The following is a 71,461-nucleotide window of genomic DNA, read 5'->3' on the forward strand; positions in this document are numbered from 1 at the left end:
CCTCTCTCAGTTTCTGTTTTATCAAATAAAATGGAGGGGGGGAAAGGGAAAAATGGCTACCAGGAGTGGTGGATTCATAGTGCCAGCCCTGAGCTCCAGCAATAACCCTAGAGAAAAAAAAAGAGAGAAAAAAAATCAGAATTTGGACCCAGGTTATCTTACTCTAAATCAAATGTTCTGTTCTGAATGCAGTGTCTCCTTTTGAAAGACATAATCCATTATTAAAAAAAAAAAAAAAAAAAGATGAGTAGGGCACCAAAGTAAAAATCTCTGGGTTGAGGGTGAGGGTGGATGTTTGGCTTCACTGGGGGGGGGGGGGAGAAGGATGGGATGGGACACAGTCTTTTGGTGGTGGGAATGGTGTTTATGTATACTCCTATTAACTTGTAGTCATATAAATCACTATTTAATTAATATGAGAGGGGAAACTTTGAATGTCTCAGACTTTTTAACGCACAAACCATAGGCCGAGTCTTTTAAATGTTGACTCTAAAAAGCTTAGACTAGGGGGTCAGCGGTGGCGCAGTGGGTTAAGCGCACGTGGTGCAAACCGCAAGGACCTGCGCGTAAGGTCCCGGTTAGAGCCCCTGGCTCCCCACCTGCAGGGGAGTCGCTTCACAGGCGGTGAAGCAGGTCTGCAGGTGTCTATCTATCTCTCCCGCTCTGTCTTCCCCTCCTCTCTCCATTTCTCTCTGTCCTATCCAACAACGAACAATATCAACAATGGTAATAATAATAACCACAATGAGGCTACAACAACAAGGGCAACGAAAGGGGGAAAAAATGGCCTCCAGGAGCGGTGGATTCGTGGTGCAGGCACGGAGCCCAGCAATAACCCTGGAGGAAAAAAAAAAAAAAAAGCTTAGACCAGGGAGAACAGAAGCAACCGGTGGCATTACTCTATAAGACACAGCCATATACAAATCATGTCAAAGGACATAAATTACGGTGATGTTGTATATGATACAGCAAATGCAGACAAAGGGATTTTCAAAGTTAACCCTGACACAATCATAAGCCAGAGCTGAGTAGCTCTCCAGTGGGAAGACTGGCACATCCGATGAAAAGGAAGGAAGGAAGGAAGGAAGTAGTTGTTCATAAAATTAAACAATTACTATATGATCCAACAATGTCATTTATGCATCTATAGTCAAAAGAAATGAAGATGGGGTCACGAGGTAGGTAGATGCGCCTGTTATACCACCAATTTATATGCCTGTGACCCCAGAGCTCCCAAAATTCAGTCCCTGACACTACCTTAAGCCAGAGCTGAGCAAATTCTTTGGAGCTCTCTTCCTTCCCCTCTCATAACAAATAAAAAAATCTTTAAAGAACTTTATTATTTACTTTTTTTAGAACTTTATTATTTTTTAATGAAAGAGAAAAACACAACAGCACTGCTCAGCTCTGGCCAATGATGGTGCTGGGGATTGAACCTTAAGAGCCTCAGGCATAAAAGTCCTTTTGTATAACCAGTATGCTGTCTCCCCAACCCAATTAAATCTTTTTTTTTTTTAAGAATTGAAAACGGGGGCTGGGTGGTAGTGCAGCAGGTTAAGTGCACATGGCGCAAAGCACAAGGACCAGCATAAGGATCCCAGTTCAAGCCCCCCGGCTCCCCACCTGCAGGGGGGTCATTTCGCAAGGGTGAGGCAGGTCTACAGGTGTCTATCTTCCTCTCCCCCTCTCTGTCTTCCCCTCCTCTCTCCATTTCTCTCTGGCCTATCCAACAACAACAGTAACAACAACAATAATAACAAAGGCAACAAAATAAGAAAAATGGCCTCCAGGAGTGTGTGGATTTGTAGTACAGGCACTGAGCCCCAGCAATAACTCTGGAGGCAAAAAAAAAAAAAAATTGAAAACAGGATTTCAAAGAAAGATTGAAACACCTATGTGCAGAGCATTATTCAAAACAGCCAGAAGGCAGAAGCTGCTCCAGTGTATATGAATGAACAAAATCTGTATGTAATTATTTTTATTATTCAACCTTGAGAGAAATTTTGACAGGGTAGTGTGGGTGAAAAATAAAACATTATACTAAATGGAGTAAGCCATATAACTGTATTTATATGAGGTATCTAGATTAGTCAAATTCATAAAAACACAAAGTGAAGCGGTAGTTGACAGGTACTAGAAGGAGGGGGGATGGGAAGTTGTTCAACATTTACAGAGTTTATCCTGCAAGATGAAAAATTCTGGGTATCAGTTGTACAACAATGTGAGTCTCCCTAACACTACATGGACTAGTGTCATGGTGAGTTAGCGTGTGGTGATTCTTCTAGGAAATCCCAGTGATGCTCAAGTGAGGTAAGACCCAAGCCAGGTCAACTGGGGCTGTTTCTCTGTATGGCTAAGCCTCACCTGGCTTCCAGGTTGGGAGCACGGAGACCTGATGCTGACAGGTCAGTGCTAACTAACATTTTCCTTCACTATCTACTCCCCCAGGTCCCCCCCCCCCCGCCATGTAGTAAAACAAAAATCATCTCCCCGGGGGGCTAGGTGGTGGCACACCTGGTTGAGTGCACATGCTACAATACACAAGGACCCAGATTTAAGCCCCCAGTTCCCACCTTCAGAGGGAAAGCTTCACAAGTGGTGAAGCAGTGCTGTATGTTTCTCTCTCTCTCTATCTCTATCTCCACAATTTTTGCAGTCGAGTTTCCCACATTTGGGGAAATCGCAGGGGTCAGCACAGCTGGAGTACAAAAGATAAGCCTTGCCCTGGGAAAACAACCTTCATGATCATACTTACCTGCCAGGTATTTTGTCTCTCTCGCTCTCTATCTGCCCCTTTCCTCTTGATTTCTCTCTGCCTCTACCCAAATAAATAAATAATTTTAAGAAAATCATCTCCTATGCAGGTATTCACTTTCTCACAATAAACTGGTTTTTACTGACCTTGAGTGGTCCTCTCGGATATGTTGATGAGATGCTAATATTAGAGCATACTTCACTAGGTATGCAAATTGTCTTATTAGGAAAATAATGATTTACAAGACACTTCTTGTCACATAAGTACAATTTATTTTTTTTTAATATTTTATTTATTTAGTTTCCTTTTTTTGTTGCCCTTGTTTTTTATCATGGTTGTGGTTATTATTATTGTTGCTATTGATGTTATTGTTGCCGGATAGAACAGAGAGAAATGGAGAGAGGAGGGGAAGACAGAGAGGGGGAGAAAAAGCGCTTGTGAAGCAACCGCCCTGCAGGCGGGGAGCTGGGGGCTCAAACTGGGATTCTTATGCCAGTCCTTGCGCTTGGTGCCATGTGTGTTTAACCTGCTAGGCTACAAGCCAACCCCCTAAGTATAATTTCTTATCTCCACGTGATAGGTGTCTGTACACCTCTCCCACCACCAACTTAACTCCTCCTCTGCTGTAGTGCACTAGGTCCCCAATACCCTATCAACCCTCTCACATCTGGTTAGAAAATAAAGAAATAGGGTGGCCGAGCATGGTGCACAAGGTGGAGTGCACATGTTGCAATGCTCACACCTTACTATGTACGAGGACCCAGGTCCACGCCTTTGACCACCACATGGAAGCAGCTGCGCGAGGAAAGCGTCATGACCGGTGAAGCAGTGCTGTGGTGTCTCTTCTCTCTGTGTCTCTCTCTCCTTCTCTCCTTCTTCATCTTTCACTGGCTGTCAGGGGGAGGTGGGGGGAAAGAGTCCATCAGAAACAATGGAATTGTGCAGGATGAAGCCTCAATGAAACGAAGGAAGAAAAGGAGGCAGAAAGGAGAAAGGGAGGGGAGATAGATGGAAGGAAGGCTAATGCATGCAAAGATTACTTAATAAATATTGTAATCACTTTAAAAATATATATATATATATACATAGAATTCATTCACAAATGAATTTAAAAACACACACACTATCCTGAGTACCTTAGCATATTAGTATACAGAGACTTCCTCTTTTATTTTTTTTCCAAGCCTGGACCTCTTGCATCCAAGTCCTATGAACTACCTACCATGGTACATTTCCCCAGCCCTACCACTTTACTTTTTAACAACTGCTCTATTCTTTAAGATAACGTAAGAAGTAAACTCAGAGTGGCCCAGGAAACAGCACGGTGGCTAGAGAGCTGGAACTTCAAGTATAAGGTCCTCAGTGTGATCCCCAGCATCACATGTGCCAGAGTGACATTCTGGTTCTCTCTCCCCATCTCGTTCTCATAAAAAGAAATCTGGGAGTTGGGCGGTAGCGCAAAGCGCAAGGACCGGCATACGGATCCCAGTTCAAATCCCCGGCTCCCCACCTGCAGGGGAATCACTTCACAGGCGGTGAAGCAGGTCTGCAGGTGTCTATCTTTCTCTCCCCTTCTGTCTTCCCCTCCTCTCTCCATTTCTCTCTGTCCTATCCAACAACGACGACATCAATAACAACAACAGTAATAACTACAACAATAAAACAACAAGGGCAATAAAAGGGAATAAATAAAGATTTAAAAAATAATAAATAAATCTTTAAAAATACATAAACCTCCTAGAGCTCCAGGACATAGCATAAATGAAGGTTATTCCTCACTATTTGAATCCAGCTGGCAGTGGGGAACATATGTGGGAGTGAGGAAGGTGTGAGAGCTGAGCGCTTATCAAGACCCTGCTAAGCAAAGCATGTGACTTCCACATACTTGGTAGCTTTAAAGGTCACCCTGGGTGTCACTACCCAGTCAGATGGAGAAAGGGTGTGTGGGAAAGTGAGATTTGTTTCATGTGAGCCAGACGTGGTGCTGCTGTCTACGCGCATACCCAGAACTAGAGCCCCGACACCCAGCCCAGCTCCAGGAAACATGTCCTGGCTGCAGCACGGCTGCTCTTTACATCTGACTCTCTGCAGGGAAGCATAGGCTTCTGGGCACAGTGAGCCAGCCTGACACTCTCAGAACATACACTCACTGAAGCTGCAGAAGGCTGACTTTCCTTTTTCGCTTTCTTTTGCTTTTCTATTTGTCTTTTGTCAAAGATAGATTTCTAAAATAATGATCTGGTAGATAAGAACATGGAACTGGTAGAGTGTATGTATTGGTTCTGACTGGGTGGGAAGGGAGGATATACAGCTGGTGAAAAACCTTTAAAGGAGTAGCCTGGTAGGAGATCCCACATTCAATCCCCAGTACAGCATGTGTCAGAGCGAAGCTTCCCCCCGCCCCCCGCTCCTCCCCTCCCTTATCTCTCTCTCTCTTCCTCTTTCTTTCTTATAAATAAATAAATAAATAAACTTTGCTCTTGTAAATAAATATACAGCCCATGCCTTTAACCAAGTAAGGTTTCTGAGGACATTTCCTAAAGAAATTAGTGGATGTGGTCCAGTGGCACACTGGACTCTCCAGCACGAGGTCCTGAGTTTGATACCTGGCAGCACATGTACCAGAGTAACTTCTGGTTCTTTCTCTCCCCTCCCATCTTTCTCATTAATAAACATATAATACAAAACAAGGGAAACAAAAGGGAAAATAAATATAAAATATATATATATAATATTTATATATAATATATATTATAAATATTTATAATTATATATGTGTATAAATATATATATAATCCACCTGCAGGGGGAAAGCTTCACAAGTGGTGAAACAGGGCTGCAGGTGTCTCTCTCTCTCTTTCCCTATCTCCCCCTACCTACTCGATTTCTGACTGTTTCTATCCAATAATAAATAAATATAAAAAAGAAAAGGGAGTCGGGCGGTAGCACAGCGGGGTTAAGTGCACATGGCAAGGACTGGCATAAGGATCCTGGTTGGAGCCCCTGTCTCCCCACCTGCGGGGGGGGGTCACTTCACAGGATGTGAAGCAGGTCTGCAGGTGTCTGTCTTTCTCTCCCCCTCTCTGTCAGCCTCCTCCTCGCTCCATTTCTCTCTATCCTATCCAACAATGACAACAACAATAATTACAATAACAATTTTAAAAACAAGGGCAACAAAAGGGAAAATAAATAAATAAATATAAAAATTTTTAAAAATCAAAACAAGATGTGTGGAGAGTACCATAATCACACTAAGGAAAAAAAGAGTCAAGAAATAAATATAGTGGTCCAGGAGGTAGCACAGTGGCTGAAGCATTGGATTCTCAAGCATGAGGTCCCGAGTTCAATCCCCAGCAGCACATGTACCAGAGTTATGTCTGGTTCTTTCAATCTCTCCTCCTGGGAGTCGGGCGGTAGCACAGCGGGTTAAGCGCAGGTGGCACCAAACGCAAGGACCAGCGAAAGGATCCTGGTTTGAGCCCCCGGCTCCCCACCTGCAGGGGAGCCGCTTCACAGGCGGTGAAGCAGGTCTGCAGGTGTCTATCTTTCTCTCCTCTTCTCTGTCTTCCCCTCCTCTCTCCATTTCTCTCTGTCCTATCCAACAACAATGACATTGATAGTAACTACAACAATAAAACAACAAGGGCAAAAAAAGGGAATAAATAAATAAATATAAATTTTTTTTAAAAAAGTCAACATATCAATCTCTCCTCCTATCTTTCTCATTAATAAATAAATAAACTCTAAAAAAAATCCCATGCTAAAAATAGAAATAAATACCTAGAAAAAGAGAAAATATTCATTTAAAAAAAGAAATAATTATATAAAATTTTAAAAATATTAATTAGCGGTTAACTGCTCACATTATACATAAGAAAATACTTGAATACTGAATAAATGTTGTAAGCCAACTAAATGTCCAACAACACACTTGCTTAAGTTGCAGTACATCTACTCTCTCATGAAAATAAGTAAATAAGGGAGTCAAGTGGTAGCGCAGCGGGTCAAGCGCACGTGGCGCGAAGCTCAAGGACCAGAGGAAGGATCCCGGTTAGAGCCCCTGGCTCCCCACCTGCAAGGGGGTCGCTTCACAAATGGTGAAGCAGGTCTGCAGGTGTCTATCTTTCTCTCCCCTTCTCTGTCTTCCCCTCCTCTCTCCATTTCTCTCTGTCTTGTCCAACAACGAAGACAGACAACAATAATAACTACAACAATAAAACAATAAGGGCAACAAAAAGGGAATAAATAAATATTCAGAAAAAATAATAATAATTGTATGGCCAGGAGTGGGGCGGTAGTGCAGTGAGTTAAGCTCAGGTGGCGCAAAGAGCAAGGACCGGCTTAAGGATCCCGGTTTGAGCTCCCGGTTCCCCACCTGCAGGGGAGCTGCTTCACAAGTGGTGAAACAGGTCTGCAGGTGTCTATATTTCTCTCTTCCTCTCTATCTTCCCCTCCTCTTTCCACTTCTCTCTATCCTATCCAACAAAGACTATGACATCAATAACAACAACAATAATAACTACAACAATAAAACAACAAGGGCAACAAAAGAAAATAAAAAATAATAATAATCATCTGGCCACTGGGAGGCAGCTCAGCAGTAGAGCGCATGCCTTACTAGGCACGAGGCCCTGGGTTTGATCCTTGGCACCACACAGAAGCGCCAAGGACAGCACCAAGGGAGCTCTGTGGATGGTGAAGCAGTGTCCCAACCTCTCAAAATATAGACTAAATAATTTTTTTTTTCTCCAGGGTTATTGCTGGGCTAGGTGCCTGCACCATGAATCCACCGCTCCTGGAGGCCACTTTTATCATTATTGCCATTGTTGATGTTGTTCGTTGTTGGACAGGACAGAGAGAAATGGAGAGAGGAGGGGAAGACAAGAGAGGGGGAGAGAAAGATAGACACCTGCAGACCTGCTTCACCGCCTGTGAAGCGACTCCCCTGCAGGTGGGGAGCCGGGGGCTTGAACCGGGATCCTTACACCAGTCCCTGCGCTTTGCTCCACATGCGCCTAACCCACTGCGCAACCGCCTGACCCCCTAAATAATTTTTAAATTGGGCAGAGTGAGAGATGGAGGATGCACCTCAGCTATATCGCACATGTGCGAGGACCTGCTTTCATTCCCTCTGCCCTAGGCTGCACGGGGAGCTTGATGGTGGCACACATGTTACAATGCACAAGGACACAAGCTCAAGCCCCCAGTCCCTATCTGCAGGAGGGAAACTTCCCAAGAGGTGAAACAGTGCTGCTGCAGGTGTCTTTCTCCTATTCTATCCTCTCTCTCAATTTCTCTGTCTCTACTCAATAAATAAATACGTAAAACAGTAAAATATGGAGGGTCAGGCAGTGGCACACAGGTTAAGCACACATAGTATGAAGCACAAAGATCCCAGTTCCAGCCCCCAGTTCCCTCACTTCACAAGTGGTGTCTTTCTCTCTCCCTCTCTAAATCCCCTCCTCTCTCAATTTCTCTCTGTCCTATCCAACAAAATGGAAAAAATAACCAGCAGGAGCAATGGGTTCATAGCGCCAGCACTGAGCTCCAGTGACAACCCTGGAGGCAAAAAAAAAAAAAGTAAAATATGGGACCAGTCGGTGGTGCACCTGCTTAAGTGCTCACAGTACAGTAGTAAAGTGCACAAGGACCCAGGTTCAAGCCCCTGGTCCCAACTGCAGGGGAAAAGCTTCATAAGTGGTGAAGCAAGGCTCCAGGTATCTCTCTGTCTCTTTCCCTCTTTTTAAAAATTATTTATTGGATAAAGACAAAAATTGAGAGAAGAGATGGAGACAGAATGAAAGAGACAGAGAGACCCCTGCAGCCCTGCTTCACCACTCATGAAGTGAGGACCAGGGGCTTGAACCCGGGTCCTTCTGCACTGTGATGTGTGTGCTCACCCAGGTGTATAACCCCCGTCCCTCTCCCTCGCAATCGCCCACTCCCTTCTCAATTTCTCTGTCTCTATCCAATAATAAATAAAAATAATAAAATAAAATAAAATAAAAAAGACTTTGAAATCAACTATTTTCTATGAAACATATCCTTAAAAAAAAACTAAAACTAAAACAAAAATAAGGGGAGTCTGGCAGTAGCGCAACGGGTTAAGCATAGGTGGCGCAAAGCCGCAAGGACCGGCATAAGGATCCCAGTTCGAGCCCCCGGCTCCCCACCTGCAGGGAAGTCGCTTCACAAGCGGTGAAGCAGGTCTGCAGGTGTCTGTCTTTCTCTCCCCTTCTCAGTCTTCCCCTCCTCTCTCCATTTCTCTCTGTCCTATCCAACAACGACAACATCAATCATAACTACAACAATAAAACAAGGGCAACAAAAGGGAATAAATAATAAATAAATTTTTTTTTGAAAAACTAAAATAATTTTTAAAAGATAATGCATGGGGGGGTCGGATGCAAAGCATTAGGAACTGCAGTATGGATCCTGGTTCGAGGCCCTGGCTGCCCACGTGCAGGGGGGTCGCTTTACAAGTGGTGTCTATCTTTCTCTCCCCCTCTGCCTACCCCTCCTTTCTCGATTTCTCTCTGTCCTTTCCAACAACAATGACAACAATAATAATAACAACAACAACAAGGGCAACAAAAGGGGAAAAAATAGCCTCCAGGAGAAGTAGATTCATAGTGCAGGCACCAAGCCCCAGCGATAACCCTGGAGGCAAAAAAAAAAAAAAAAAAAAAAAAAAGATAATGCCCAGGAGGTAGTGAAGTGAATGGAGCAGTGATTATACAGGCATAAGGTCCCGAATTCTACCATCGAATATACCAGAATGATGTTCTGGCATTCAATCACTAATAAACCTTAAAAACAATAATAATACCCCACACCTATGGACATCTAATCTTTGACAAAGGGGCCCAGACTATTACATGGGGAAAGCAGAGTCTCTTCAACAAATGGTGTTGGAAACAATGGGTTGAAACATGCAGAAGAATGAAGCTGAATCACTGTATTTCACCAAATACAAAAGTAAATTCCAAGTGGATCAAGGACTTGGATGTTAGACCAGAAACTATCAGATACTTAGAGGAAAATATTGGAAGAACTTTTTTCCGCATAAATTTTAAAGACATTTTCAATGAAATGAATCCAATTACAAGGAAGACTAAGGCAAGTATAAACCTATGGGACTACATCAAATTAAAAAGCTTCTTCACAGCAAAAGAAACCACTACCCAAATCAAGAGACCCCTCACAGAATGGGAGAAGATCTTTACATGCCATACATCAGATAAGAGTTTAATAACCAACATATATAAAGAGCTTGCCAGACTCAACAACAAGACAACAAATAACCCCATCCAAAAATGGGGGGAGGACATGGACAGAATATTCACCACAGAAGAGATCCAAAAGGCTGAGAAACACATGAAAAAATGCTCCAAGTCTCTGATTGTCAGAGAAATGCAAATCAAGACAACAATGAGATATCACTTCACTCCTGTGAGAATGTCACACATCAGAAAAGGTAACAGCAGCAAATGCTGGAGAGGGTGTGGGGTCAAAGGAACCCTCCTGCACTGCTGGTGGGAATGTCAATTGGTGCAACCTCTGTGGAGAACAGTCTGGAGAACTCTCAGAAGGCTAGAAATGGACCTACCCTATGACCCTGCAATTCCCCTCCTGGGGATATATCCTAAGGAACCCAACACATCCATCCAAAAAGATCTGTGTACACATATGTTCTTGGCAGCACAATTTGTAATAGCCAAAACCTGGAAGCAACCCAGGTGTCCAACAACAGATGAGTGGCTGAGCAAGTTGTGGTCTATATACACAATGGAATACTACTCAGCTGTAAAAAATGGTGACTTCACCTTTTTCAGCCGATCTTGGATGGACCTTGAAAAAATCATGTTGAGTGAAATAAGTCAGAAACAGAAGGATGAATATGGGATGATCTCACTCTCAGGCCAAAGTTGAAAAACAAGATTAGAAAAGAAAACACAAGTCTAACCTAAAATGGAATTGGAGTATTACACCAAAGTAAAAGACTCTGGGGTGGGTGGGTGGGTGGGGAGAATACAGGTCCATGAAAAAAAAAAAAAAAAAAAAAAAAACAATAATAATAATATCACCTCACTTCACAAGTGGTGTCTTTCTCTCTCCCTCTCTAAATCCCCTCCTCTCTCAATTTCTCTCTGTCCCATCCAACAAAATGGAAAAAATAACCAGCAGGAGCAATGGGCTCATAGTGCCAGCACTGAGCACTGATACCTTCAAATATATATTCTTTCACTGGTTACGATGAAGGCACAAGATTCCTAAGCAATGCAAACCATTTCTAGACAAATGGGTTACAGGTAGCAAGGGCTGGAGGATGATGCACAGCTCTCATCCCTGGGCACTATGGCTATAGGTGTTCTTCCCTTCTCCTCTTACTCCTTTAAGTCTCCATGCTTTATCTCTAGAAAAAAAAAAGCCAAGTTATTTTTAGATTGAAATGAAAACAAATAAGATAGAGGAGTGGGGCTTAGTCAATTCAAAGTACTGTGGTCAGGCCTGGCCTCTTAGACCCAGCCTGTCTGCTGGGTCCATCACTAAACACTCAAGTTGCTATCAGGAACACTTTTTTTTTTCTTTCTGTTGAAGTGACTGGCTTTTGTCACACAGTCCCTAGGTTATAATGGGAGAGCCGCCAGGCTTCAAAGCAGTCAGCAGTAGCCGCGTGGTCAGTGGCTGGGGTTCGCCAGGCCTCTGGCCTCCTCATGGGGAACGTGATCAAGGCCATCCTGGCCTTCATCCCGGCTGAAGGTTGCCAGAGCTATGTAGTCGGAGATCTCCAGGAGATGCCGCTAGACAGGATGGTGGATCTGAGTGGGAACCGACTCCGCCGATTCCCCGCCCGCGTGTGCTCCTTCCAGGAGCTGGTGAAGCTCTATCTGAGTGGCAACCACCTCCACAGCCTGCCGCCCGAGCTGGGACAGCTGCAGAACCTGCAGATCCTGGCCCTGGACTTCAACAACTTCAAGGCTCTGCCCCGCGTGGTTTGTACCTTGAAGCAGCTCTGCATCCTTTACCTGGGCAACAACAAGCTCTGCGACCTCCCCAACGAGCTGAGTTTGCTCCAGAATCTCCGGACCCTATGGGTGGAGGCCAACTGCCTCACGCAGCTGCCAGACGTGGTGTGTGAGCTGAGCCTCCTGAAGACGCTGCACGCCGGCTCCAATGCGTTGCGTCTACTGCCAGGCCGGCTCCAGCATCTGCGGGAACTGAGGACCATCTGGCTCTCGGGCAACCTGCTGACTGACTTCCCACCTGTGCTGCTCCACATGCCCTTCCTGGAGGTGATTGACGTGGACCGGAACGGCATCAGGCACTTCCCCAGCCTGGTCCACCTGTCAAGCCTGAAGCTGGTCATCTATGACCACAATCCTTGCAGGAATGCACCCAAGGTGGCCAAAGGAGTGCGCCGGGTGGGGAGATGGGCGGAGGAGGCCTCAGAGCCTGACCTGAGAAAAGCCAGGCGCTATGCCTTAGCCAAGGAAGGAAGCCAGGAGGCTCAAGTCCTCGCCCTGCCACTTCCACTTCCTCTCACCAACTCCTGAGGAACTTGAGTGGTAGGTCAATACCATGGACACAAGTAACTCCAGCATCTTCTGGAGGCCTCTCCACTAGAGCACAAAGGTTTTGCTTCAGGGCATTTGGAGTGGGTGTCTTTGCCAGTAGACACCAATGGAGGCAGGTGACATGTTATAAATTGGAGAAAATATTTCCATATATGTGACTAGACTGCTTTCTGGACTCTCAGTTCTATTCCAATGCCGGTGACATCTCCCTCAAAGGCAAGTTTTACAGGAAAAAAAAAAAAATCAGCCTTTTCAAGCAGGTTATTTTGGAACACTGAAAAGCAAGAAGGGTTGGTCTCTTCTGCTTTCCTGAAGTGGCTGCTCACAAGACTCATGAATTCGTTGGATATGGTATTTATTATATTAGGTTCAGAGTGGCCTGTCTCCAGCTTTTTATAGAATATACTCTTGCTATAACTGATCACAAATGATAATAATTCAGGCCACATTAAACAGGACATTTCTACACATTCAGTCGGACTCACAGGAAATCTTAAGATAAATCTAAAGCCATAATTTAGTGGCTTCTGAAAATGTGGCTTCCTGATGAAGAATGTCTCCTAGTGGAGTCCAGCTGCCACTTCACCCAGGTTTTGCTCATTTTTCCTATGAGGTTTCAGCCAACATCTGTCTCCAACTGTCTGCTGTCAATAACTAGAAGCTAGAAAGTATAACATTGTGGGGGCCGGTGGTGGGGTGTAATGCACATTGAATGTGCATTACAATGCACAACCACCCAGGTCAGAGCCTCTGGTCCCCACTTGCAGGGGGAAAGCTTTGTGAGTGGTAAAGTAGTTTTGCAGGTGTCTCTCTTCCTCTCTATCTCCCCCTTCCCTCTGGATTTCTGACTGTCTCTATCCAATAAATAAATATAGTAAAAACATTTCTTTAAGTATAACATTGCTTTGGCAATGTAGTCATATTGAAGTCAAGCCTTTGTGGGGTCCGCACAGTCCTTCTGTCCGTATCAATGAAGCACAGCTGATCTAAGTATCGTTACATGGAGAGAAACCGCATCTCCAGAATCTTCTCAAGGGTAATAGGTGAGCAACTGGGGAGGTGGCTAAGCGGGGCGAATGCAGGACTTGCATGCTATGAGGCCTGGTTTAGTCCCTGCCATTGTATATACCAGAGCAGAGCACTGCAATGTCTCTCCCACTCATAAAAATAAGTTTTAGGAAGAAATGTGAAATAATAATGTGAAAAAGCTGTTTGCCTGAAGCATTCGAGTATGAACTGCAGATGGTAATCTAATAGGAGGCTTCTTCTGCTTTTCTTGTTCTTTATTTGTTTATTGGACAGAGACAGCCAGCAATCAAGAGGGAAGGTAGTAGAGAAAGACAGACAGAGAGAAAGACACCTGCAACACTGCTTCACCACTAGGGGCTTGAACTCAGGTCATTTCCCACTGTAACGTGCGTGCTCAAGCAGGTGTACCACCACCAGGCTCCTGGAAGCTTCTGTAGCCTCAGTGGATGATTTAATAAAAAGGTCTTATACGATTGAGCTTTTTCAGCAAGCAAGGAGTTTGTCATCTAAATTAAAACATAGGGGGCTGACCTTTTAAAAAGTATGTTAGTCATAAAAGCATCTGGACACAGCAATTTGCTTCTAAAATAACATCCCAAGATAGACTGATTTCATGTGTGTTCCCTACCACAAGTATTTCTTTCTGAATGACAGAAGATTTCCTATCATGTGGTCACTTCTGATCACTGCCTCCCAATCTGTGAAAGTATGTGCAACCCTGCCAGGGGACGGACCTCTTTAGTCATTCAACACGGTGGGCTTATATACATAATTTAAACACTTTTTTTGTTCGTTTTATTTTATACCAGAGTACTGCTCAGCTCTGGATTATGGTGGTGCTGGAGACTGAACCTGAGACTTTGAAGCCTTAGGCATCAAGTCTTTTTTAAAAATTATATTTATTTATTCATTAGATAGAGACAGGAAGAAATTTAGGAGGGGGGAGATTGAGAGGGAGAGAGACAAAGAGACATCTGCAGCATTACTTCACCTGTTATGAAGCTCTCCACCTGTAGGTAGAGACCAGGGGCTTGACCCCCAGATCCTTGTGCATTGTGACATGCACTCAACCAGGTGCACCACCATCCAGCCCCTTAAAGTCTTTCTGCATTAACCATTAAGCTATTTCCACCACCCTAACATTTAACTCTTTTAGTGATGAATCTAGATTACTATTAGACAGCTAGGATTTATAATCTAGTTTGCAATGTTTAATGACTGACAATACACTATACTCAGTTGATGCCAGAAACCCTCCCTGCTTTTTGAACTTTATGGATGGCTGATCTTTTTTTTTTTTTTTTTTTTTAAAGTCTTTTATTTATTTTATTTTTGAGAGAGATGCAGAGAAAGACACAGAGAGAAACACCAGAGCACTGCTCAGCTCTGGCTTATGGTGGTGCAGGGGATTGAACCTGGGACTGCGGAGCCTCAGGCACGAGAGCCTCTTTGCATAACCATTATGCTATCTACCCCCACCCTGATGGCTGATCTTCTGATACCTCTTTTGCCTCCCAAGGGAAATGTGCCCACCTTTATCTAACATCACTGAAGCTTCAGCCAGCATCAGAATAAAACCAAATTTACCTACATACAGCCTTCCTTTAATAGATTAAGTGCTTGCTATGAATAGATTGCTAAATTATATATATACATTTTGGCCCAGAGTTCGGCTGTTTATACTTTTTTTTTTTCCCCTTGGCTGTTTATACTTTTAAAGTAATCATTACATAGCAAAATGAACATTTCTCAAAGAATATGTTTAAGTGTTCGCCAATGATCTTGTTTTCACTATAGATTTCTAATCCATTATTTAAGTAACTGTGTGTTTATTTATATCTCCCTAACCCTCTGGCATTTTTCCAAAATCCTGAAATAAAAAAACAGGAAAATGGAACTTTAAACAAGAAACCATAGCGCCGTTCTGTCATTAAGGATGTGTTTTATTTATTTACTTATTTTGCCACCACTGTACCTGGATAACTCCACCACTTTCAGTGGCTATTTCTTTCTTTTTCTGATAGAAGGTGAGAAATGGAGACAGGAAAAGTAAGACATTTGCAACACTGCTCTTTTGTTCATGAAGTTAACCCCCTGGGAATGAGGACCAGGAACTTGAACCAGGATCCTTGCTGATGCTGTGTGTGCTTTATTTTACAGGGTGCACCACTGCCCCACCCCATTTTTACTTCTTTTATGCAATGGCAGAGTTTGAACCCAGAGCCTCACATATGAAAAGAATGAGTTCTACCACAAACCACCTCTACCACCATCAAATATAACTTTAATAGGTAGTTTCGTAAGTCTGGAGCCCAGTATTATACATCAGAAGAAAATCTCTTCTAGAAACTTGTATAGGATTTCAGCTTGCATAAATATGAGTAGTGTTAACTAAACTCAATAATATGAATTCTTTTTAAAAATTTTTTTATTTTCCTTTTTGTTGCCCTTGTTTTTTATTATTGTTGTTGTTATTGATGTCGTTGTTGTTGGATAGGACAGAGAGAAATGGAGAGAGGAGGGGAAGACAGAGTGGGGAGAGAAAGACAGACACCTGCAGACCTGCTTCACCACCTGTGAAGCGACTCCCCTGCAGGTGGGGAGCCGGGGGCTCAGACGGGGATCCTTAGTCGGTCCATGTGCTTAGTGCCACCTGCGCTTAACCCACTGCGCTACTGCCCGATTCCCAATAACATGAATTCTATGAAAGTCAATGAAGTTTTTTCCTCCTTTGTTCTAAAATACACTAAATTTATAATTTCACACACATATGAAGTGGGATTGTCTTTTTTTAAACTTTTTTTTAAAGAATTTATTTATTTATTCATGAGAAGGATAGGAGGAAAGAAAAGAACCAGACATCACTCTGGTACATGTACTACCAGGGATCAAACTCGGGACCTCATGGTTGAGAATCCAATGCATTATCCACTGCGCCACCTCCCAGACCACGTGGGATTGTCCTAAGGAAAGCACCTATTACAAATACTGTAATCCACCGTGTAGTTATGACAGTTAAGCCATGACCCTTTAAACTGAGTTAAAATTTGCTTTGGGGCCTGGAGATAGCTCATCTGAGTGCAGACTTTACTGTGTATGAGGACCTGGGCTAGGATGCACGCTCCTCACCCCCAGTACCACATGGGGGGGAAGCTTCACAAGTGGTGAAGCAGTGTTGCAGGTTGTCTGTCTTGGCTGTCTCCCCCTTCCCTCTCCATTTCTACCTTTATCCAAAAAAAAATTTTTTTTAAATGAAACAAAGAGAAACCTCTCTGCAAGTGGTGGAACAGTGGTATGGTCTGAGATTGAAAGGAAAACCAAAACAAAGCCCATGGGGGCAGTGGGATCAGACAGGCATAGAAACCCCGGTGGTGAGGGGAGTGGTTCATTTCCTTATCGCTAAGGAGAAGGAAAAAAAAAAGGAGGTAATAGGTTTTTTTTAGTGATCTAATATTGGTTTACAAAATTAAATTACAAGATAACGGCTACAGTACTCTACTGTTCTCACCACCAGCATTCTGTGTCCCCATCCCCCACTGGAAACTGCAGTGGTTCTCCCCAGGTCACAAGTTATGTAGAGACTTATCATTTCTATAAATATATGTGTAACTGGATGTCAGAGCCCTCTAGTCATCTTCACCAAACATTCTCTCCCTCTGGGAGTATGGGCCAAAATTCTTTTGGAGGGGGGTATAAAAGGTGAGAATTATGGCTCCTGTAACTGTTTCTCTGCTGGGCACAGATGTTGGCAGGTCAATGGCTTTTACTTCTCAGAGTATTGTAAAAATGAAATAATTTCCCACATAAAAAGCACATAGAATGATAGCCTGGCAGGTGACGGTAATACTTAGATAGCATGTTCTTATTGCTAAATGTTGTACTATGCAGCACAATGCTTATATATACCCTATAATCAGTCTAACTCCTTACTTGGCAGGAACTGGTGCAATGAATAAAGCGTTGGAGTCTTCAGCATGAAGCCCTGACTTAGATCCCTGGCATCATATGCTCCAGTCAGGCTATGGTTTTCTCTTCTCTAGTCTTAAATAATAAAACAAAAAAAACTACTTAAAGGAAAGCATAAATAGCAACTGAACAAAAAGCATTTTTCCTCTTAGTAAAATGCCACCTATACTTTTGAGTATAAGAAAATTAACTGGGAGTCAGGCGGTAGCACAATGGGTTAGTTGCATGTGGCGCAAAGCGCAAGAACCGGAGTAAGGATCCTTGTTTGAGCCCCCGTCTCCCCACCTGCAGGGAAGTCGGTTCACAGGCGGTGAATCAGGTCTGCAGGTGTCTTTCTCTCCCCATCTGTCTTCCCCTTCTCTCTCCATTTCTCTCTGTCCTATCTAACAATGACGATATCAATAACAATAACTACAACAAAAATAAAAAGGGGGCAACAAAAAGGGAAAATAAATAATAAAAAAATAAATATTTTTTTAATAAAAGAAAATTAACTACAGTGGTCTGGGAGGTGGCGCAGTGGATAAAGCATCAGACTCTCAAGCATGAGGTCCAGGGTTCAATCCCTGGCAGCACATGTACCAGGGTGATGCCTGGTTCTCTCTCTCCTCCTATGTTTCTCATTAATAAATAAATACAAACTTTTAAAAAAGAAAGAAAATTAACTACAATGTGGTCAAGTACTTCTGGCTTACCCAAATGGGCAAACACACAGACATGGCCACCAAGAACTCATTTAAAATTTCTAAACAAATATACATTGCCATGGTCCAGGAGGTGGCGCAGTGGATAAAGCACTGAATTCTCAAGCATGAGGTCCTGAGTTCAATCCCTGGCAGTACATGTACCAGAGTGATGTCTGGCTCTCACCTTTCTCATTAACATAAAATAAAATTAAAATGTGATACTATAGCTTGATAATATCCACGTTATGAAGGGCAGGAAACATGGGATAAAGACATGGATATCTGTCTGCTAAACATAAAACTTTTGTATTTATTTTATTTAACCGAAAGCACTGTTCAGCTCTGGCTTATGGTGGTGCAGGGGATTGAACCTGGGACTTTAGAGCCTTAGGCATGAGGGTGTTTATATAACCATTATGCTATCTAACCTCCGCTGGACACAAAACTCCTTTACCATTGTGACACACACAAAACCTTAAAATCCTCCTTGTAATCTATCACTGTACAAAGTATTTTAATATTCAAAAACTAAATGTAGGGAGTCGAGCAGTAGCGCAGCGGGTTAAGTGCACATGGCGCAAAGCACAAGGACTGGCAGAAGGATCCTCGTTCAAGGCCCCGGCTCCCCACCTGCAGGGGAGTCACTTCACAGGCGGTGAAGCAGGTCTGCAGGTGTCTTTCTCTTCCCCCTCCTCTCCATCTCTCTGTCCTATCCAACAACGATGACATCAATAATAGCAATAATAACTATAATAATAAAAAACAAGGGCAACAGAAGGGAATACAATTTATTTAAAAAAATTAAATGTAGGGCTGGGGATATAGCATAATGGTTATGCAAAGAGACTTTCATGCCTGAAGCAACAAAGGTCCCAGGTTCAATCCCCAGGACCACCTTAAGCTAGAGCTCAGCAGTGCTGATAAAAATTTTAAAATGTAATCAATTTTATCTTTATCTCCTCTATATCTTACTTCCATTTCAGTTATCTTGGTCTAAAAATAGATTTAAGTTTTTTTTATAATTATCTCTAAATGATTCAAAGGCTATAAATTCAGACACTTTTAAGTGTATAACAATTATATCCCCAAGTTTCTACCTCTTTATAAGTACTTACTGACAGGTATTTTTTACTTTCATCAAGGCCTTTCCACATTTAAAAAATTACTTTGTTGAGGCAATGTTGATTTACATGGTTGTCAAAGGGGTATAGTTTCCCTATCTCCCCAAAATGGGTGTGATCACACCTCAGCCATCACTGGGGAGCCAGAGACGACCCGAACTGCCCCTGCGGCTACAGACAGACTATGACCCACATAGTCAACGACTGCCACCTCTCCAGATTCAAAGGAGGTCTCGAAACTTTACATCAGGCTCAACCTGACACTGTTGACTGGCTACGGAAGAAGGGCAAACGCTAGAAGAAGAAGCCATCACCTCTTGGCCTTTCCACCTGACCCTCAAGTTCTTCTGGCATACTGCAAATGGTTTCACCTATGAATGAAATACCTGGTATTCACTGTTCTTTCAGCTTTCAATAATCAGTGATTAAATGACCCTTTCAAACTTGAACAGAAATCGCTATCTTTCTTATGAGTTATTACTTAAGCCTACATCCCAGTTCATGAGTGACTAATTACGAGACCTTCATTAAACATCACCAATGGTAAAAAGGTTGTTTATTATTGAGGGCCCAAAGATTAATATATGCAACAGTTATCACACCTTACTCTTCTATTAATCAAGATAATCATCTCATAAGATTTTAGGGTCAAGCACTAGTTAAAGCTGGAACAATTCTATACTGAAAGTAAAAATCATTCACTTCCATTATGTTAAAAAAAAAAAAAAAAAAGGCACAAATCACCAAGACAGGAAAGAACCAAGTAACTGTTCAAGCTTTTATTTTGGTGTACAATATGAGAAAAGAACTTTTAAAAATCAATTGAATTATATGGAAAATGAATAGTAAATAAATTAGACCCATGTTAAAATAGAAGGTCAGTTAAATGTCCAAACTTAAGGATATAACAGCCACATATCTACTTCAACTCCAAAGTCATCTTTAAGGGGCAGAAGTCTTTCAAATACAATTTTACTATCACTGGTCCAGAGCTCAACAGTACGTGGGAATGCTTAGCAGGGGTGGTGATCAGGGACACGTTTCCTGCAAGGAATACAAGAGGGAAAAATACAATGGTAAAAATAAAACATGACAGCACCAAAGATTTATATTACATACATACACACCTATAATACTTTATTTTATTTTGCCTGCAGGATTAAGACTGGGGCTTGGTATCTGTGCCATGAATCCACTGCTCCTGGCAGCCATCTTTTCCCCCCACCCCCATTTTTGTTGTTATTGTTGGATAGACAGAAATTGAGAGAGATGGGGTAGAGAAGGGGAAAGACAGACACCTGCAGGCCTGCTTCACTGCTTGCGAAGCAACCCCCTCCCCCGCAGGTGAGGAGCTGGAGGCTCCAACCAGGATCCCTACACCAGTCCTACAACTACCAAATAATGCGGCTAGCTACTTTGTTTCTACTTTTACTTTTTTTTTTTTAAATATTTTTTTTTTAAATATTTTATTTATTTATTAATGAGAAACATAGGAGAAGAGAGAAAGAGCCAGACATCACTCTGGTACATGTGCTGCCAGGGATTGAACTCAGGATCTCATGATTGAGAGTCCGATGTTTTATCCACTGCGCCACCTCCCGGACCACACTACTTTTACTTTTTTGAACCTGGTTTTAAAGTACTCTACCTTGGTGCCGCTTTGATAATGTTGTCCACGCGTAGTATCACTTCTGCTGCTTCAGCTGCACTCAAAAGAACTTGTCGCTTTACTTGGAAACTTTCTGTTATGCCTAAAAGTGCCATATCACCAATGGTACCTTCTTTCATATCTGAAAAGAAAAAGTACTTATTCAACAAAACACGGTCTTAACTAAAATATCAAAACACCTCCAATAACTACATTCTTATCAGTCTATAACAAAATAAAGTCTTAAAAGGTTAACTGCCGTGGTCTGGGAAGTGGCGCAATCATAAGGCTTTGGACTCTCAAGCATGAGGTCCCAAATTCGATCCCCGGCAGCACATGTGACAGAGTGATATCTGTTCTCTCTCTCTCCTATCTTTCTCATAAATAAATTTAAAAAGGTTAACTGCCATACTTATTATCATTGAATAGTGACTATGTCAAATAGTGGGAAATTTATATAGTACGTTAGGATCATTTATATACCTATAACACTCTATTACAGGAAATCTATTACCATGGTTTTTTTTTTTTTCTTTTAGAACTGGAAGAATTTTTCTAAGTCATCTACTCAACTTTTCTGAATCTTAACTTCGTTTTCTAAGACTGCAATTCATAAGCTCTCAAATCCAGCAACACTTTCTACCATAACTGCTCCTACAGTGTACTCAACAATTTGCTGGGAAATTTTCAACCTGAATTAAGTTTATCTTTTTGAATACTTTTATCTATGTATCAGATATGCAATCAAAAAGTGTCTCAGGGGCCTGATAACTCAACTGGAAACAAGTCTACTTTATCATGCATAACTGACTCAAGCCCCCACTGCATGAAGATGGGGGAAGAAGAGAAGCCTGTGTTGTTTTTTTCCCCTCTCCAATGTTTTGTCAGCAACAAAAAAATGTCTTACAAGTTTATTGTAAGATTAGTAAATACTGATCACTATAAAAGATAACAGTAAAATTTATACTGACACACTGACTTCAGAGTGCATGCAACTATTTATGTATTTAAATCCTATTGCCATTGTAAAACTAGTCAGAAAACTAGGTAGGGAAGTCTGGGAGGTAACACAATGACTAAGCATTGGACCCTCAAACATGAGGCCCCAGATTCAATTCCTGCTATCCTATGTGCTCTGGTTTTCTCTATTTCTCTCACAAATAAATATATCTTTAAAAGAGAAAAAGAGAAAGCTAACCAGGGCATGACAGACAATAAATAGGGCATGCAACTTACTATGAAGGACTGATTTCAAACCCTAGTACCATTTGCGAATACCATAACACCAAATTAAAACTCCATAGTGAAGTGGTGTTATGAAATCTCTATCTAGAATAAAAAAGAACGAAAAAAAGTCGTTCTAGAAACACTAATATCACACGTGTGGCTGATGACACACAAACATTTTTCCCCCTAACCAGTTTCATATACCTTAAGGAACAAAGTTTCAGAAATGCTGAGAATATGAAGTAAACCATGTTCTGACACTATGTAATGGTTACAAAGGCAAGCGCTCCAAGTCTTTTATATAGCTATTACGAAATTTCACTTTCAGGAGAAAAAAAAAAATTGAAGAGGTACTCTTAATCACTGCTACCAAAATTCTTTGCCATTTTCTTACCCAATCCAGCAGTTGTCTTGCCTTCACTATGGGCAGCTCGTAGCTGTGCCACCAGATCTGCACTGTCATAGCCTGCATTGTCAGCTATGATAGTTGGCAACTATCAAGTGAAGAAGAAAAGGGTTAACTATTTCAGCTTCATCCAGGTCATTTACTCCTATCAAGAACAGCTTTAAAAAAATGCATATGAAAACCATGTAAAATTTGTTTCCTTTATAGGAAGTTCGTGAAGATAAACTCCAGATGAAAATTTGAAAGGTGAATAGACCAGCTTGTATTTTGTTTTTTGTGCCCCATCAAGCTGACAGCTGCCACTGGCACAGATCCAGGGCAAGAATGCAGTCAAGGATATTTTTTTCAGCACCAGCTACCAAATCGTATCCCCACAATCTAGGGGAGGACCTGTGAAAGTGCTTTGAACCAATTCTTAAAAATCAAATAAACAACTGCTGTCCAATGTAAACAAAAAATAATTTTAAGAAAACCCTTTATTTAATAAGACAAGAGAGAAATGGATGGGAGGAGACACCTGCAGCACTGTTTCACAATTGGTGAGGCTTCTCCCCTATAGGCGGGGGGGGGGGGGGGGATACACACCACCGATTTCTTATTTTTTTGAACTTTATTTGATATGACAGAGAAAACTGTGGGGAGAGGGGGACAGAGAGTGAGACAGGGGGTGGTAGTGCACCTGGTGAAGTGCACATAATACAACGCACAAGGACCCACACAAAGATCCAAGACCCCACTCCCCCACCTGCAGCCGAGATGCTTTGCAAGCAGTGAAGCAGGTCTGCAGGTGTCCATCTTTTTTTCTCTTTCCCTATCTCCCTCCTCCTCTCAATTCCTGTCATATATATGTATATGTATATATATATGTAAAATACATATATAAAAATAAAAGGGGGGAGTCGGGTGGTGGCACAGCGGGTTAAGCACACGTGGCACAAAGCTCAAGGACCAGTGTAAGGATACCGGTTCGGCCCCTGGCTCCCCACCTGTAGACGAATCACTTCACAGGTGGTGAAGCAGGTCTGTAGATGTCTGTCTTTATCTCCCCCTGTCTTCCCCTCCTCTCTCCCTCCATTTCTCTCTGTCCTATCTAACAACGACGACATCAACAACAATGAAAAACAACAGTGGCAACAAAAAGGGAAAATAAATATAAAAAAGAGTGAGAGAGAGACCTGGGGAGCCGGGCAGTAGCAGCGGGTTAAGCTCAGGCGGCGCAAAGCACAAAGACTGGTGGAAGGATCCCGGTTCAAGTCCCCGGCTCCCCACCTGCAGGGGAGTCGCTTCACAGGCAGTGAAGCAGGTCTGCAGGTGTCTATCTTTCTTTACCCCATCTCTGTCTTCCCTCCTCTCTCCATTTCTTTCTGTCCTATCCAAAAACGACAACAACTACAACAATAAAAAACAACACGGCAACAAAAGGGAATAAATAAATATTGGAAAAAAAGAAAAAAGAAAAAAGAAAAAGAGAGACCTACAGAACTGCTTCACCACTTGCCAAACTTTCCCTCTGCTGGTGGGGACAAAGGGCCTGAACCCAGATGGTAACGAGCGCTTAAGCAGGTGCACAACTGTCCAGTCCCCAAAGCTGTATATATTTTTTTAAACCATAGTACCTACAACAGTGAACCTCATTACTTATTTTCATCAACATACCATTCTCAGTGCTTTTGCATAGGATTCCATTGCAACAGCTTCTTTGCCTGGAGTTCTGTTGGCAAGCTGTGTCACAGCATGAGCCATCAGCATCTCAGAACATCCTACAAATAAAAAAAACCCCAACAAATATCACTATATATCGCTGTTCTCCAGAATGCTAAATTACTTCATTTTATTTTATCCTATTTGTTAGGACAAAGAGAAACTTAGATGAGGGGAAGATAGGGAAAGAGAAAGACAGCCACAGATCTGCTTCACTGTCAAAAACAGGTTCACAGTAATATATGTACTTGGTGGTGTGTCACCACCAAATCCTTTTTTATTTAGGATAGAGACAGAGAAATTGAGAGGACGGTGGAGGGAGGTAGAGAAAGACATCTGCAGCACTGCTTCACTGACCATGAAACCCCCCCTCTCCTCACAGGTGGGTGAGTTACTTCCTTTAAGGTGTCAAGCATTTTAGAATTACATGCAAAGGCAGTGGTCCAGGAGGTGGCACAGTGGATAAAGCATTGGACCCTCAAGCATAAGGTCCCAAGTTCAAACCCCAGCAGCACATGTATCAGTGATGTTTGGTTCTCTTTCTCCTGTCTTTCTCATTAATAAATACATAAAATCTTTAAAAGCTTCTGCAACAGGGTGGTGGTATAGCAAAAAGACGTTCATGCCTGAGGCTCTCAAGTCCCAGGTTCGATCCACCACACTGCCATAAGCCAGAGCAGAGCAGTGCTCTGATTAAAAAAAAAAAAAAAAAGTTTCTGCAATAACCATTAAGAACAGTTGTGGTCTATACCATAAACAAAATATGTCATCTACTTTTCAAATGCTTACCTCCTCCATAAACTGTTCTAGGATCCTTCACAGTTTGTGCAAGAACGCAGAGAGCATCATGTAAAGATCTTTCTGCTTCGTCTATAATTTGTTGAGTAGCTCCGCGAAGAACAATAGTGCAAGCCTCACCTAAAGTCAAAAAATAATTTTCTGTCACAGCAAACATTTACTTGCTTTTGAATGCTGCAGTGTCTTCCAGTGTCACTTTCTCCATTAACTATGCATAGTCATAATATTTTTTTATTGTGGTTGTAGTTATTGTTGTTGTTATTGATGTTGTCGTTGTTGGATAGGACAGAGAGAAATGGAGAGATGGGGAAGACAGAGAAGGGGAGAGAAAGATAGACACCTGCAGACCTGCTTCACTGCTTGTGAAGCGACTCCCCTGCAGGTGGGGAGCCAGGGGCTCGAACTAGGATGCTCACGCCAGTCCTTGCGCTTTGCTGTCACGTGCGCTTAACCCGCTGTGCTATACCGCCTGACTCCCTCCCTTCATAATACTTATTAAGTAGAAAATAATTCTGTTGAAGATTCACTCTTCACAAAACAGGCTACAAAACTGACTTCAGGAGGTTGAAACTAATATACTTCTCAAGTAAAACTGTCATATTCTAGTAACTTTCTTTCACTTCAACAGTCTTCTAAAATCTGGAAACCAAATCCAAAGTCTTCATAAATACTCACCAAGGGCTACCCCAGAAAAGTGAATGAGTTTGTCTTCTCCAATCATGACTTCCTCAATAAGCTTGCAACTTCCAAGCTTCACTAGTTCTGGGTGGTCAAAAGTAGAGGCAATTTCACCACCTATTAACACAAAGATAAACATTATTTAAATGTACAACAGGTTTAACATTTGTTTTCTAACAACCATTAGCTGACGAAATAGAGCACTATTCTAACTGATTCGTTACTATATGCCAAGCATTTTTTAAAAATATTTTATTTATTTATGAGAAAGATAGAGGGAGAGAGAAAGAACCAGACATCACTCTGGCACATGTGCTGCTGGGGATCGAACTCGGGACCTCATGCTTGAGAGTCCAAAGCTTTACCACTGCGCCACCTCCCGGACCACATGCCAAGCATTTTTAAAAAAAATTACCTGTATTTTATAGACAGCCAGAAATTGAAAGGGAAGGCGGTGACAGAGAGAGAGATATCTGCAACCCTGCTTCACCACTTGCAAAGCTTTCCCCCAGCAGGTAGGGACTAGGGGGCTCAAACCTGGGTCCTCACCACACGGCCCCCAAAGCACTCTTTGAAGCACTTAATATTAACTATTTCATAACAACCTTAATGATGCATTCATAATCCTACCTAGAAAATTTTTTTTCTTCCTAGTTTAAGCAAGTCTGATTTCCACTTTGCTTAAAAAAAAAAAAAGTGGGGGGAGTCGGGCAGTATTGCAGTGGGTTAAGCGCACGTGGCGCAAAGCACAAGGACCAGTGTAAGGATCCTGGTTTGAGACCCCAGCCCCCCCACCTGCAGGGGAGTCACTTCACAGGTGAAGCAGGTCTGCAGGTGTCTCTCTACAATCAATCAATCAATCCTTACCAGCAAATCTGATGAGTAACTGATATTTATAATGTATTTTACAATAAAAATTTAATACTTAAATTGAATAATTAACATGGTGGTATCACGGGGGGGTTTTCAACTCCACTTTAGGAGCCAGCATTCCTTCCTCTCCACCCAAAAAGAACTCTGATTTTATTTATTCATAAAATATTTTTCATTTCATTATTTTTTTAATTGCCACCAGTGTTGTTGGTCGGGCTTGGTGCTGGCACTAAGAAGCGACCATTCATAATGGCCACTTTTTTTTCCCCATTAGATGGACAGAGAGAAACTGAGAGGGGGAAAGAGACACCTGCAGACCGACCTGCCTCACCACTCGTGAAGTATCCCCCATGCAGTGGGGAATAGGGGCTCAAATTTAGGGCCCTGCACTTCGTAATATGCACATTCAGCCAGCTGCACCACTCACTGCCTGGCCCTCTATTTACTAAATTATAACTCCACAGTGCTTTCTTACTTTTAGCTAGCACATTCTTGACAAGCACTTTGAAAAGTCTACATGTGAAATTCAATTGCTAGCTAGCTAGCTATATGGGCCATCAAATTCCAGAGACCTGGGAGTCGGGCGGTAGCGCAGTGGGTTAAGTGCAGATGGTGCAAAGTGCTAGGACCGGCTTAAGCATCCCAGTTCAAGCCCCCAGCTCCCCACCTGCAAGGGAGTTGCTTCACAGGCGGTGAAGCAGGTCTGCAGGTGTCTATCTTTCTCTCCCCGTGTCTTCCCCTCCTCTCTCCATTTTTCTCTGTCCTATCCAACAACATTAATAGTAACTACAACAAGGACAATAAAAGGGAATAAATAATAAATAAATAAATATTTAAAAATAATTTTTAAAAATTCTAGAGACTTTTTAAAGAATTTTCACTTTTTTGCTTTCCATATCAGAGAGAAATTGAGAAAGGTGGGAAAGATGGAAGGAGATAGAAAAGGAGACAGACACCCCTGCGGCATCGCTTCACTGCTTGTGAAGTTTGCCCCCTGGAACCTGGACCCAGATTCTTGCACATGGCACCATGTACACTCAACCACAAGTGCCACCACCCATCCCATATCTACTATGTTTCTTGACATTTGTGAGAACATTCTGTTTTAATGTGGCAGAGTTGTAGAGACAGGTCCCAAGACAAATGGAAAAGAACCTGTCTGGATTTCCTCTGCTCATACTGTAGCACCATCTGTCCCCATGCCTGCACGAAACAGCAAGGAATGGGAAAGATTCAGGTGCAGTGCAAGAATTAATTTTACATCCCTTGACAATAAGCTAAGAATAGGATATACCACAAGGTACATTTCAGATGGCATGCTCACTACAATAAATTCTCAATGTACTTCTAAGTATCAAGTACTTAAGTGATACCAATTTTTCCAGTGAATGTGCCATCATTCTTTCGTCACTATCTTTAACTACATAAACATTAGCAATACAGTCTACCACTTTAAGTGCATCAAGTATGAAATGTTTCATTAAGCAGATAAATTCACTTCAAAGCAGATAAAGGGAAAATGTCTTTTGAGGGGACAAGAAAATATATGTCACTCCTCTCATTCACTAAAAATTATTTAAGGAGTTACTCAGTGTAGGGCAAGATAGTATAATGGTTATGCAGAGACTCTTCATGCCTGAGACTCTAAATCCCAGGTTCAATCCCTTGTAACACCATAAGCTAGAGCTAAGCAGTGGTCTGGCTAAAAAAAGAAAAAAAAGTTATTCTGAGATTAAACCAATTCTATAATTTTTAATTTCTTCTACTTAATCAAGTTCCATTGTAAATTTAGCATCCCTAGTGGCTCTGTGTCTCAAACCCCTCTCAGTTCTCATTGCCAGATCCCAAATCAACTTTATAACTTAAGTATTCAATCCCCAGCATTACATGTACCAGGGTGGTAGTGAAACTCAAAAATTCCTTTCTATCTGATATAGAATCAGTAAAAAGTAAGTCTTACAAAAAACCAAAAAAACCTCTAGTTTATTTGAACTATTTAGAATAGTGTCTGGGGACTGGGCGGTGGTTCACCCAGTTAAGCGTAAATAGTGCTACTTGTAAGGACCCAAGTCAAGCCCCATTCCCCTCCTGCAGGGAGAATGCTTCACGAATGGTGTTTATAGGTGTTTTTCTCTCCCTCTATCTCACCCTCTCTGAATCTCTATCGAAAAGGAGAAAAAAATATTTAAAAAATATATACAACAGCGGTCCTGCAGATTTGTAAAAGGTGGTATCCTTAAAGTAATACAATGGCACAAGAGGTTGGCATAATGGGTAGTGTTGTAACTCTCATGGATGATGTCCCCAGTTTGATCCCTGACATCGCCAGAGTGATGCTAAGGTTCTCTGACCTCTCTCACTAATAAATATTTCAAAGGATAACAATACAACTGTGGCACATAATTTGGTGGCTGGGAAAAGAATACTCAAGAAGATATAAATCAGAGGATCAGGTGGTAGTGCAGTGGGTTAAGTGCATGTGGTGCAAAGTGCCAAGGACTGGCCAGGTAAGGATCCTGATTTGAGCCCCAGCTCTCCACCTGCAGGGAAGTCGCTTCACAGGTGGTAAAGCAGGTCTGCAGGTATCTATCTTTCTCTCCCCATCATCCCCTCTTCTCCCCGTTTCTCTCTCTGTGCCAATCAACAATTAAAAAACAAGGGCAACAAAAGGGGGGGAAGCAAATAAAAGATATAAATCAGATTTCAATTAACTATTTAAATTCTGTCATACTCAAGAGGTCTATGTACTCTCAGTAATGAGTTTCATATTCTAATAAATCCAAGAGTTCTTTAAGCCATCTCCTGAGTCCCCTGAAAGTGATGCTTTCTGAAAATTAGTGCTTCTTTTCCATACCTGTGACAAGAGCGAGGCGTTCCACACCCGCAAAGTCTGCATGCTCAATAGCCATGACACCAGCGGCACCAAAAAGCTGTTCAGGATAATTATATATCAATTGCCTGCAAATAAAAGACATAAAAACATAGTTCAAATTGTTACTTTATAAAATAAAACACAAAACTATTTTTGTTCTGTTTTTTAAAAGAAAAACAGGCAGAAAAGAGTGGGAGCCGGGTGGTGACAAATTCAGTTTATCACATATTACGATGAGTAAGGACTGGGGTTTCAGGTTCCTGGTTCACACATACAGAGGAAACTTCACTAGCAGCGAAGCAGTGTGACAGGTGTCTTTTTCCTCCCTCTACTTCCCTTTCCATCTGTTTCTCTGTCTCTATTCAAGAAATGAATAAAAGTTTTTTTAAATTTTTAATATTTATTTTCCCTTTTGGTGTCGTTTATTATTATTGTTGTAGTTATTATTCTTGTAATTGATGTCATCATTGTTGGATAGGAGAGAAATGGAGAGAGGATGGAAAGACAGAGAGAGGGAAAGAATGGACACCTGTAGACCTGCTTCACCACCTGTGAAGTGACTTCTCTGCAGGGGGGGATCCAGGGGATCGAATTGGGATCCTTTTGGCGGTCCTTGTGCTTTGCGCCACAAGCGTTTAACCCGCTGTGCAACCGCCCGACTCTCCCCAAAAAAGTTTTTTTTAAGAGAAGCATAGAGTGAAAGACACTACAGCACCAAAGCTTCTTCCTATATAGTGAGGACCGGGCTTGAACCTGGGCCATGTGTACACCAAGTCATTTTAAATTTCTCCAGCAATCAAAAAGTTCAGGTGCCATTTCTTAGCTATGTATCAGTAACATTTATAAATTAAGAATTTTATAAACTATAATGAATTCAGTATTGTGGTGCTAAAAAAAGGAGAGCCAGCCCTCTAATAATATTTCACTAAACCATTCCAACACTGATGATGGAGAAAAGAAAATTAACAGACTTCCTCTGAAAAGCGAACATACTCTCCCCACATCTGAGGTTTTCTCTAGGGACTCTGGTTTTGTCCCGAATCACAAAGATGTACATGCTGTCTTAAATGGCATGTCTCAATGTGGGTGGCATTTATTATGAATGCAAGCTTCAGTGGAAGGACATCCTGTTTCTCGCCTTGTGTCCTGAGTTGCCAGGATAGGCTCTGGCTACCTGCAACCCTAAAACTAGAATAAAAAGTTGAAACGCAAATGAATCAAGGAAGTTCAGGGTTCAATCCCTAACACTGCATGTGCCGGCCAGGGTGATGCTCTAGTTCTTTTTATCCCTCATTAATCTTTATGAAGAAAAAAGTTAGGAGATAGCTTGTGACCAGAAATTTCCTACATGAACTTCAATTCACACAAGTCAGTAGTAAATGTTTTCTTGTGCATTGTTCTGCCTAGAGTCAGTTTCCAAGAATATATTTATAAAATTAAGCACAACATTCTACTTAAATCATTCTAATACAGTCTTGCTGTCCAACTGTTTATTTGGAAAAAGCAACAGTACCTAAATAGTAAGTGGCTTGCTTATTAAAGTTTTTCTGTAATCTCTGTAAAAAAAAAAAATTATACCAAAAAACTAGCAAACAAACCTGTTAATAAAGCAATTTATCCCATGCTTCAGAATACGCTCAACTTTCTCCTTCATTTTTTCCTTTTCTGCGTGTTCTATTTCCGCAACCTTTGCTGTAGAATCAACTCGCACCCGGGAACCAAATATCTAAGCAAAGAAAAGCATATACACATCATCATCTTCATTATGCTTGAGTCCCAAAGCATATTTAAACATATTTATCTGTGCTTATTCATACATATCCCAAGTTTTTTAGTGCAACTGATTCCCTGAGCAGCCTAAATTTATAGCAGTTACCAACTAAAATTCAAAGAAGTAGAGATAGCATACCTTTATTTTATCTGTATCCATACCAGTGTTTGCAATAAGAATTTTAGCATTTTCAATTCGCTTTGGTTGATTAACTCCAATCTTTTTATCCAACAGAAAGCCTACAACATAAGGATACTGTTGTAATAAATCTTTCCTCAATTTAAAACCAATACAAAACAAGTTATAAAGAGACTAGGGTATATGACATTTCAGATTAATAAACATTTTTAATTCATTTTTTATTTGATAAGACAGAAACTGAGAGGGAGGAGGGAAAGGGAAAGAGATACATACATTATAGCTTCCTTGCTCAAAAAGCCTGCCTCTTGCAGGTGGAGATGAGGGCTTGAACCAGGGCTCCCCGAATGTTAAGGTGAGTGTTCAACCGGATGTGCCACTGGCTGGCCCCAAACAATTGTAAAGAAGACTGGACTCAGGAGATATCCTAATGGTTATGCAAAAAAGCCTTTCATGCCCAAGGCACGAAAACCAAAAGTTCCAGGTTCAATCCCCAGCACCACCATATGCCAGAGCTGAGCAGTGCTCAGGATGAAATTAAAACTGACAATAAAATGAGGTTATGCGCAACAGACACAGGTAAGCCTGTCCCTATCATGTCCCTGCTACCTATGTATGCAACTGCAGATAAACTAACTTTTTTTTTTTTTTAACCAGAGCACTGCTCAGCTCTGGTTTATGGTGTTGCTGGGGGACTGAACCTGGAACTTTGGAGCCTCGGGAATGGGAAACTCTTTGCATAGCCTTCATGCTATCTACTGCCCCGCCCTGGTCAACCTTTTACTCACCTACAGAACAGGAATTTTTTAAAGATTTACTTATTATTTTTAAATATTTATTTATTTTCCCTTTTGTTGCCCTTGTTTTTCATTGTTGTAGTAGTTGTTATTGGTGTCATCGTTGTTAAGATAGGACAGAAAGAAATAGAGACAGGAGGGGAAGACAAAGAGACCTGCAGACCTGCTTCACTGCTTGTGAATCAACTCCCCTACAGGTAGAGAGCCGGGGGCTCAAACCGGGACCCTTATGCCAGTCCTTGCACTTCGCGCCACGTGCGCTTAACCTGCTGTGCTACCTACCCGACTCCCCAGAACAGAAATTTAATCAGTGACACAAGTTATCAGCCTTCGGTCCTTTTGATCTGAGGTGGGCAAGTTTTTGTTTTTGACCAAAAGCACTGTTCAGCTCTAGTATATAGGGATGCTGGGGGTTGACTGAACCTGGGACCATTGGTTCTCAAGCATGACAACAATCACTGCATAACCATTATGCTACCTATCTCTCCATTTTTTAGATGCTTCTTTAAGTTACTGTCATCTTAGGTTTCCTGATCTATTTAGCCCAACTTTAGTGTTATTCACTAGATCAGTATCACCAGGAATAAATGAGGTTTTAAAGTAAATTCCAGACACAGCAAACATTCCAGAATAGTAGCTATTATTTTCCCTTTTTTATTCTTTTATGTATTTATTATTAGCTAGAAAAAGACAGAAATTGAGAAGAGAGGGAGAGAGACAGAGACACCTACAGCCCTGCTTCACCCTGCAGGTGGGGACCAGGGGGCTTGAACCCAGGTCCTTGTGAATGGTAATATGTGCGCTCAACCAGGTGCACCACCACCTGGGCCCAAGAATAGTAGCTATTCTTTTAGAATTTTTTCCCCCCTACCACCAGTCCTTATTACAAATGCTACACAGCTTTTGTATACAAATTCAACATAGATTTTTATCTTTTCATTTTATTTTTTTACTTATTAGACAGAAGCAGAAATTGTGAGGAAAGGGGGAAATAGAGAGGGAGAAAGAGAAACACCAACAGCACTACTTCATCACTCTCAAAGTTTATCCCTTGCAGGTGGGGACTGAAGGCTTGAAGGCAGAAAGTCTTTCCTTTTTGAAAAAAGTTAAGTCTACAGCAGTGAAAGCCCAGAGATGACAGACAACATAAACATGTACACAAGCTCTAAAGTAAAACCAAGAATGGTATCAATACCTTCCAGCTACATGATCTCCCCCAGCTATAAACTTATTTTTGACCAGCACACTGATCAATTCTGGCTTATAGAGGTGCTGGAGTTTGAACCAGGGACCTCAGAGCCTCAGGCTTGAAAGGCTTTTTGCATAGCCATTATGCCGTCTCCCCAGCACAGGTAAATAATCTAACTTGTCTAGACTCTTCCTGGAAAGCACATACAATACTAGAAAATGTGTCACTTAAGCAGACTTAGTGCTACAGAAGACAGACTTTAATGCCTACTACAGAATATAAGTAATTTCAGACTAAGGTCCAATCTAGAGATTATCCAAGAAGTTAAATGTGGTAAAATGAAGTACACTGTCAAAATGACAAATGGATTAAAATGACAAAAGCACACATGTACTCAATCTATAACTTTGGTATCACTAGTCCCTGACTAGCTAAAAACAGAGCCCACTCAGTAATTAATACACAACCGGTCAAAGCTTCTTTTCCCTTACTAGACAGATATACATACCTTCATCTAAATAGGAATCTGCCAGACTTCCTCCTAGCTTCTTGATGACGTGAATCGCCTCCAGATTACCAGAGCCCTTCAGTCTGAGAACAGCTTCCACAGCTAACTTAGTAAAGTGATCTTTGTGATGAGTAAGAAGTTTTGAGGATAATGTTGTTCCTGCAATGTTCATTAAATCCTGACGGAATTTTACTTCATCAGAGCTAGGAGGGGAAAAAAAAAAAGAATCTTGCTCATTAAAAAAAAAAAAAAAACCTACAAAAATTTATCCCAATACTCATATTCTCACCCAATCAACTAGGGCTCTAGATCCTATGTAAAAAATTAAGCTTTGAGGGTCGGGCCAGGCAACAGCGCAGCAGGTAAAGCACACGTGGTGTGAAGCATAAGGACTGGCCTAAGGATCCCAGTTGGAGCCCCTGGCTCCCCACCTGCAGGGGGGGTCTCTTCACAGTCGGTGAAGCAGGTCTGCAGATGTCTATCCTTCTCTTCCCCGCCCCCCCCATCTTCCTCTCCTCTCTCCATTTTTCTCTGTCCTATCCAACAAGGACCACATCAATAACAATAATAACTACAACAATGAAAATAAGAGTAACAAAAAAGGAAAAAAAAAAATCAAAAACAATGGCCAGGCAAACAGCATAATGGTTATGCAAAAGACTATCATGCCTGAGGCTCCCAGATCCCAAGTTCAACCCCCACCATCACCAGAACTGAGTAGTGCTCTGGTCTCTCATTAAAATATAGCACTTAATGGAGTTGGGCGGTAGCGCAGCGGGTTAAGCGCAGGTGGCACAAAGTGCACGGACTGGCTGAAGGATCCCGGTTTGAGGCCCCCACTGCCCACCTGCAGGGGGGTCGCTTCACAGGCTATGAAGCAGGTCTGCAGGTGTGTAGCTATCTCTCCCGCTCTTCTCTCCATTTCTCTCTGTCCTGTCCAACAACGACATCAACAACAACAACCACAATAAAAAATAGCAATTAAAATTAATCCCAACAGAGGACCTAGTGGGGGTTGTATTGTTATATGGAAAACTGGGAAATGTTATGCATGTACAAACTATTGTATTTTCTGTTGAATGTAAAACATTAACTCCCCAATAAAGAAATTTAAAAAAAAATTAATTCCAGAGCACTAAGTCCTCAACTGCAAGTAGTAAGTTTCAAGAGTGGTGGGGCAGTGCTGCAGTCAGTCATCTTCCTATCTTTCTCTTTCTGAGCTTCTAGAAAGGGGGTGGGGGGAACTCACTAGAATCAGTAGAATGTTGCATTAACTCTGGTGGCAAATTGAGTAAAATATAATAAAAGGACCTGTATACCTTTTAGTCTCAGTAATTATAACTTTCTGAAATTTTTTTTTGTAACTTGTTACATTACTGTTAAGCTAGAAATTGTCAAAAGACAAAACCTTAACTCAATAAATCGTACTACAACCACATAACCAAATGCAAGAATAGATTTAAATATTTCAGGAAACACTGACAACCAAAATATGCTTGCTATTCAATCTGACTAAAGAAAAAAAAAAAAAAAACACGCACCCACACACAGGGAGTAGCGCAGTGGGTTAAGCGCAAGTGGTACAAAGCGCAAGGACCGGCATAAGGATCCCGGTTTGAGCCCCGGCTCCCCACCTGCAGGGGAGTTGCTTCATAGGCAGTGAAGCAGGTCTGCAGGTGTTTTTCTCTCCCCGTCTTCCCCTCCTCTCTCCATTTCTCTCTGTCCTATCTAATAATGACAACATCAATAACAAAAATACTAACTACTACAACAATAAGGGAAACAAAGGAGAAAATAATTTAGAAAAAAAATTTTTAAAAAAACACACTGATATAGTGTCACTGTTGTATGTATTGTGATTGCATAGTCTTAAAAAACAAGACAATTAAGGTTTTAGCTTAATGGACTACCTCTGGAATATAATGAGGATCTGGAACAGGATAAGGCAACAGAGTCATAACTATAAATGTTCTTCACTATTTTCTAGACTTCCTGTTTGAACTTAATTTTGGTAAGTATGCTTCCAGGGAGCAAAGAGTGAGACACCTGGTCGAGTGCACAAGAGCCAGGGTTTAAGCCCCTGGGCCCCACCTGCAGGGAAGAAGCATCAAAAATGGTAAAAGAGTGCGACAAGTTATTTTTCCTCTTTCTACCTCCCTTTCCTTCTGTCGCTATCCAAAGTAAATCAGAAAGAGAAAGGGAAACAAATGAATGTCTCCGAAAGTACTATTTTGATAAGACTAACCCATGATCAACTGCAGAATGTAGCAGAGCCTGTCGCGCCACTTTTGTGGCTTCTCTCCAACCGGAAATGATGGTTTGTGGATGAATCTTTCTTGCAATTAAGGATTCTGCTTCCTATTAAGAGTGAAAACCACAAAGTATAAAAAGTTGTTATTTTTGATATTCAAAACCACAATAGTGAAAATATTTAAGGCAAGGTTTAAAGCTGCTCAAATATTCTTACCCTTAGTAATTCTGCTGCTAAGACAGTAACAGAGGTAGTTCCATCACCAACTTCATCATCTTGAACCCTTGACATATCTACAAGAAAAAAGTAGTTATTAGTTCACTTGATTCTTACTTTTCTGTAATATAATTCTCTCTCTCTCTCTCTCTCTCTCTATATATATATATATATATATATATATATATATTTTTTTTTTTTACCAGAGCACTGTTCAGCTCTGGCTTATGGTGGTGTAGAAGACTGAACCTGGGACTTTGGAACCTCAGGCATGAGAGTCTGTTTGCATAACCATTATCCTACCTACCCTCTGCCCTAAAGTCTAATTCTCAAGGATATCCAATTACTGATCTAAACCCCACGCATCAAGACAACTACTGGATGATTTTGTTCGTGTGAAATACAGAATTCAAACATATAAATTTAAAAAAAAAAAAAGCTACCAATTTGTGTCAAGACTGTGAAAACTATGGTGATTGTTACTGGAGGATGGAGGGTATACAGAACTTTGGTGTGGAATTTATGCCCCGTAATCATAAAGATTGTTACTAATAATAGTAGGTAAAAAGAAAATAAAAAGGCAGGCACTGGGATCATAAAAATCCCATTTACTGTTAGCTCACATGAAAATTAAGATTCAAGTGGTCTGGGAGGTGGCACACTGCACTCAAGCAAGAGAATGTGAACTCAGATCTACAGGGATGCAGAGGTCACATAGGCTCCTAAGCTGAATATGGGTCCTAGATCACATCAAATCGATAAGAGTATACAGTCAACAATATTTATACCCCTCCCCCATATTTGGGAGCTACTCTCTTCCCCTGATCCAGCTTTCTGGTCCTTCTTCCAGCCATCACATCATTCCCCCCAGGATCCACCTGCATATCAGATTTCACGCTCAGGCAAAAAACAAACAAAAACACTAGTATAGCCACAGGCCCTTTGGAATATAACTAAAATATGCCTACTAGATATTTACAAAATGGAGACCACCCCTCAATTCTTCATCTGCACTATTCCAGCCTTTAGGTTCATGATTGTTCAACAATTTGTTTGGCTTTGTATGTTAACTCTCTTTTCAGCCACCAGGTTCCAGATGCTAGCAATGATGCCGACCAGACTTCCCCACAGACAAACCCACCAATGTGTCCTGGAGCTCTGCTTCCCCTGAGCCCTTCCCCACTAGGGAAAAAGAGAGGCATGCTGGGATTATGGTTCCCCCATGTTCAGTGCCAGACCATTACAGAAGCCAGACCTTCCACCATCTGCATCCCACAATGACCCTGGGTCCATACTCCCAGAGGGTCAAAATAGGAAAGCTATCAGGGGAGGAGATGGGATACAGAGTTCTGGTGGTGGGAACTGTGTGAAGTTGTACCTGTCTTATCCTATGGTTTAGTCAATGTTTCCCTTTTATAAATAAAAAATTAAATAATAAAAAATAAAACTAGAAAAAAAACTATTTGGAAATAGTCTAAAAAATGTGTTCAAACTTTTTAAAATATATTTATTTTTTATTGTTGTTGTTATTGATGTCACTGTTGTTGGATAGGACAGAGAGAAATGGAGAGAGGAGGGGAAGACAGAGAGGGGGAGAGAAAGATAGACACCTGCAGACCTGCTTCACCATCTGTGAAGTGACTCCTCTGCTGGTGGGGAGCCAGGGGTTTGAACCAGGATCCTTACACCGGGCCTTGCGCTTTGCGTGGTCACCTGCGCTTAACCTGCTGTGCTACCATTGACTCCCATTTTTTATTATTATTATTATTATTTTTTTTTTTGTCATCATTGTTGGATAGGACAGAGAGAAATGGAGAGGAGGGGAAGACAGAGAGGGGGAGAGAAAGACAGACACCTGCAGACCTGCTTCACTGCTTGTGAAGTGACTCCCCTGCAGGTGGGGCATTTTTTATTATTTTTAAACATTTATTTATTGTTGTAGTTGTTATTATTGGATAGGACAGAAATGGAGAGAGAAGGGAAAACAGAGAGAGAGACAGAAAGATAAGACACCTGCAGATCTGCTTCACCACCTGTGAAGTGACTCCTTTGCTGGTAGGGAGCCAGGGGTTTGAACCAGGATCTTTACACCGGTCCTTGCGCTTTGAGTCACCTGCGCTTAACCTGCTGCACTACCACTAACTCCCATTTTTTTAATTATTTTTAAACATTTATTTATTGTTGCAGTTATTATTGGATAGGACAGAAATGGAGAGAGGAGGGGAAGACAGAGAGGGGGAGAGAAAGATAGACACCTGCAGACCTGCTTCACCGCCTGTGAAGTGACTTCCCTGCAGGTGGGGAGCCAGGGGCTCAACCGGGATCCTTTCGCCAGTCCTTGCACCACCTGTGCTTATCCCGCTGTGCTACAGCCAGACTCCCTTGAGTTTCAAACTTCTATCAAGAAAGGTGTCATCTTCAGACTCACCAACTAAAACTTTAGCTGCTGGATTGTCAACGCCAATGTTTTTCAGAATAGTTGCACCATCATTGGTTACCATAAGAGAGGCATCTCGTCCAGTACTTAGCAGAATCTTGTCCTAAAAGCAATGTATTTGGTGGAAGACAGAAGCCCATCATGAAACTGGGAAATGTTATGCATACACAAACTATTGTATTTACTGTTGAATGTAAAACATTAATTCCCCAATAAAGAAACTCTTTTTTAAAAAAGAAGAACATCATGAAGAACACAAGTGTTATCTTAAACTCAGTGCTTTCATATACTGTGTAAATATTCTAGATGACTATCTAGCAGTACCCATTCAAAACAATTTAATGAACAAATCTCCAGGCAAACCCGTTTCTATCTCTAGGAAACACAAGAGGAAGGGGTTGGGTGGCGGAGAACTTGGTTAACAGGATGTATTAACAGTGCAAAAGGACTCGGTTTCAAGTCCCCAGTCCCCACATACAGGGGAAAGCTTCACAAATGTGATTCTCTCTTTACCTCCCCTCCCTCTCAATTTCCATCTCTATCCAATAATAAATAAATAAAAGTATTTAAAAGAAAGAAAGAAAACACAAGGAGAAAGACATGGATGAGGCTGTGCCAAGATTAAGAATCAAAAAAGTGAGGTGGCACTGTGCTAAGGCTTGGACTCTCAAGCATGAGGTCCTGAGTTCGATCCTCAGCAGCCTATGTGCCAGACTCATGTCTGGTTCTTTCTCTCTCCTCCTATTTTTCTCATTAATAAGTAAAATCTTTAAAAAATAATAATAAGGGAGCCAGTGGCAAAGCGGGTTAAGCACATGTGGCACAAAGCCCAAGAACCGGCATAAGGATCCTGGTTCGAGCCCCCGGCTCCCCACCTGCAGGGGAGTCGATTCACAGGCGGTGAAGCAGATCTGCAGGTGTCTCTCTTTCTCTCCGCCTCTCTGTCTTCCCCTCCTCTCTCCATTTCTCTCTGTCCTATCCAACAATGACATCAATAACCACAACAATGTTAAACAACAAGGGCAACAAAATGGAAAATAAATATAAAAAATTTAAATAAATAAATAAAAGGAGCTGGATGGTGGCACACCTGGTTGAGCGCCATTACAATGCACAAGGACCTAGGTCAAAGCCCCCAGCTCCCACCAGCAGGGGAAAAAGCTTTTGAGTAGTGAAGCAGTGTTGCAGGTGTCTGTCTCTCTCCTTCTCTAACACCCCTTTCCTTCTTGAGTTCTAGCTGTCTCTATACAGTAATAAACTAAGAAAATTAAAAAAAAAAGAAAATCTTTTTTCATATATTGGAGATAGCCAGAAATTTAGAGAGAAGGGGGTGATAGTCAGGGAGAGAGACACAGAGACATCTCATGACACTTTCTCCCTGCAGGTGGGGGTGGGTGGGGGCTCAAACCTGGGTCCTTAAGCACTGTAACATGTGCGCTCAACTACGTGCACCACCACCTGACCCCTAGAAAAGAAAATGTTAAAAAAAGAAATCAAAAGAAAAAGAAAGACCAAGAAATGAGACACTTGGTACAGTCCACACATTACCATGTATAAGGACCTGGCTGCAAGTCCCTGGTCCCCCACCTATGGGGGGGGGGGGGGGTGGTAACAGGAGGGGTTGGGGGACCAGACACACCCTTCACCTTCAAAAATGGTTAAAACAGTACTGCAGGGTCTCTCCCTCTCCCATCTCAATTTCTCTCTTTTTAGCAAATAAAAAGTGGGGTTGGGGTACCAGAAGCAGTATATTCACATGCACAAGCAATGACCCTGGTGGCAATAAAAAATCTAAAAAATTAAGTGTCCCTCAATGTAGCCACAAACTACAAAATAATCAAGATGTTAAGAGGTACAAATAACTTCCCATGTGAATAGAGATCACTGAGAGTTACACCTAAATTATATCTTTTCACAGCAAAAACAGTAGTTGCTACTGATAACAACGGGGTAGTGACTAAAATGAGCCTTAACCCTAAGAATATTTTTATATTTAATAAACTGAATATATTCATATCTTACTTGTATACTTAGATTTTTTTTTTTTTTTTTTTTAATTTTGATAACAGGGAGTTACAGAAAGACCACTGCACTGCACAGCTTACAGTGGTACTGGGGTTTGAACCTGGGACCCAGGAGAGCCTCACGCAGTAAAGTCTTTTTTGCCTAAGCATCATGCATCTTCCCAGCCAAGCAAGCACTGGATTTCAAAGGTGAAAAAGCTGCAGAACACTGTGCTTCCTCGATTTTTCCACTACATTTAACAATACCAAAGTTCTTACCATGCCTTTAGGCCCCAGGGTGCTCTTGACCAGGTCTCCAATAGCAATCGCACCCACAAAGGAAGACTGGAAATGAAAACCCAAGAGACTTGTCAAAAGTCAATTCCACAGCCTTGCACACAAAAAATCATATACAGCTTCCTCCTTCAAAACAATGGGAACGAGGCTTACCAGACGGGCTGTCTCGGCTCTCTCCTCATCCGCCCCGGCCTTGAAGATGTTAACAGGAGCAAGGGAAAGGGACGCCTACAAGGCCACGGGAAAGAAATCGGTTTCAGCATCAACATTCTTCAATTACACATACGAAGCCCAGTGATTCCCACCGGCCTTTCCTAAACCGAGTTAGGCTGCCCTGTTCCAAACCAATGAAACCTCTCTGTCATGGAGGCGAGTCGTTTCCTAATGGTTTTATTTATTCCCTTCTGTTGCCCTGGTTGTTATTGATGTCGTCGCAGTTGGACAGGACAGAGAGAAATGGAGAGAGGAGGCAAGGACAGAGAGGGAGGAGAGAAAGATAGACACCTGCAGACCAGCATCACCGCTTGTAAAGTGACCTCCCCAGCAGGTGGGGAGCCGGGGGCTCGAACCTGGAACCTTCCTCCAGTCCTTGCGCTTTGCACCACGTGTGCTTAACCCGCTGCGCTACCACCCGGCTCCTCTAATGGGAGGATTTATAAAGGCGGAGCAGCAATGGGGATGGGGGGGGGAGGCACGGTGCTTTAATGACTCTGCAACTGCGCCAGCGATAAACACGACACCGTGACAGGCTCAAAGCTGAGCCCCGACCTGGGCTCCGGCCGGCCCGGAGCGGCTGCAGGCCGCCCGCCTACTGTAGGGGGCGAACGGCCGCCCCGCTTCCATCTTCAACCTCAGGCCGCCCAGGCCCCGCCCCGAGAAAAGGGCGGGCTCAGCCTCTCCGACCCGCCCGGAGACTAGAAATTTCTCTGCCCGGGCAGAGACCCAGATCTTGGGGTTCTAGGACCACGGAGGCCGTCAGACCCACACTTGCGGGCGCTGACGCCCAGCCAGCCGTCCCCGGGCCCGTCGGAGGGGCTTCTCGGGCCAATGGGACGCAGGCCACAGCCCGCGGCCCATGCCATGTGTGGCGGCGTCCGGGGAAGGGCACAATGACTCCAAGGCGGTCGGAGGACAGAAAGGGAAGTGGGATGAAGGGGGCCCGGCTGGGCCCGCCTGGGCCTGGCAGGGCCTGGAGTCCAAGCTCACCATGGTTCCGACGAGTTCGGCACACACGCTAGTCCCTTAGTGCTCGCGCCCGGACCCGAGGAAAGAGAAGCCGGAAGTGACGCCACACGCACGGCTCAGGGGGCGGAGCCGCGACGTAATCCCTCGCGCCTGGAGCGGCGGGCGGGACTAAAAAGGGCTGCCTCTTTGGGTTCCAGGGGTGGAAAAGCGGTCCGTCACACTGGAGAGGCGGGGCCTCAGCTCATGTCCCGCCCCCTGCCGGTACTGCCAGTTGGGGACCCAGACGCGGAGGGATCTGACATTGGGATCTGGGGCCTGGAGGTTTGTGCGCAGAACCGCCAGAGAACAAAGGAGACACCGCTCCCTCAAGGTTGCCATAGCAACGGAGCTGCTCTAGCCCCACACGTCTCATTTTTCTTAAATTCTTTTTAATTTTTATTTGTTATTTGGGAAAGGGGAACTGGTAATATTTTATTTGTTATTAATAGTTTGTTACAGTGCAGTAGGACCCAGGTTCAAGCTCCTGGCGCCAACCTGCAGGTGAAGCAGTGCCGCAGGTGTCAATTTCCTCCCTCCCTCCCTTCTCAATTTCTGTCTCTATCCAACATAAATAAATAAATAAATAAATAAATAAATAAATAAATAAATAAATAAATATTTTTAAAAGAGTCCCAAGACTTATGTGTTCTTTATGGAGAAAACATTCTCTTCCTTTCAGGAGAGGAACTGAAGTCAGACTTTGTAATATGAAGACTCATAATAACGAGATGCAAACATACCTGCACAATGGGCCAGGCGGTGCACAGGGACCCAGGTTCATTCAAGCTCCTGGTCCCCCCCACCTGCAGGAGCAAAGCTTCACAAGTGGTGAAACAGGGCTTGTAGTTGTCTCTCTGTCTCTTTCCCTATCTCCCTCTCCTCAATTTCTGTCTCTAATAAATAAAAAATATATATTTTTAAAATATTTATTTATTCATTCCCTTTTGTTACCCTTGTTGTCTTATTGTTGTAGTTATTGTTGTTGTTATTGGTGTTGTTGGATATGACAGAGAGAAATGGAGAGAGGAGGGGAAGACAGAGAGGGGGAGAGAAAGATAGACACCTGCAGACCTGCTTCACCGCCTGTGAGGCGACTCCCCTGCAGGTGGGGAGCCGGGGGCTCGAACCGGGATCCTTATGGTGGTTCTTGTGTTTGCGCCATGTGCGCTTAACCCACTGTACTACCGCCCGACTCCCAATAAAATATTTTTAAAAAACAAAAAAGATACCTACACAACATTGAAAACAGCTGTTTTCATTGTGGGCATAATCTTACCTATGAATACTGTGATGTCTTCTGGCAGGCAAGCCTGACACAGTGGGTATTGAAGAAACCAAGCTCCCTCTGCTGGGCTTCAAAACAGTGGGAGTAGGAGGTGCTTTTGGTTAGAGGCTGGGAGGTGGGCCCTACCATCTGTAGAGCTAAGTGAGGTCAGAGGTAGCTAGGAAAACCCCTATGAGGGAACTCAGGACAATTTGTTCTCTCTTCTATGTGTTTTCAACCTTTTCTTTTCTTTCTCTCTTTCTTTCTTTCTTTCTTTCTTTTTTTTTTTTTTTTTTGTAACCTGTTTTGGTATCTCTCTCTCTCTTATACCCCAGGAGTTAAAATGTTCAGCTTCTAAAGACAAACTGCATAGGTTTAAATTAAGACTCCTCCACTTCTATAATTTTATAATTTGAGGATGGTTTCCATAAGCTCTTTAAATCAGGTAATTGAAATCCATTTTAAAATAACTCGCTTGTATAGGGCACTGCTTTGCCATGTGTGCCACCCAGGTCCAAGTCCAGCCCCCACCAGCTTCAGTGCTGTGGTGTCTCTCTCCCTCGCTGTCTATATTTCTCTATCACTATATAAGAAAGGAAAGCAGGAAGGAAAGAAGGAAGGGAGAGAGAGAAAGGGAAGAAATTCATTTCAGAAGGAGATTGCTTTTGTGGTGCTGAAGACCTCAAAGCTTCAGCAGGCATGAAAGTCATTTTGCATAGCCATTATGCTATCTCCCAAAACCTTTTTAAACTCTCTTATATGGTGCTAGACACAGAACCCTGGATCTCACACATGTACACTGAATCACCACCCAGGCCCAACTTTTTTGTTTCCTATTGAGAAAGAGAAAGAGAGAGAGAGAGAGAGAAGTGCCAACCCACCATCCATTGATTTTTCCTCATTGCTTTCATGTGGTGGTAGGAATCCAACCCAAAGCTTCATGAATTTATGGTAGCTGTTTTTTTTTTTTTAATCTTTTACTAATTGGATAGACAGCCAGAAATCAAGAGGGAAGGGGTGATAGAAAAGGAGAGAGACAGACAAGACACCTGCAGGTCTTCACCACTCGCAAAGCTTTCCCCCTGCAGGTGGGGACAGGGGGCTCAAACTTGGGTCATTGCGCATTGTAATATGTGCGCTCAACTAGATGCACCACCACCAGGCCCCATGGTGGCTGTTTTTACTGCTATGTCACCCTGACCCCTCAACCAAGTGCACTACCACCTAGCCCCAGTAAGAACTGACTTTGTAAAAAAAATTTTAAAAATTGACTTTGTGTATTGTTTTTGTTGGCTGTTGTTCATTGTTCTGCTTCAGGTTCCATTAATTCTTTCTGCAATTTCCTTGTGTGAAAAAGAGAGATAATAGATGTTTAGGCTAGGGTGCAGCCTACATTAGGTTTGTTTGTTTTTCACGACAGCATTAGTCTGGCACATGTGATGCCAGAGGTCAGACGAACTCAGGACCATCTTCCAAACCATAGGGTTTTTATTTTTTAATAGTGTTTTTTCTTTTTTAAAATTTTTATTTATTCCCTTTTGTTGCTCGTTTTATTATTATTGTTATTATTGTTGTTGCTGATGTCGTTGTTGGATAGGACAGACAAAAATGGAGAGAGGAGGGGAAGACAGAGGGGGAGAGAAAGATAGACACCTGCAGACCTGCTTCACCACTTGCAAAGTGACTCCCCAGCAGGTGGGGAGCCGGGGGCTCAAACAGGGATCTTTATGCTGGTTCTTGTGCTTTGCACCATGTGCACTTAACCCGCTGAGCTACCGCCCGACTCCCAGCTTTTTAGTTTTTTAATATAAGTTATTATTGTGGTCTGGGAGGTGGCACAGTGGATAAAGCATTGGACTCTGAAGCATGAGGTCTCGAGTTCAGTCCCTGGCAACTTATGTACCAAAATGATGTCTGGTTCTTTCTCTTCTGTCTTTCTCATGAATAAATAAAATCTTATTTAAAAAAAAAAGTTATGAAAAGAACTTAACTTTTCATATATATGTATATAGTTATATAACATATATAACATATGTAATTATATAATATAAATATATAATTATCATTGTATCTTAGTCTTTCAAAAATGTCTTTGTAAGCATCATAACCTGGATTGGGTGTTTTTGTTTAGATGCAGAGCTAGAAAACCATCACAGCTTACTATTAACTGATGACTGAAAATAACTGTGGGGTAAGAGTGAAAACATATCATTTGGAGCTGGGCATGGCATCATACTCCATGCATATGTGAGTGTTGCTAATAGTTGAGCACATATGCTACCATGCACGCGGGTTAAAGCTCCTGGTCCTCTCTCGCATGGCTAAGCATCACAGGTAGTAAAGCAATGCTGCAGGTATGTATATTTCTCCGTTTCTCCCACTTCCATCTCAGTTTCTCCCTGTCTCTATATAATAAATGAATTTTTAAAAAAGACATGTCAGTTAGTGAAAAAACTATTTGAGGCAACAACTGGAAGATTTCTCAAGAATATTTGGAATACCTGGAAAAGACGTCAGAATCAGGGCCAGACCACAGGGCCATCTAAACTCCTAATCTAGTAGTGAAGTCGAAAACGTTGTAGTGCCCAGACATCGCAATTATGGCACTTGGTAAAGTTTATCAATGGAAATAAGACATTCTGGTCTTATGGTCAAATCATCTTTAAGGTAATGAAATGCAAGTGGAAGTACTTTCTACTTCTTGAAGTGCTCTATAGTAACCAGAATCCCAAGTTTCCATTAAAAGAATTTACCAGTATGGAAGCAATGCATTGCTTAAGGTGATGTGGATTCCTGTTATTGAGTCTATTTATTTTTTGCTTCTGGATCCAGTGGTTCTCAATAGCTGTGATGCTGACATTGGCAGGTCTACGGGGAAAAAGTTCTCAAAAAAATACATGGTGAGTTGAAATAGCTTTACCATATGCCTGACCCAAGTTCAAGCCCACCACACTGAAGGAAACATCAGGGATATAGTCATTTTTTTTACATTTATTTTTTTATTAATTATTTATTCCCTTTTGTTGCCCTTGTTGGATAGGACAGAGAGAAATGGAGAGAGGAGGGGAAAAGAGAGGGGGAGAGAAAGATAGACACTTGCAGACTTGCTTCACCACCTGTGAAGCGACTCTCCTGCAGGTGGGGAGCCGTGGCCTTGAACAGGGTTCCTTATACTGGTTCTTGCGCTTTGTGCCAGGGATATGGTCTTTTTCATTTTCTCTGCCTTTCTCTATCTTAAAAAAAAAAAAGGGGGAGTCGGGCGGTAGCGCAGCGGGTTAAGCGCGCGTGGTGCAAACCGAGACGACTGGGTAAGGACCCGGGTTTGAGCCCCCGCCTCCCCACCTGCAGGGGAGTCATAGAAAATTTCCAGGCGTGCCAATAAGGTATAAATTGAGGACAAATTGCAATTTACTGTGGAATCTTATGGACAGTTACTCAACCATTTCAGGAAAAGTCCCATCATTAAAGATTGTACTGTTTATGGTATTAGACTTACCAGTCATCTTTGCCTCTGTAACCTGCATTTGATTATTCCATTTATACTGACTCCATGTAGAAGCACATTCAAGCAGTTCACTGTTCTCCAATGTGCTTTAATAAGTAGATCCTTGAATATTCTGTGCTTTCAGAGCACTATTACCCATAATTTTGTTATGGTGGTGTGGGGGATTGAACCTGGGGCTTTGGAGCCTGAGGTATGAGAGTCTGTAACCATTATGTTATCTACACTCCACCCTCTCATATGTAATATGTTTGTTTTTACATTTCCTTTTTTTAATTTTTATTTATTCATTTATTTGTTATTGGATAGAGACAAATTGAGAGAGAAGGGGGAGATAGAGAGGAAGACAGACACCTGCAGACCTGCTTCACCGCCTGTGAAGTGACTCCCCTGCAGATGAGGAGCCGGGGCTTGAACCGGGATCCTAACTGGTCCTTGCGCTTTGCGCCACATGCGCTTAACCCACTGCGTTACTGCCTGACTCCCCATTTCATTTTATATATATATTATCTTTATTTATTGGGGACCAGGGGCTCAAACCCAAGTCCTTGTACTATGTAACATGTACACTCAACCAGGTGTGCCACCATCCAGCCCCTCTCATATGTAATCTTTAAGAGCTATTTTAATTTTTATTATCTTTATTTACTTATTGAATAGAAGCAGCCACAAATCAAGAGGAATGGGGAGACAAAGGAGAGAGACCGAGAGACACCTGCAGCTCTGCTTCATCATTCATGGAGCTTTCCCCCTGCAGGTAGGGACTGGGGTCTTGAACCCAGTTCCTTGAGCATTGTAACGTGTGTGCTCAACCAAGAGCTATTTTTAAAAATTATCTTCATTTATTGGATAGAAATAACAGCCAAAAATCAAGAAGGTAGGGGGTGACAGAGAAGGAGAGAGGCAGAGAGACACCTGCAACCCTGCTTCACCACTCACAAAGCTTTCCCCCTGCAGGTGGGGGACTAGTGACTTTGAAAGGGGCTATTCTAAACCACATTTTTTTTTTTGCAAAGATTACTATTTACATTGCTAGCATAGGGCCTTATTGTACTCAATCATTAAATAAGAACATTTAGTTACTGTCTTCAGAGATTCACACTATGTGCACTTAACCTGGTATGCCCCCATCCAAAGCAATTCAAAGGAATAAAAAACATAATTCAAGGTTTTAATTTTTGCAAACTCAAGTTTTCCAAGATGCAGTTCTTTGTTTTCTTTCAAGAACTTATTTATTTATTCATGAGAAGGATAGGAGAAACGAACCAGACATCACTGTGGTACATGTGCTGCCGAGGATCGAACTCGGGACCACATGGTTGAGAATCCAATGCTTTATCCACTGCGCCACCTCCCAGATCACGAAGATGCAGTTCTTTAACTGATTTCGGTGTTCCATGGTATCTGGTACTCAATCATTTGTGTGCCTGTCCCAGTCACTGTTTTTTTTTTTTTCTTTTTTTAAGTATTATTTATTTATTATTGGATAGAGAGAGAAATTGATAGAGGATAGAATGGATAGAGGAGAAAGAGAGGGAAACAGAGAGTCATCTGCAGCCCTGCTTTACCACTCACAAATCAGCTTTCCTTTCCCTTCCCCCTGCAGGGGTTTGAAACCAAGTCCTTGTGCACTGTGATGTGTACTGCCTGGGCCCCATTCATTATTTTGTTTTCTTTTATTTATGTATTTTTACTTACTTAAATGAGAAAGAGTAGATACAGAGGGAAAGATAGAGAGAGAGAGAGAGAGAGAGAGAGAGACCAGAACACTGCTCAGTTCTGGTTTATGGCGGTGCTGGGGATTGAACCTGAGACCTCAGAGCCTCAGGCTTGAAAGGCTTTTGCAGAACCACTATGCTCTCTCCCCAGTCCCCATTCACTGTTTAAATGATCTCCATCATCTTGAACTAGACCCAAATACATTCTGCTGTGTCACTCAGTAACAACACAGAATTGGGAGTCCCAGAGTTCAGAATTACTAGTTTGAATGGCCATGCAGATAAAACTGTGTGAAGCTGTCAAGCATTCACCATTTCATTTCACACTGGTGAAACTTAATGACTCACATATCCACCTTGCAAAGGGAGGCACTGAAATGAGACTAAGAAAGAAAACCTCTTCCAGAGTTTCAAAGAATGTATGAAATATAAATACAGTAAACCTTTGAATAAGTAGCCAACCAACATTTTATTGGGGTTTTATTGCAATCTACTTTCAGCAATAAGGGGAAAGTAACCATAAGAACTCCGATCGGATTTTTACTCAACAAAGCAGTTTTTCATGAATGCTTATGGTCAGTGTATACTCAACTCAGGTTCCAGTATCAATGTGAGCACCTCACTATGGAAATCTATGCCAGAATGACAACAGTAAGGCATTGAAAGATTCTGCATCATCTATGATTAAACCATATTTTACATATAATTTTAGGACAGCATACTAGTATTCAACAATAAATATTTTTTAAAACTTAGCCCTTGTTGAAGTAAATTCAATTAGCTTATTATTTAAGTACTCCAGTTAATAGAGGTTTGATTGTACTTCAAGAACTCTAACTTTTCCAAAGATGATAAAACTTGTTATTTGTTATTAAAACACACACACACACACACACACACACACACACACACACACACACATACACACACACACTAAACTTAAAAGCACATTGACACTCGTCCTTATAATGGAAGCATGTTTCCATTATATATGAGATTAACTTTTTCATGCATGGAGACATGGCTTGTATGGCCAAGAGTCGGGATGCAAAAACACTAGAGGACAATCCTCCCATCTCCATTTCCTCCAGAAAGCCACACTCGCCTCAGTATAAAGTTGCATTTTTATTGCCATGCTACAAAATGTATGATGTTGGCACTGGTAGGGAGAAATAGAAACAAAAGGTGGGAAGGGGTAGAAGGCAAAAGATGTTGTTACATATACAACAAGGCTTTAATCAACAGTGGTAAATTTTGCCTATATTGAAGATGCAACCCAAATTTTAAAATGCTGATAGGAAACAGCATTAAAATACGATTGATGCATAGTACAGTATCACTTATGTCTTTTATTAGAGAAATATGGAATGTTTATGAAAGAAATTAACCTCAGGGGGTAAAATTTATATTTCATATACAATTTGGCAATGGTAGTCCCACTGTTAAGACAATTTTTTATAAAAGAAAAAAATTAAAAATCTAATAAGCTACCTTTATACAAAGTTGCTATATTTATGCCTTTATGTAGGAAAAAAAACATTTATAATGCAAATTAGGACAGACAATAATCTTACATTAATATATTATACAATGTAATGAAAATAAAAACAACACAAAATTTGTCCTTTATAAAACATATATTTTGCATTTACTAATGCAAATGTGGCACACTGGTGACTACTGTACTATTAATACCAGTTCATTTCCATGCTATTGTCCAATTGTCATAAAATTGCAATTGTAATGATGCTACAAAAGAATTAATCATACCCCCCAAAAATGAGGAAGCAGGAAAGAGGAATAGGGATAAACAGAACAGAAAAGATAGGGTGCTGGTTTGGGTAGAGTATACTGTGGTATGTCAGAAAGTATGCCAATTTTTCAAACCAAGAACGTGGTCTGTACATTCTATAATTTCGTACCAATGCCTTTATTCAAATTTGGCAAACATTAGGGGAAAGGTAATTAGTACCATATACCTCACATATCAGAAATATGAATGTGATATCAATACATCAGTTACTTCTGAATTATTCTCTGGTGGCATGTTTGTTTCAAGGGTATATAATGTATATTTACATATACACACTACACATTGCACAAAACACTTGGGCATTATGGTTTAGAGACAACACAAAGGGATGTGGGAAGTACTTTAACTTGTTAAACTTTATACCTTGAGGCAAAATGTGGTGGCACATTATTGGGAAATTATGAAAACCTAAGGCCCCTGTCCCATTTTTAATAGAACATCATTGAGGTACATTTTTATATGTTGTGCCACAGATTTTTTTTTAATGGGGATGGGTAAACAAATACTAGTTCAACTTACAACAATGAACTGTAGGGTCAGCATTAATATCTATAAAAACAAAGACTGCTTGGCAAATTTTCATAGGTCCCCAATGTCATCTATTCTGGATATACTGGGAAGTGAAAAGGTTTTTTTTTTTGCTGAGTCTTCAAGAGTAAAGTGCATATCTCATCACTCCACAGCAGCAGTAAATAAAAGGAACTATTTGCCAATCTTCCTGGAGGGAGGGAAGGCACCATATTTTCATTTTTAAAGGAAGATGAAACTGGGAAATAAAACATTTAAGAAAAAAAACAACAGATAATACCCATATCAGTTTCCAACCCTGGTCTGGGATAAAAGCTGTTAGGCTCTAATGGATCAAAAAAGAATTCCATTTGGGGGAAAAGAGATGAGCAACAGTTCTAATCCCCAAAACAAAAAACAAACAAACAAAAAAGGGATCACAAGGTCTATGAACAAATAGAATACCTAAAATTGGGTGTGTTTCAGAATATCTGAAGTATATGGCCACACATTATATGCCAATAAACAAGCTCAATCTAAAATGCACCTAATAATAGGTACATCCTTCCAGGATAGAGCTTAATGCCCATTACTAGACTACTGTAAAAGACAAGTAGTATTCTACATTACCTTTTGTGTTGTAGGAATACAGGGATTTCCAGAAAAACCATCTAGAAATTAACACCAGTTGCACACATCTTCCTAACAATCATAGTACCTAAATTCAAATTCTTAGCAGACAAATTGGTCCCGTTTTTGTTTTTAAAGCATATAGTATTTAAAGCATGAGCTGTAATGAACATGTTGGAGTTATCTTAAAAACAACAACAACAACAACAACAACAAAAAACTATTAGAATCTGGAGGGGGAAATAAGAAAGGTAAGGAAAACAGAATAATCTCCAAAATGAATAAATAGGTCAGCCCTTTCATTTGGAGGTTAGTGTTCTGTTTTGACTGCTTGTCTCAGAGAAAACCATGTGTTCCATCACAATTTTTACTCCACATTACAAAAATCATTACATAAATTTGGCACAATTAGCAATCTACTCAGAAGAAAGTGTAAATGGGACAATATACTAAAAATAGAAACTGCACATCTATACCAAAGTTCTCTTTAGAGAACAGTAAGCACCAAGTTCACAGGAAAAAAAAAATCTGCTATGCACATAAACCAATGGCACTGAAAATAATAAAGACATCTTTCATGATTTGTTTTCTTTATAATGGTCCCACCCTATTATTCTGCTAATCTGTTTACTGTCCTATAATTAGGTTGGCTATTGGATGCTATATGACTGAAACTTTTCATGCTAAATTAATCTTGGTAACATCTGGTCAATCCAGATCATGACATCTACTTTCCTCATATTTAGAGAAAACAGTAAAATATTTTATAAGGTTACTCAACCTTTACTCCATCCTATCTCTTCTTGTCTTCTGTAGAGTTTGGGAAACTGGAACATTCTTGATTTTCAGAGTTAAGACATGGACTATCATCAGTTTATATAACTTCAATTCATTCTAAATCCAAAACTTTGACACAATTTAATTGCTACAACATTTCCACTGTACCTGCTATGCTGGCAACAATACTATCTTTCTATTGAAACTGAAGAATAATCAAAGATCCAGCTATGAGTAAAAGAACAGCAGAGCCGAGGAGCAGTACAGTGGGCAGAGTACAACTGCAGCCAGCCATGTGACTGAGGGAATCCCTGCTAAAGTGCTGGGGAAGAGTGCCCACAGAGAAAGCACAGAACCTTCTGGGAACTTTATGTGTTAAAAGTAGATTCCTTTTTTTTTTTTTTTTTTTTTTATTAATTTTTCTTTTCTCCAGCTGCTAAAGAGATCATTTATGGACAAAGTGGAATTTAAATGAGAGAGAAGGCTTTTTTTTTTTTTTTATCAACTTGAAAAGTAAACAGCATATAAATAAATACTGGACAAGGGCAACCCTGTTATAGAATAACAGTAAGTTCCAAATGAACCTTCGAAACCACAATCTGACAAAAAGGCAAACTAAACGACAATGAACACATAATCCAATTTCAAAACTATATACAAACTCAAAACATTTTCAACCGAAAAAAGACATCAAACAACAAAATGTGACAACCCAAACACCAAACTGAAAGTAAATGGAAACACCTAATGGCACAAATGCCTCCAAAAACAATGTTACTGCTAAGGATCTATAGGGAGGGGGAAAAAAATTCCCAGAGATCCTGGTTCAAATTTTCAAATGTTTTTGGGTAAAGTGACCTGAGACTGATTTCTTGAGCCTGCTATAATTCTGATTACCATTCTCTAGGCATGCCTTTCAAATGACATCATGAGATGAGTAAGCAGAAAATCTGTCTCCTTCCTGCCTTTCAACCCACCAACAGCAAACGATATTCATGGATATAAGACTTTATAGGACTGCTGAAGGCAAAGATATTGACTAGTATGTCAGGAGTGGTACTTCTATTTACTTTAAATATGGTTTGGCTCAAGTCAAAAAGCCTGTAATTAATGGAATAAAGGATTCCTCATGTTACATGCTGGAGGCCGTATACAATGAATAGTGAATCTACAAAGATTACTTTCCAGGCTTAGAGTTAGCTATTAGCAACGCACATTTTTATCAGGAGGCCTTACAGAATGTTTTATATGCCAACTGTGACCTTAGAATGAAGTCATATGCAAAAGTCCAGAATATTGATCAAAATCAACCAGCATGTATTCACTTCAACTCAGCATGTCATTCACTTTAATTTTAAATAGGCACTGTGAAAATGGGAATGCTGCTGTACAATGATTAGAATACAATGAAATTAGTGTTCTGTAATGAGTACCTGCTCTACATTAATTCCCTTTAAAGAAACACATGAAATAGTCTGGGGGGAAAAAAAAACACATTTTTTTTAATCAGTCTATATAAAAGGAGTTAGTGTTTAGAAATGAAAATGAAGCACTTGGCATCTTCATTTTTAAAAACTTCACAAAGGTGCACACAATGCAATGCTTCCCAGGCTCACATGGGCAGATCAGTACTGTTATGTCTAGTTTTTCTAGATGTACCATCATCTCGAGGCAGTGCTTTCTGCAAATTGGACATAGCAGCAGTTCTCTCGATGTCTATCACAGCATACAGCTCTGTGCGCCTGGTAGGGGTTTGTGGAAGGGGAGTGGTTGGCGTTTTTGGAGTCTGAGGGTTGTCGGAATCGCTGCCGCCTTCCAAGTCAACCTGTATGTAATTGAGCTGCCTGTGTTCTAAACTTGGGCGTCTGATATCAAAGTTAAAGACAGTGGGTGTGCAGTCCCGACGCCTCGAATATTCTATTTTGTGAGCACTTGCCGGCACTGTTACATTCTCTGTATTTACATAATTATGCATCGGGTCTAGGTTGTTATGGTAGCCATTTAGAGATGGGGTCTTTGGTCCTAAGTTGTCATCTTCGTCCTTACTTAGTTTGCGAGCTTCCCAAACAGGAGGCAAAGATGGTAAGTTTTCATAGTTTAATAATGCAGTTCTTCTCTGAGCTGAGTTGTTGATATTCTGGGTATCTGAGGTACTAGTGGATGTCAGACGACCTCTCCTGACCCCTGAGGCACTAGAGATAGATAGCCCATTGATATTTTCATACACCAGTTTGGTAACAGAGGGTGTGTCTCTCCGCTCATCACTGTCATATCCAGTGTCCCATTCTGTGTTATTTGCACCACTTCCGCTCACTGGATCTTTTCCAAGTTGCTCCAGTTTCTCTTTTTCCATTAACTGCTTTTGAACAGGGGTTGGTCCTAAGACAAATTTGACTCCTTCGGGTTCAAGAAGAATCTGGGGGTCCCTGTCTTCAATACTACTAGGCTCTTCTTTTGGTGTGTTGCTCTCAGCATTAGAAATCCTTGCCTCCAATGGGACATGCACACTTGTGCGGCTTTTCCGTTCTTCTTGCACACCTGTCGTGTTGACGTAAGTATGTACCTAAAACAAAATAGGAACATCCATCAGTAACTTTCTTTTGTTTTTCTTCTTCTTCTTCTTCATCTTCTTCTTCCAGAGCACTGCTCAGCTCTGGCTTATAGTAGTGCTGGGACTGAAGCTGGGACCTTGAAGCCTCAGGTATGAGAGTCTTTTTGAATAACCAATATGCTATCTCCTCCACCCAAGTAACTTCTGTAAAAACCAAAACAAGAAGGTGGTGGTGCAAGGGATAAAGTGATGGACACTCAAGCATGAAGTCATATATTGAATTCCTGGTAGCTCATGTGCCATACTGATGCTCTGTTTCTCTCATGAACAGATAAAAAATAAATAAATTTTAAAAAATCAAGGCTGAGGAGAATATAATGACTTTCATACTCGAGGTTCTAAAAGTCCCAGGTTCAATCTCTAGCACGACTATAAACCTGAGAAGAACAGTGATTTGGCCTTATTCCGTGTCTATCTCTCTGTATCTCCCATTAAAATAAATAAAATAAAATAAAAATGTAAGAAGAGGAATAATGTAGACATGCTTCCTAACTTAAAAGAATAACTACTCAGGGGCTGGGGCTGGGCAGTAACGCACCAGGCAAAGCACATATAGTGTGATGCACGAGGACCATAGTAAAGATCCAGGTTCGAACCCGTGGCTCCCCACAGCAATGGGGTTACCTCACAAGTGATAAAGTGGGTCTGCAGGTGTCTATCTTTCTCTTTCTCTGCCTTCCTCATCTCTCTCAATTTCTCTCTGTCTTATCCAACAATAACAGTAACAGCAACAGCAACAACTATGGAAAAAAGCTGCCAGGAGCAGTGGATTCATAGTCCAGCCCCAGCAATAATCCTGGAGGCAAAACAAAACAAAACAAAACAAAACAAAACAAAACAAAACAAAACAAACCCTAACTACTCAGGGGCCAGGCAGTGGTGCACCTGATTAAGTGCACAGTGTACCATGCACAAGGACCTAAGCTGGAGCCCCTGTTCCCCACTTACAGTGGTGAAGCAGGTCTCTATCTTTCTCCCTCTTTATATCCCCCCATCCCCAATTTCTCTCTGTACTGTACCGTCAAATCAAAAAGAAAAAGGGGAAAAAATGGCAGCCAAGTGTAGTGGATTTGTAGTGCAGACACCAAATCCCAGTGAAAACCCTAGATGTAAATAAATAAATAAATAACGATTCTAGGACTACGGAGATGGCATAATGGTTATGTAAAGATACTTTCATGCCTGAGGCTCCAGGGTCCCAGGTTCAATCTCCAATACCACCAAAAGCTAGAGCTGAGAAACACTCTGGTTTCTCTTTCTGTATCTTTCTCTCTATATATGCACCTAATTAAAAGGAAATACTAATTTTAAAAAAAATTACTGAGGCCAGGTGGTGGCTTGCCCAATAGAGCAAACATGTTACCCATGGTTCAAGCTCCTGCTCCCCACCTATTTCTTGTATGTGTGGGGGCTTCACAAGCAATTAAGTAGTGCTGCAGGTGTCTTCTTTTTCTCTTCCTGTTCACCCCTTCCCCCTTTTCCTCTCATTTCCTTACTAATGGAGGGGAGGGGAGGCGGAGCATCACTCTGGTACAATCGATGCCAGGGATTTGACTTCGGACCTCTGGTCTGAGAGGGCAATGTCTTTCCTTTTTTTATTTAAAAACTTTCAAAAAACTGTTATCTTTATTTATTGTATAGAGACTGTCAGAAATTAAGGGAGATGGGGATTATAGAGAGGGAGAGAGACAGAGAGACACCTGCAGCACCACCTCACCACTCGTGAAGCTTTCCCCCTGCAGGTGGGGACTGGGGGCTCAAACCTGGGTCCTTGTGCACTGTAACATGCACTCAGTCAGGTGTGCTACCAACCAGCCAGCCCCACAATGTCTTTCTTATTCACTATGCCACTTCCTGGGAGTGTTCCCATTCGTTCTCTCTCTGAGGAGGGAAGGAAGCAGGGTTACCCATAGCACTGCTTCACCACTTGTGAAGCTTTCTCTCTGCAAGTGAGGGCCAGAGAACTCAACCTGTGTCCTTAGGCATTGTAACAAACAGTATACTGGGAGTGCTACTGCCTGGCCCCAACAACAATTTTAAAGAGACAAACTCATTACTATTCACAGATAATCTGACTATACACTTTCATGCCTGAGGGTCTGAATTTCCAGGCTCAAGCCCTAGCATCACCACAAATCAGAATTGTGCAGAGCTCTGAGTTGAGGTAGAAAGAGAGGGAAAGAGGGTGAGTGAAGGATGTGGAGGGGGTGGTGGTGGTGGAGAGGTATTATCATTACTTGGAAAAGCTCAGTGAGGGGCTGGGTGGTGGTGCACCTGGTTGAATGCAAGTGTTACAATGTGTAAGGACCCACCTGCAAGGGGAAAGCTTCATGAGTGGTGAAGCAGTTCTGCAGGTGTCCCTCTGTCTCTCTCTATCATTCCCCTTCCCTCTTGATTTCTGGCTGTCTCTATCCAATAAATATATAAAGATTAAAAAGAAGAAGAAGAGGAGGAGGAAGAGGAGGGTGAAGAGGAGGAGGAGAAGAATGGAAACTCCATCATATCTTGAGAGGACAACCTTAGTCTAGTTTTTTCAGTATTAAGCCACATACATATAGAGATAAAGCTTGGATTCAAACTGAATAAAGGCTTCAAGAATTCTCACAGTACCATTTAAACAAAGCACAGTACACGCTTCCCGTGAACAGAAGTGCTTACTTGTTCCTCAGCCACAAGCAAAGGATGTGTTGACTCTTCGCCTACTGAAGGCAGCCGCGCACTTCCCACAGAAGGGTGTCTACTGGAAGGGTGTGACGACGCGTCTCCAAACGAGGGATATCGGGGGTATCCATTAGGTAAGTTCTGTGCAACAAACCCTGGAGCTGAATTTTTGTCCATTTATTGGTTGAAGAGGAAAAGCAGGATGGAGGGGTAGGACAGAGAGAATAAGAGTAAATGAGAATCCAATCAGCACTGAGAACTAAAGGAAATGTTTCTGACAAGACACAGCAGAAATTAAGAGTTCATTCACTTTTCAGTTACATTTTAGATAATGTGGAATCTTTTTGCTTTCATATTTTAAAACAACAATAGTTTTATAATTACAACTAGTTTTTTTTAAAAAAAATTACTCATTTATTCCCTTTTGTTGCCCTTGTTGAATTATAACTAATTTTTAGAAACTGACAACCAGTAATATGTATTCTTTGTCAATGGCTAATATGTTCTAGGATTAAATATCTACAATCTAGAGCTTATAAATATCTGTACTTCAAAATGCAAAAGGGGAAATAGGTACTTACTTGTAGGTGTTCGAGGTGTTCTGGGGACTTCCAATTCTGTCTGATGGTTATTCCTTTCTACCACTGGCTCTTCCACCACATTTATACTATTATTCTGCATAATCTCTTGCAACATGTTAAACAATTCTTCTGCACGGGCACACTTAAAAGCAAAGATTCCTACAAATATAATTCAGATTGGGACAATAGTTACTATTTCTTTAAAAATGACTTGGAGAGGGCCAGGTGATGGGTGGTATACTTACTAGAATGCACACATTACTATGGGCAAGGACCTGGGTTCGAGCTCAGTCCCCACTTGTAGTGGGGAAGCTTCACAAGTGGCAAAGCAGTGATGCAGATGTCTTTTTTTAATGATTTATTTATTTTCCCTTGTGTTGCCCCTTTTTTAATTGTTGTCATAGTTATTATTGTTGTTGTTACTGATGTCATCGTTGTTGGACAGGACAGAGAGAAATGGAGAGAGGAGGGGAAGACAGAGAGGAGGAAAGAAAGATAGACACCTGCAGACCTCCTTTACTGCTTGTGAAGCGACTCCCCTGCAGGTGGGGAGCTCGAACCAGGATCCTTCTGCCGGTCCTTGAGCTTCGCGTCACATGCGCTTAATCCACTTGCTACTGTCCAAATTCCGCAGATGTCTAGCTTTTAATCCCCCCTTTTTTTTGCCTCCAGGGTTATTGCTGGGGTTTGGTGCCTGCTCTACGAATCCCCTACTCCTGAAAGCCATTCTTCCCATTTTGTTGGCCTTGTTGTTGCCCATATTGTTGTTATTGTTATTGTTGCCCTTGCTGCTGCTGTTATTGTTGGATAGGACAGAGAGAAATTGAGAGAGATGGGGAAGATAGAGAGGGGGAGAGAAAGATAGACCTGCTTCACTGCCTATGCAGGTGGGGAGCCAGGGGCTCGAACCAGGATCCTTGCACCAGTCCTTGCACTTCACGCCATGTGTGCTTAACCTGCTGCACTACCACCTGCCCCCCCTTTTTTAATTTTTTAAATTTATTATTGGGTAGATAAAGAAAACTTGAGAGGGTAGACAGAAAGAGATAGAGAGATACCTGCAACCCTGGTTCATTATTCATGAAGCTTTCCTCCTGCAGGAGAGGACCAGGGACTTGAACCTGGGTGCTTGTGCACTGGAATGTAAGTGCTTAACCAGTTGCACCAACACCTGACCCTTCAATCTCCCTCTCTATCAATCTTCCCTTTCCCTCTCAATTTCTCTGCTTTTATAAAAGAAAAAATAAGAGGGTTGGGCAGTAGCGTAGTGGGTTATGTGCACATGGCGCAAAGCATAAGGACCTGCATAAGGATCCCGGTTTGAGCCCCTGGCTCCCCATCTGCAGGGCAGCCGCTTCACAGGCGGTGAAGCAGGTCTGCAGGTGTCTCTTTCTCTCCCTCTGTCTTCCCCTCCTCTCTCCATTTCTCTCTGTCCTATCCAACAACAATAATAACTACAACAACAGTAAAACAACAAGGACAACAAAAGGGAAAATAAATAGAAAAAAGGGGAAAAAAACCCCAAACAAATAAGTAATAAAATATTTTTCATTAATTAAAATAAATGCAACGATGTTTTCAAAAAATAATAATGACATGGGTCATTTTATTATTCAAGCAAAATTATAAGGTAAGTATTCTGTGTAGCAATAATAAGAAAGGTCTTTTAAATAAATGTAAAAGGGTGTATAGGGATAGATAGCATAATGGTTATGCAAAGAGGCTGTCATGCCTGAGGCTCCAAAGTCTCGGTTCAATCCCCTGCTTCACCACCATAAACTAGAGCTGAGCAGTGCTCTGGTAAAGAAAATTAAATAAATAAATAAATAAAATAAATATCTGAAAAAGTAATGATATTCTATTTCAAAATTTAAATGGGAACTGGGTGGTAGCTCAACTGGCTGAGTGCACATGTTACAATGTGCAAGGACCTAGGTTCGAACCCCTGGTTCCCACCTGCAGGAGGAAAGCTTCACAAGTGGTGAAATGGTGCTGTCTCCCCCTCTCAATATTCCCCTTCTTGATTTCTAGCTATTTCTATCAAATAAATAAAAGTAGTAATTAAAAAAAAATTCAAACCTACAAGAATTTCACAGAATAATCTGCATATGTTGAAGAAGATGACTCAAAATGCAGTAGACAAAAACAAAAGCAGCACATTTGCAATAGTGCGCCTGTTAACAGCAGGGGGAGCCCAACTCAGCAAAACCAAGGGGATCCTTCAGTGCTTGATCAGGCCTTTGGCTATGCAGTTTCTAACTGAAATCTTGCTAAACTATTACATTCATTCTGTAAGGTAAAGATTATCCTTCTCATCTAACATGTAAGAAATCTGATATCTGGCAGGTCATGGAATTTCCCCAAAGCAAATTAAATGAAAGGTAGTAAAAAAAAAAAAAAAAAAAAAAAAAACCCTCAAACTTTGGCTTAGAAGGGTGGTGCAGTGACTAAAAGCACTGAACTCAACAGCATGATGTCCTAACTTGATCCCTGGCATTGCATGTGCCAAAGTGATGCTCTGGTTCGTTCCCCTCCCCCCCTCTCTCATGAAATAAAATAAAAAGAAGATTATGTTCTAACTTCAAAGTTGAGGGTCTTTTCCCAATAAGTTACAATAGCAAAAGTACCTACCTAGTCAGTGGTTTGTGGCCAATCATTTATTTACTGAAAGCCTTAAAGTGGACATAAGTGAAAATTCTGGACATAGCAAATGTGCTTAATAAAAGCTTGACATGCAAATATATAATTTGTTTTCTCTCTCTACCTGGAGTTTAGCAGGAGAAAAGCAAAATATTAAATACTGTATAGAGAATACATAAAAAAAAAACTATCTTGAATGTGATAATGTTTGCAGGGATAAAAGGAAAAAAGCTCTACTCACCTTGTCCAGTTTGACACCTTCGACCACTTTCAAACGAGAAGAGATTTGAATCATAGCCATACCGTCGCAGACAGAGGTAGTGCCATTTTACTGAGTCACGTTTGCGAGTATATAGAATCAGTTCTGTATCTGTAAGTTCCATTATTCCAGAACCTAACTCATTCCCATCATCATCCACATTAATGACCTAAAAAAGAAAGTTCGATCAGAGCTAGCCTAGTGTTCCCAGCTGATAATCATATAGAAATGCCACTACTTTGTCCAGAAAACGCACAATTCTGATGGACTCACTCTCATTTCTACTGGTCTATTTGTCAGTCAGTATTGTGTGCAGACCATGGGCTATAAAGCATCAGACTATCCACTTCATATCCCAAAAACAAATATTTCCACTGGGTAGAGAAACACAAACCAACATAAAATTATGGAGGATTAATTGATAAATGAGTGTAGTGAGGACTGAGGAAGGCAAGATCTATAGCCAAGGCCTGTTTGAGAAACCTTCATATAAAAAGCGAATTTTAGTTGGACCATGAGCATAACTTGAGATGGAATACTGCTTGAGCGCACATGTTACAGTATGCAAGGACTCAGGTTCAAGCCCCAGGTCGCCAGCTGTAGGGGGGAAGCTTCATGAGTGGTGAAGCAGGGCTTCAGGTGTCTGTCTCTCTCCCTCTCAATCTCCCCTCCCCTCTCAATTTCTGGCTGTCTCTATCATATAAATAAAGACAATAAAAATTTTTTTTTTAAAGATGGGAGTATTGCTGTGTTAGGAGTTGTAGGGCATGTTCTAGAGGAGTAGAACTACAACAAAGACAAAAAAAAAGAATACCCATGGGAGTTGGGCTGTAGCGCAGCGGTTAAACGCATGTGGCGCAAAGTGCAAGGACCGGTGGAAGGGTACTGGTTCAAGCCCCCAGCTCCCTACCTGCAGGGGAGTCACTTCACAGGCGGTGAAGCAGGTCTGCAGGTGTCTATCGTTCTCTCCCCCTCTCTGTCTTCCCCTCCTCTCTCCATTTCTCTCTGTCTTATCCAAAAACAACATCAATAATAACTACAACAATAAAACAACAAGGGCAACAAAAGGAAATAAAGAAAAAAGAAGAAAAATCAAAAAAAAAAAAAAAAAAAAAAAAGAATACCCACAGAGACCAAGATAAGACTGGCATGGAGTTCATGGAAAGGACATATATGCACTTGTGAGTCTCAGAAAATGGCTGGAGACTGTCAACAACAGATGATGCTTAGGAAGAAGTTACTGTATCCGCTGTGGAAAGGGCAAAGCACTTTCCATGTCTTTTTCTAATTTCATCCTCAGGATGATCCTAGACAAAAGGTAATGATATTTCTCCATTGTACATAAAGGGAACCAAAGTTTAGTGATAGTGTAACTTTGCCCAAGATTAAAAAACAAAACAAACAAAAAAACTGTGAAGCAACTTTGGTTTGTGTGTTCCAGAGGCTATAATTTATAGCAAATTAAAGTTAAGACTATGAGAAGTACTGCATAGTTGTGGATGAATTAAAAAAAAAAAAAAAAAGCACCAGTTAGCCCCAAAGTAGTAGCATACCACCCAAGTTTTAGAATGATGAAAGAGAAGGAATAATTTGATGTTGATTTGCAAGATGGATCACAGGAGTGACTGGAGGGAGAGTCTATTTAAGGAATTATCCAGACATGAAGCAATAACTGGAAGTGGTGGTGGGACTAAAGAGGCATCTATAAAATGAAATTTCTTTCTTTTTGGTTTTTAACTTTTTTTTGCCTCCAGGTTTATTGCTGGGGCTTGGTGCCTGCACCATAAATCCACTGCTCTTGGAGGCCTTTTTTTTTTTCTTTTTGTTAACCTGGTTGTTTTACCATTGTTGTGGTTATTATTATCGTTGTTATTGATGTCATTGTTGGATAGGACAGAGAGAAATGGAGAGAGGGGAAGACAGAGAGGGGGAGAGAAAGACAGACACCTGCAGACCTGCTTCACCGTCTGTGAATTGACTCCCCTGCAGGTGGGGAGCAGGGGGCTTGAACCGGGATCCTTTCATTGGTCTTTGCGCTTTGTGCCACATGTGACTAACCCACTGTGCTACCGCCTGACCCCCTTGTTTTTAATTTTTATTTATTTTTTTTTTTTAGAATTTATTTATTAATGAGAAAGATAGGAGGTGAGAGAAAGAACCAAACATCACTCTGACACATGTGCTGCTGGGGATTGAACTCAGGACTTCATGCTTAAGAATCCAATGCTTTACCACTGCGCCACCTCCCGGACCACTTGTTTTTATATTTATTTTCCTTTTTGTTGCCATTTTTTTTTATTGTTGTTGCAGTTATTATTGTTGTTGTTCTTGATGTCGTTGTTGTTGGCTAGGACAGAGAGAAATGGAGAGAGGAGGGGAAGACAGAGAGGGGGAGAGAAAGACAGACACCTGCAGACCTGCTTCACCGCCTGTGAAGCAACTCCTCTGCAGGTGGGGAGCCGGGGGCTCGAACCAGGATCCTTACCCTGGTCCTTGCGCTTCACGCCACGTGTGCTTAACCCACTGCGCTACCGCCTGACTCTCGGACCACTTGTTTTTAATTTTTATTTATAAAAAGTATTTTACTGACAAAAACCATAAGAGGGGTACAACTCCACACAAGATTTATTAATGACAGATATGTAGAGAGAACTAGAGCATCATTTTGGCATGTTAGATGCCAGAAATCAAATTCCGGATTTAATGCTTACAAGTCTAGTGCTCTAGCCTTGGTGTCACCTCCTGGGACCAATCGATATTAAATGACACTTTATAGAGTTCCACGTTGTATGTAAGAAGATGTCACCAACCCCATGTTAAAACAAGAGCAGGCAAAGTAGATAAACTGGAATAAAAGGATTTGAAGATAAAAGTGAGAATATAAGATGTAGTAAGTAAAGTCAAGAAAATTACAGCTTTTACTAACCTTAAACTTGTTCCGATGGTTATCTGGGACAGTGTCTTTATCTGGACAGCTACAACAGCTACCCATGGCTTCTTCAGAAGACCATGTGAATGCTATATGAAAGATAATTTGGATAAAATTATTAGAGAATACAGAAATTGTGAGCCCGAAAAAATACCTTAGAAATCGTCTAAGTGGTACACCTGGTTAAGCACACGTTACAATGTGCAAAAAACCTGGTTTCAAGCCCCCAACCCCCACCTGCAGGAGGAAAGCTTTGAGTAGTGAAGCAGTGCTGCACATGTCTTTCTGTCTTTCTTCCTCTCTATCACCCCTTTCCCTCTCGATTTCCGGCTGTCTGTGAACTTTATTCAGTGATAACACAAAAGATTTTATGAGATGGCTGTCATAAAAATCTCAAATTCTGACTTTAACTTGCAAAGATCTATTTAGTCTAAAATTATCTTTCAAAAATCTATGGTTTCACATATAGCACTATTTAAAGTTACTCACAGCTGTTATTGCTTATCATAAATTTCATGTCTCTTTCAATAAACTTTTAAAGGATGCTAGACTTCTGATTTGGCAGGTATTTTGATTCCTATTGCAGTGGAGTATTCTTTAAGTACCTCACAAGACAAAATTGGCGGATAAGATGCAAAACCAACTTTGGAATAAAGCACTAAGAAAGACAGCAGTGGTTCCACATACAGTCTATTAGTAAACTGAAAGATCATTATTTAATTCTTCTCTCTCAAAGAAAAGTAGAAATGAAAGACTATAGATTCAGAAACCTTCCAGATGCATTAAAAGAAAAACTCAAAATATCAATTACAAACAAGGGAAGAATCATAATGAATGTGACAACATCTATAAAGCGGGGCCTGGGAGGGCATCTGCTTTCCCCATGTGCCACACTCTCCCAGGTTCAAGGCCCTCTTACATCATATGCTAGTCCTAGTCCTCCAGGGTTGGAAGTTTCCATGCTGTAGTATCTTTCCTTTCTATCTCTCTCTCTCATATCTGAAAAAGTCAGCCTGCAGTGGTGAAACACTAGTGAGAAAGGGAAAGGAAAAAAAGGAGGGCCACAAGAGATAACACACCCAGTGCACACTGTACCATGCATGGGGGCATGTGTTCAAGCCCCGGGTCACCACATGGGGGCACCATGCAAAGGGGGGAAATTCATAAGCAGTGGAACTGTGCTGTAATATCTTTCTTTCACTCCTTATTTCTATTCTCATCCTATTGAATATATCTTAATTTAAAAAAAAAGAGGTGGGGGATAGGAAAATAGCATAATGGTTATGCAAAAACACTTTTATAACTGAGGAACCACAGGTCCCAGGTTCAATTCCCAGCACTATCATAAGCCAGAGCTAAGTAGTGCCTTGGTAAAAAATAAATAAAAAACAAACAAACCCATCCTCTGGGAGCAGTAGAATCCTGCAGATACAAAACATCAACAAAAACCCCAGTAGTAAAAATAAAAATATATATATTAGCAGGGGACCAGGTGGTGGCGCACCTGGTTAAGCGCACATGTTACAATGTGCAAGGATCCAGGTTCGATCCCCTGGTCCCCACCTGCAGGGGGGAAAGCTTCACAAGTGGTGAAGCAAAGTTTCAGGTGTCTCTCTGTCTCTATAACCCCCTTTCCTCTTGATTTCTACCTGTCTTTATCCAATAAATAAATATAGTTTTTTAAAAACTTAAGAATAAAAATTAGCTTTTTTTTTTTTTTAAAAAAAATTGCAACCAGGGTTACAGCTAGTGCTCAATGCCTGCACTACAAATCCACTGCTCCTAGTGGCCACTTTTTCCTTTCTTTCCTATTTTATTTATAGGAGAGAGAAATTGAGGAGAGGGAGAGATAGAGATAGAGATAGAGAGAGAGAGAAAGAGAGAGAGAGAAGAAAAAAAAAAAAGACAGACACCTGTAGGTCTGTTTTGCCATTAGTGAAGCTTCCCCCTGCATGTGGGGAGCAGGGGCTAAGATCCAGATCCTTGCATGGAGTGGTAACATACGCTCAACCAGGTGGCCCCCCCCAAAATCAATATTTTAAAAATTTATTTATTTTTGGATAGAGACAATGAAGAGTTGAGAGAGGAGGGGGAGAGAGACAAAGAGACACCTGTAGCCCTGCTCCATTGCTCGTGAAGCTTTCCCCCTGCAGGTGGGGACCAGGGGCTTGAACCTGCAACCTTGTGCACTGTGGTATGTACACTTAAGACAGGTGAGCCACCACCTGCCCCCCCCAAAATTAATATTTTTTAATTAAAAAATGTTTTTTTAAATATTTACTTATTCCCTTTTTTGTTGCCCTTTTTATTGTTGTAGTTATTACTGATATCATCGTTGTTGGATACGACAGAGAGAAATGGAGAGAGAAGAGGAAGACAGAGAGGGGGAGAGAAAGACAGACACCTGCAGACCTGCTTCACCGCCTGTTAAGTGACTCCCCTGCAGGGAGGAGCCGGGGGCTTGAACCGGGATCCTTACGCCGGTCCTTGTGCTTTGTGCCACGTGCACTTAACCTGCTGTGCTACTGCCTGACTCCCGAAAAAAATGTTTTGTAAGTTGGAGGAAGCACTAATATACTACTAAGCAATAAATGCATCAATATAATTGAAATGTGCCTGAAGTTCGTCAGCGGTTCTTCACCACCTTCAGGGAAAAAAAGACTGTTGCTGCTAATCAGTATGACGTGGGGTCTTTCACTATGTCTGCTGCGAGCCCTCTGCAGATTCACTGCACAATTCTCCAGGACATCTTGTTTTCTCACACCCTGCCATGAAGCTCCCCTCCTCCTTTAACTTCATAAGATTCATTCCTTTTTTTTTTTTTTTTCTTCCCCCATTCGTTTTTAAACGAATGCAGTGCCTCTAGGCTGTCTTCAACAGCTCCAGCCAAACGGATGGCTTACACTTCTTATATGTCACCCAAAGTATCCTGGGCTTTCAAGTATCACTTTATCTTCTTCCTGCACTGTGTAAGTAGATGGCTGACAGACTGCTTATTTATCATCTTCCCTCTACTGTGAGCTCCTTCTCAGCAGGATCAAACATTATTCACTGTTGTATTCTCTGTGCCTAATATGCAGTGGGTGCTCTAAGTCGCCTGTGAACTGAATGAACTGGACTTAAAAATTGAAAAGAAAAAAAAAGGTAAGAAGAAATCAACATTTCCTCAATAAAGTGATAATGGAACTGAAAGAAGGAGGAGGAAGTGGAGGAGGAGGGGAGAAGGAAGAGGAGGAGGAAGAGGGGGAGGAGGAGGGGAAAGAGAAAAAAAGAAAGAAAAAAAAAAGGTGTAGGATGTCAGGCAGGTGTAAGTATTAAGAAGATAAGAAAGCATTTGGGGCTGGGCATTGGGGCACCCGGTTGAGCATACACATTACTATGCATAACAACCAGGGTCTGAGTTCTCACTGCCCACCTGCAGCGAAAATGCTTCACAGGCAGTAAAGCAGGTCTGCAATTGTCTATGTTTCCCCCTCTGTCTTCCCTTCCTCTCTCGGTTTCTCTCTGTCCTCTCCAACAACAACAATAATAGCAGTATCAACAATAATGACAACAGGGGCAACAAAAATGGGAAAAAATGGCCTCCAGGAGCAGTGGACTTACAGTGCAGGCACCGAGCCCCAGCGATAGCCCTGGAGGCTCAAAAAAAACACAACCCACTAAAGTTTATTAACTCTCATATTTGACATTTTGCTCTAATATCCCAGCTAAGTATAAAGTATAAAGATGATTAAACCACAGTATAAAGATGATTAAACCACAGTATAAAGATGATTAAACCACAGTTTGTGGCTGGGAAGACAGCATAATGGTTCTACAAAAGACTTTCACGTCTGAGGCCACATGTTCAATCCCTAGCACAACACTATTCAACAGAGCTGAATAGTGCTCTGGTCTTTCTCTGTATCTCTCTCTCTCTCTCTAAAAAATAAGTAAAATAAAATAAATCTATGAAAAAAAAAACCCAAAAAACTACAGTCTGTCCTTCCTAAGAGTCATGAGCCTAAATGTTGTCAAATACCACATGGTGATAAACCTTTTATTAGAATATGAGAAAAGCTATGTGGGTACAGAGAAAATGCAACTTTCTCAGGAAGGGCAAGAAGCTGAATGAACTGGACTTTAAAATTAAAAAAAAAAAACATAGGTAAGAAGCTATTTGAACTGGCATAAAAAGCTGAGCAGAAACTGCTAGCTAGGTAAACATGAAAATAAGTACTTAATGCATTAAAAAGTATATGCAAAGATACAGATCATGAAAAGCCTTGTTGTATTCAGAAGAAAGTAAGACCTCCAGGGCCAGGGTACAGCAAGGTGTCTTGAATAACAAGGCAGGAAACTGGGACTCCAAGCATTTGGAAACCAACCTATCTCCAGAGTCAGATGGCTATACTCACGACAGAGGACTTACAAGACTGGAATATGCGGCATCTGAAGCTATAAAATAGAGACACTGCACAAGGTTGAGATTCTCAGGAATACAAACATGCCACTATTAGAACAGAAAGAAGGAAATAAAGGCAGGGGAGGAGGAGATCAGAATAGTACAAATTAAAGAAAGAAAAGTACTATGGAAAGGTACCAGACACGGTGGGAAGATAAAGGCAGAGCCAACTTGCAGTGAACAACTGGAAAATAAATACCGAAGTAATCCCCGGAAATGGAAACTACCCTTTCAAAAACAGATCTGGAAAGGGGAATATAGAGTGCCAGAATATGGGCAGATATGGTCTCAAAAGATAACACACTGCTTGAGTTATTTACTGTTTTATGACTGATTTATATAGATTTATGATTAGTAGGTCAGTAAAGGTTTAAAAATACATACAGGGGAAAAACAAAGGAAAGAGAAGGCCTGCCTAATGGACCAAGTCAGAGTGGATAACGACAGAAGACAAGTTTCAAGGCCTGGATTAAGAAATCTGCACAGGGGCTGGGTGGTGGTACACCTGGTTGAGTGCACATGTCATAGTGTGCAAGGACCGGGGTTCAAGCCTCCAGTCCCCACCCACAGGGGAAAAGCTTCACAAGTGGTAAAGCAGGGCTGCAGGTCTCTTCCTCTCCCTCTATATACCTTCCCTTTGCTCTCAATTTCTGGCTGTCTTTATTCAATAAATAAATAAAATAAAAAGAGAGAGAAATCTGTAGAGAAGAGGAATAGGAGGCTAATGCCTGGTCCTCCGAGGAGAGAGAGAGAAGTTTAAGAAAGCAAGGATGTGGAGCAGAAAGTAAAGCATTAGACTCCCAAGTTCAGCCCCCAGCAATTCATGTGCCATGGTGACGTTCTGGTTCTCTCACTCCTCTCTCTGCTATCATTAATACACAAATATATCTTCTATAAAATGAAGACTTAAAAAAAGGGAGGAGGAGAATAAGGGGGAGGAAGAGGAGGAGGAGGAGAAGGATGAATGAAGCACAGTAGAGAAGCTGGAGTAAAATACACCATCCAAAATTGTCTTTGTAAAGTAAAAGCAGGTTTGCAGAACAAAGGACTTGAGTAGGAAGGAAGGGATCATTTGCAGAGAAGCTACCCAAGGAAGACAACAGGATTACTAAGCAGGCAGTTACTAGGCTGAGCTGAGTGTTTGGCAGAGGGCAGAGTAATATGCTGTTTTACTAGCTGTGCTCAGCAGTACAGAGCGTGGACAGTTCAACTGACCCAGGGTCAGAGGTTAAGAGGACAAGGAAATAAAAGGATGTTGGCAATAAAAGGCTCGAAGTGATGGATCATCAGGTTTGGTCAGAAAAGAAGTAATGAGAGGAGCAGCCTAACAAAACAGGAGAACATGAAGGCAAAAAGGAACAGTTTAAGGTTAAAGAGCAGAGCAGACTTAGTATGAGTGAGACTGAAACAGCTGAAAATGCTGGCAGTTGTGGTCAATCTTCCAACACAGAAGACTTTTTAATGTGGAGTTTTCATCCACATCTCTGACTCCGCCTGGACCACAAACTCCTAAGCAAGGGGAAAGCAAGATACTAGATAGTCTGCATTTACGACCACCACGTTAATATTTGGAGACCACATCTGAGTTATGTAAGACCTAATAATATAGGCTAATACAGTACACACTTGATGAGAAACCATGTGATCACAGCAGCATACATCGCCAAGGTCGTAACTCAGTAACTGCTAATAGGCTCTGCCCTCTCCAAAAAGCTGCATAGGAAAAGAGCCAGCGAAGCCAGCAACAGGAGGTAGCTATTTGGGAAGATTAAACTGTAACAAGTTTGCTAAATATTTTAAATTAGTGAACACAGGCTAAGTTTAATTAAAGCTATTTATCATCAGTCTTCAGGGGTGGGAGGTGATAACAAATCAGGAGACAAAATGATTGCATTCAAGAAAACATTAAAATCTTTGGTTTTATAATGTTTGGGTGTTATGATTTAGGAAAAAAAATAATAAACTTCAATTACCTAGATCTATCCATTAATGTTCTTAGCCTCTGAAGCAGCATCAGGAGTTTAATCATACTTCAAAACACCATGTTTTCTTTGCCTGCTGAGTTAGCCTACAAATTAAGGAGAACAAAGTCAAGAATTTATTTCTTTTAAAATAGAAATTTTCCTTCTAAGACTTCTGGCCACACTGCTAGTTCAGTCGATCTATTTAAACAACTTCAAAAGCTTAAAAGTTTAATTAAAATGATTTAATATATGAGAATTATTTTTAAATATCATTAACATGGTCTTTTCAAATGAATTTAAAATGCAATGGTCTAGTTGGGGGGAATAGCATAATGATTATGCAGAGACTCTCATGCCTGAGGCTCCAAAGTCCCAGGTTCAGTTCTCCACACCACTGTAAGCCAGAGCTGAGTGAGCAGTGCTCTGGTTAAATAAATAAATAAATAAATAAATTCAAGTAAAAAAAAAAAGGCCTAAATCCTTTGATGACTGGCTATCAGGACCTTTAAAGGCCTCTGAATCAGGCCTAGAGAGGGGTACAGTAAGTACATCACTGAACTTGGAACATAGGGCCCCGAGTTTGATCCCTGCCACCCCATGTTGCAGTGATGCTCTGGTTCTCCCTCCACCTCCACCCTAGACTTTGTGTTAATAAATAAAATCTTGGGGAGTTGGGCGGTAGCACAGTGGGTTAAGTGCAGGTGGCGCAAAGCACAAGAACCGGCATAAGAATCCAGGTTCGAGCCCCTGGCTCCCCACCTGCAGGGGAGTCGCTTCACAGGTGGTGAAGCAGGTCTGCAGGTGTCTTTCTCTCCCCCTCTCTGTCTTCCCCTCCTTTCTCAATTTGTCTCTGTCCTATCCAACAACAACGACATCAATCATAACTACAACAATAAAACAATAAGGGCAACAAAAGGGAATAAATAATAAATAAAAAAATAAAATAAACAAAATCTTAAAAGTCACTGATTGCAGGGGCAGGGGTACATAGC

General features: G+C 41.4%; 3 protein-coding genes, 2 non-coding genes and 1 pseudogene across 8 annotated transcripts in view; 1 reads left to right on the plus strand and 5 right to left on the minus strand.

The window, feature by feature from the left end:
* Positions 1 to 2,637: 2,637 nt before the first annotated feature.
* LOC132539554 (U1 spliceosomal RNA) lies at positions 2,638 to 2,770 on the minus strand (annotated as a pseudogene).
* An 8,659-nt stretch (positions 2,771 to 11,429) lies between these two features.
* On the plus strand, positions 11,430 to 13,216 carry LRRC10 (leucine rich repeat containing 10). Its single transcript, XM_007530119.2, has one exon. The coding sequence runs from the start codon at positions 11,473 to 11,475 to the stop codon at positions 12,310 to 12,312; it is 840 nt and encodes a 279-aa protein (XP_007530181.1). The 5' UTR covers positions 11,430 to 11,472; the 3' UTR covers positions 12,313 to 13,216.
* A 6,676-nt stretch (positions 13,217 to 19,892) lies between these two features.
* On the minus strand, positions 19,893 to 42,307 carry CCT2 (chaperonin containing TCP1 subunit 2). The gene is made up of 16 exons (XM_060194955.1): positions 42,152 to 42,307; positions 41,099 to 41,173; positions 40,928 to 40,993; positions 38,637 to 38,748; positions 36,209 to 36,285; positions 35,987 to 36,099; positions 33,742 to 33,944; positions 31,248 to 31,348; positions 30,937 to 31,064; positions 29,321 to 29,424; positions 25,591 to 25,710; positions 24,907 to 25,035; positions 24,073 to 24,176; positions 22,405 to 22,504; positions 20,784 to 20,925; positions 19,893 to 20,179 (listed from the first exon to the last, which is right to left on the minus strand). The coding sequence occupies exons 1-16, from the start codon at positions 42,152 to 42,154 to the stop codon at positions 20,149 to 20,151; spliced, it is 1,608 nt and encodes a 535-aa protein (XP_060050938.1). The 5' UTR covers positions 42,155 to 42,307; the 3' UTR covers positions 19,893 to 20,148.
* Positions 22,691 to 22,821, minus strand: LOC132539690 (small nucleolar RNA SNORA30/SNORA37 family). Its single transcript, XR_009551018.1, has one exon. It is a non-coding gene; the product is annotated as a small nucleolar RNA SNORA30/SNORA37 family (small nucleolar RNA).
* Positions 27,573 to 27,707, minus strand: LOC132539693 (small nucleolar RNA SNORA55). Its single transcript, XR_009551021.1, has one exon. It is a non-coding gene; the product is annotated as a small nucleolar RNA SNORA55 (small nucleolar RNA).
* Positions 42,308 to 49,103: 6,796 nt separating the features above from the next.
* Positions 49,104 to 71,461, minus strand: part of FRS2 (fibroblast growth factor receptor substrate 2) — a 108,780-nt gene continuing 86,422 nt past the window's right edge. For 2 of the 4 annotated variants that reach the window (XM_060194958.1, XM_007530120.3), the window contains exons 3-8: positions 70,479 to 70,573; positions 64,059 to 64,150; positions 61,115 to 61,301; positions 58,234 to 58,392; positions 57,650 to 57,813; positions 49,104 to 54,943 (exon numbers count right to left, since the gene is read on the minus strand). In XM_060194958.1, the coding sequence (XP_060050941.1) occupies positions 53,993 to 54,943; positions 57,650 to 57,813; positions 58,234 to 58,392; positions 61,115 to 61,301; positions 64,059 to 64,124 (1,527 nt within the window). In that variant the 5' untranslated portion in view covers positions 64,125 to 64,150; positions 70,479 to 70,573 and the 3' untranslated portion in view covers positions 49,104 to 53,992. The remainder of the gene's footprint in view (positions 54,944 to 57,649; positions 57,814 to 58,233; positions 58,393 to 61,114; positions 61,302 to 64,058; positions 64,151 to 70,478; positions 70,574 to 71,461) is intronic. The other 2 variants (XM_060194956.1, XM_060194957.1) reach the window with 1 other exon arrangement.

The sequence above is a fragment of the Erinaceus europaeus genome, chromosome 7, assembly GCF_950295315.1.
Source record: "Erinaceus europaeus chromosome 7, mEriEur2.1, whole genome shotgun sequence".
In the NCBI taxonomy this organism is placed as follows: domain Eukaryota; kingdom Metazoa; phylum Chordata; class Mammalia; order Eulipotyphla; family Erinaceidae; genus Erinaceus; species Erinaceus europaeus.

Bases quoted from the DNA above. Each gene is read 5' to 3' on its own strand.
- LRRC10 (XM_007530119.2), top strand. From the start codon at position 11,473: ATGGGGAACGTGATCAAGGCCATCCTGGCCTTCATCCCGGCTGAAGGT.
- CCT2 (XM_060194955.1), bottom strand. The intron at 33,945-35,986 runs GTTAGTCTTATC...TTCCCCTCCTAG, and splicing joins CATTCTGCAGTTGATCATGG to CTCTGATGAAGTAAAATTCC. The intron at 31,065-31,247 runs GTATGCTATCTC...TTCTTTGCTTAG, and splicing joins TGGATACAGATAAAATAAAG to ATATTTGGTTCCCGGGTGCG.